Here is a 70,985-nt window from a genome sequence, read left to right on the forward strand (position 1 = left end):
ATGCATATGGTTCCAGCGATAGCACTAATTGTGCTTGAGAATCAAATCTCCAGAGACATGTCCATGAACAAATTCTCTCTGCAGCTGAACAGCCTGACGGACACAGATACTGCCTTGTATTACTGCGCGAGACACACAGTGTATGTCAGGGAGTGTGAGCCCAGACACAAACTTTCTCCTGCAGAGGTCAGGAGGAGGCTGGGCAGAAGGGGAAACTCAGGACTCACTGAGCACAAGGAGCCCAGTTCCAGGAGAAGGTGGAAAGCAAGGCAGAGAAGCCCTTTCAGTTCAGAGTCTGCGGTTTCCTCTCCCTGCTCAGTGCACAGCTTTCCCCAGGGACTACCCCCTCCTTCCCAACGTGCTACATATGTTGTTCTGAGTGCAGACGGGAGAGGAGAAAATTTTCATTTCCTTCCATCCTCAGTCAGGACATTTTTTACTGAATGAATCCTCTCCATGTTGGTCTGTTCTGGATAGCATCAATGAGTTGTTTCACAAACTGTGCTGCCTGATAACCAGCTTTGATTTGTGACTGAGCACTTCTTCTGTAAATCCAAATTATGGGACACCATACAGATTCTGTAACCTGTTGGCAACAGTTTTAAGCTCTACGTCCTACGACCTTCTGGGATATGCAGTTCAGATTCCCCAAATAATAATAATAATAATGATGGCATTTATTAAGCGCTTACTGTGTGCAAAGCACTGCTCTAAGCACTGGGGAGGTTACAAGGTGATCAGGTTGTCCCATGGAGGGCTCACAATCTTAATCCCCATTTTACAGATGAGGTAACTGAGGCACAGAGAAGTTAAGTGACTTGCCCCAAGTCACACAGCTGACAAGTGGTGGAGCTGGGATTTGAACTCATGACCTCTGACTCCAAAGTCTGGGTTCTTTCCACTGAGCCTCGCTGCTTCTAAATGCTGGGCATTAGTAACAAATCCAATAATAAACCCAAGATGACCAATTTTTGCCTCACGGACCTCCCCACACAACAGAACTGGAATGTATTTCCCTAAAACAGCAGACATGCACAACAATCTTACGACTTGTCCTCAGCCTTCGTAATCATCTGAGATCTCTGTATACTACCCAATTAAATATATTTCTCCCCAGTCTAACAAAACTCAGATGGTAGAAGAATTGAGGAATCCCAAAGAGTGTATTGAACATAGATATTATTTTGCTAAAGTTTCCCAATGGTGACATCCTGAACTTTAAAGAAACAAGAGCAGATGACCCAGGTTTTAATCTGGGTTCTGCGTCTTCTCTGTTGTGGGACCTTGGAAAACCACTTTGCCTTAGTTTCTTCATCTGTAAATTTGGTTTTTAAGATCAGTTCCCCGAACATTTTTTAAAATGCTATTTATGAAGAGCTTAACTTGTGCCAGGTACCGTACTAATCACTGGGGCAGATGCAACCTTAGCTCACTGTAAGCAGGGAATGTGTCTGTTGATTGTTATAGTATACTATCCCAATCTCTTACTATAGTGCTCTGCACACAGTAGGTGCTGAATAAATAAGAATGAATGAATACAAACTAATCAAATTCAGACTAATCAAATCACAGTCCATATCCCACTAGGGGCTCACAGTCTTAATCTCCATTTTACAGATGAGGTGACTGAGGCACAGAGAAGTTAAGTGACTTGTCTAAGGTTGGACAGCTAACAAGTGGAGGAGCTGGGATTAGAACCTAGGTCCTTCTGACTCCCAGATAAATGCTTTACCAACTGAGCCCCCCTTTTCCTCTGCTCCTCTTCCCCTCCCCATCGGCCCAACTCCCTCCCTCTGCTCTACCCCCTTCCCTACCCACAACACTTGTGTGTATTTGTACATATTTATTATTCCATTTATTTTATTAATAATGTGTATATATATTTAATTCTATGTATCTATTTTGATGCTATTGATGCCTGTCTACTTGTTTTGTTTTGCTGTCTGTCTCCCCCTTCTAAACTGTGAGACCAGTGTTGGGTAGGGATTGTCTCTATCTGTTGAAGAATTGTACTTTCTAAGTGCTTAGTACAGTGCTCTGCACACAATAATCGTTCAATCAATACAACTGAAGGAATGAATGAATGACTTCATACTACTTTTGACTGTAAGCCCCATTGTGCTTAGACTTACTGTTTGATCATCTGGTTTCTACTCCAGCATCGTACACCAGCCCTAATCAAACTGTAAGCAATTAGCAGATACCACAATTATTTTTCTTAACATAACTATCAGTATTTTAGATTAATCTCCCTTGCAGCCAGGAGAAAGCAAGTAATATCCTTAAGAACACATAATATCCTTAGTATCTACTAGGTAAAAAAAAAATTCTGAGGCTTCACAAACATGCCTGAGTCAACCTCAGGGCTTTTTCTGAGGTCTCTGGGTGGTCCTTCTGCCTGAGGCAGAAGGTAGGGAATGAGCTCCAGGAGGTGGCTGCTGTGCTCTTTTAGAGAAGAGGAGATGCAAATGGGGCTCCTCCAGCCCTGATTTAAAACCAGGATGGCCCCTGCCCCTGCAGCTCTGTGCCATTCCCCTCCTGCCACAGAACTGTCCCCACAGCTCTCACCATGCAGTCTGCCCTCAGTTTGCTTTCCATCCTCACCCTGCTCCAAGGTAATTGGGGGAAGATGTAAGACGTGGATAATTTGTGTGTGTGTGTGTGTGTGTGTGTGTGTGTGTGTGTGTGAGTAACTGTTCTCATGAACTATGCTGTCTCTGTTTACAGGTGTCCAGGGTGATGTCCAGCTGGTGGAGTCTGGGGGAGACGTGAGACAGCCCGGGGGGTCTCTGCGCCTCTCCTGTAAAGCCTCCGGATTCTCCTTCAGTAGCAACTACTTCATGAGCTGGGTCCGCCAGGCTCCAGGGAAGGGGCTGGAGTGGGTCGCAGGTATATATGCCAACAGTGGTAGTACATACTACGCAGACTCTGTGAAAGGCCGATTCACCATCTCCAAGGACAACGCCAACAGCCTGGTGCTTCTGCAGATGAGCAACCTGAAAACCGAGGACATGGCCCTGTATTACTGTGCGAGAGACACAGCGAGAGAAACCACATCCTGAGCCTGTCAGAAACCCTGGGAGGATTCCTGAGCTGCTGCTGACTTAGGGAACAGAGCAACAGAAACCACCGACAACAGGTCTTAGCCCAATCACTGATTCTGTTATTAATGTTGTTACCAGTTCCTCAAGAATTCTCCCCCAACCAATTCCTTCAAGTATGTAAAGTTAATCAGAATTGGTAATTTTGTCTGTATAGGTAATTCAAAGGTCTCCAAAATCTCGAAGCAGCCTTATTCAGTCTAAATACCAACTTCATGGATTCAATTATTACCCCATTCACAAATTATAAAGCAATGTTTGTAATAGAACAAGCAGCAAATGAGATTCCCTGTGCTTGGAATGGATATAAATGCCCCTTCAACACCCGACACCCTAACCTAGACATGTAGACCAAAAGTGACCCGACACTGACCCTCCCACTCCTCCCTGCCCCTTTATCTCCAGCCTCAGATAGTCAGGCACAGAAGCAGATACAGGGCAGGAGACAAAGAGAAGAGGAAAGAGGGAGCAAAGGAATGGAGAAGAACTGAGGTCAGGCAGGACTGTTGATTCATGGAATGTAAAACACATAAAGATTATTTATGCACAACAGAGATAGCATGTATTTACTTACTTCAGAAAAAGATCAACATATTCCTAAATAGCAATTCATGGGAACTACTGAGGGAACCACAATAGCAATGGTAACTGGTTAAAAGGCCTAAAATAATTTAAGAATAAACCACAGTTCTCTGCACACAGTAAGCACTCAATAAATATGAGAGATGGAAGGATTACTCTTGAACTTCTCCATAATTAAGTTTTGGTTCCCGACTCACTGAGAGATACCAAAGACCATCTTAGCTGTTTCCCATGGATTCAGGTTGGCACCACAGTTCCTTTTAGCTCCTGTAGAATTTTAGCCCCAGTAGGATTGAACACAGGGCCTCTGTTCAATCTGATTAGCTTGTATCTACTCAAGTGTTTAGTACAGTACTTGGCACGTAATAAGCACTTAGCAAATACTTTTTAAAAAAAAAATAGAATTAGTTGATATGATCCTGGCTCCTATGGCCTTGATAATCTTGTGGATGAGGCAAACGAAACGATAAATTACACACGAGGAAAAAGGAACAGGAGATGAGTTAGTATTTGAGTAATGTATGTAAGAAACATATAGAGGTGCTATAGGTGACTTAGAACATTTAAGTGTGTATGTAGTACAGAGGGGTAGGAGTGTATATTTTGGTGATATGAGATGAGGGGACCAGAAATTAATTGGGAAAGGAGTCCTGAAGGAAATGTGATTTGAGCAGGGTTTTGAAGCTGGAGAGAGCTGCAGATTGAAGGCAGAGATAGTTCCTGGTAGGAGGAAGGTGTGAACAAGGCCAGAAGTGGCAGAGGTGAGAGTGAAGTCCACTGAGTAGGGTAGCCAGTGAGGAATGGAGAGTGCAAGATGGGGTATAGTGAGAGAAGTGAATGGCACGAAAAGGAGACAGCTGATTGATTCCCTTAAAGCCAATGGTTTTGAAGTGGTTTGGGCAATAATAATGAAGGGGCTGCAGTAGCACTAATTACGTCCCCCTCTCAAACCAAACCAAATCTCCAGAGACACATCCAAGAATGAATTCTCTCTGCAGCTGAACAGCTGACAGCCACAGACATGGCCCTGTATTATTGTGAGATACACAGTGTATGGTAGTGAGTTTGAGCCCAGACACAAACTTTCCCTTGCAGGGGGGCAGGAGGAGGCTGGGCAGCAGGGAGAGCTCAGAGTCCACTGAGCACAAGGAGAACATGATATGAGATGAGGAGACCAGATATTAATTGGGAAATATTAAGCATGTCCACGAGCAGGTGGAGAGCAAGGGAGAGAAGGAGTTTCAGTTTAGAGTCTGTGGTTTCCTCTCCCTGCTCAGTGCACAGCTTTCCCCAGGGACCAACCCCTCCTTCCCAACCCACGACCTACATTGTTCTGAGTGCAAACAGAAGAGGAGAAAATTTTCATTTCCATTCATCCTCAGTCAGGACATTATTTACTGAATGAATCCTCTCCGTGTTTGTCTCTTCAGGGGAACCCCTGGATAGCATCCGTGAGTTGTTTCCCTTACTTTGCTGCTAGAGAGCCCAGGTTTGATATGTGATTGAGAACTTCATCTGCAGTTCCAGATTATGGGGACATCATACTGGTTCTGTAACCTGCTGGCATCAGTTTTAAGCTCTAGGTCCTACAACCTTCTGGGATGTGCAGTTCAGACTCCCCAGAATGCTGAGCATTAGTAACAAACCCAATAACAAACATAAAACTACCAATTTTGCCTCACATACCTCCCCACACCACAGAACTGGAATATATTTCCCTAAAACACCAGACATGCCCAATATTCCTATAACTTTGCCTCACCCTCCGTAATAATAATAATAACATTAATAATGATAGCATTTATTAAGTGCTTGCTATGTGCAAAGCACTGTATTAAGTGCTGGGGAGGTTACAAGGTGATGAGGTTGTCCCCCAGGGGGGCTCACAGTCTTAATCCCCATTTTACAGATGAGGGAACTGAGGCCCAGAGAAGTTAAGTGACTTGCCCAAAGTCACACAGCTGACAAGTGGCAGAGCCAGGATTCAAACCCATGACCTCTGGCTCCAAAGCCCATGCTCTTTTCCACTGAGCCACGCTGCTTCTCTGTAAATTGTAATTTACAGTTTGTAGGTAATGTACAAATTGTAAATTACAATGTAAATTATAATTGCTGCTTCATCTGTAAATTGGGCATTAAATATCAGTTTCCTAACTTTTTTTAAAAATGGCATTTGTCAAGAGCTTAACTTGTGCCAGGTACTGTACTAAGCAGTGGGGTAGATACAAACTTAGCTCATTGTGAGTATGGAACGTGCCTGTTTAGTGTTATATTGTACTCTCCCAATCACTTACTACAGTGCTCTGCACACAGTAAGTGCTGAATAAGAATGAATGAATGAATGCAAGTTAATCAATGGACACAGTCCATGTCCCACGTGGGGCTCACAGTCTTAATCTCCATTTTACACATGTGAGGTGACTGAGGCCCAGAGAAGTTAAGTGACTTACCCAAGGTCGGACAGCAGACAAATGTAAGAGCTGGGATTAGAACCTAGGTCCTTCTGACTCTCAGATCTATGTTCTATCACCTAGGCTAAATGACTCCACACTTCTTTTTACTGTAAACCCCAGTGTGCTGAGACTTATTGTTTGATTACCCTGTTTCTCCTCCAGGATCTAGCCCAGTCCTAGTCAAATTGTAAGCACTTAGTAGATACCATAATTATTTTTCTTAACATTCCTATCAGTATTTTAGAATAATCCACGTTGCAGCCGGGAGAAATCAAATAGTATCCTTAGTATGTAGTAAGTAAAATATCTGCTGCTTCACAAACATGTCTGAATCAACCTCAGGGCTTTATCTGAGGTCTCTGGCTGTCCTTTCTTTCTGAGGCAGAAGGCAGGGAATGAGCCCCAGGAGGCAGCTGTTGTGATCTTATAGAGAAGAGGAGATGCAAATAGGGCCCCTCCAGCCCTGATAAAAGCCTGCCTGACCCCTGTTTCTGCAGCTCTGGGAGAGGAGCCCCAGCCCCGCTATCGTGCTGTTCCCTTCCTGCCCTCAGAACTGCACCATAGCCCCCACCATGCAGTCCGCCCTTACTTTGGTTTCCATCCTAACCCTGCTCCAAGGTAATTGAGAAAAGATGTGAGAGACATGGACAATTCACATGCGTGTGTGTGTGTGAATGTGTATGTGTATATGTGCAACTTTTCTCATGATCCACGCTGTCTCTGTGTTTGCAGGTGTCCAGGGTGATGTCCAGCTAGTGGAGTCTGGTGGAGACGTGAGACAGCCTGGGGGGTCACTGCGCCTCTCCTGTAAAGCCTCTGGATTCTCCTTCAGTAGCAGCTACTGTATGAGCTGGGTCCGCCAGGCTCCAGGAAAGGGGCTCGAGTGGGTCGCTGTTATTAGAGGTGATGGGGGCTACATATACTACGCAGACTCTGTGAAAGGCCGATTCACCATCTCCTTGGACAAGGCCAACAGCATGGTTCATCTTCAGATGAACAGCCTGAAAACTGAGGACATGGCCCTGTATTACTGTGCAAGAGGCAGACACAGTGAGAGAAACCACATCCTGAGCCTGTCAGAAACCTGGGAGGATATCTGGGCTGCTGCAGGATGGGGGAACAGAGCGACAGTAACCACAGAGAAGTCTTAGCACAATCACTGATTTTATTATTAATGTTATTATCAATTCCTAAAAATTCTCCCACCACTATCCCTTCAAGTATGTAAAGTTAATATGAGCTGGTCCTTATTTTCTCTATAGGTAATTCAAAGGTCTCCAAAATCCCAAAGCAGCTTTATTCAGCTTAAATACAAACTTCATGGACTCAGTTATTACCTGATTCACAAATTATAAGACAACGCTTGTAATCAAGCAAGCACAAATGAAATTCCCGGTTCCTGGAATCAACGTGAACACCCCTTCTGCACCCGACTCCCGAACCTAGAAGTGTAGACCAACAATGACCCAACACAGACCCTCTCCCTCCTCCCCATTCACCCACCCCCAGCCTCACATAGGCACAGGGGCAGGAGCAGGGCAGAAGACCCAGAGAAGAGGAAGCAGGGAGTGAAGGAATGAAGGAGGGCTGGCATTAGGAGGGACTCTCGATTCATGGAATGCAACACACACAAAAATTCCTTTGTGCACAACAAAGTTAAAATGCATTTACTTAGTTCAGAAGAAGATCAACATCCTCTTATATAGCAATGCATGGGAACTACTGAGGGAACCAAAATAGTAACGGTAACTGGTTAAAAGGCTTTAAAAATTTTTTAGAATAAACCACATTTCTCTGCAGACAGTAAGCACTCAATAAATATAACAAATGGATTGATTACTGCTGCACTTGTCCATAACTTAATTTTGGTTCCCAATTCCCCAAGATATAGTAGACACCTACCTACCTGTTCCCCATGAATTCAGGTTGGCACCAAGGTTCTTTTTAGCCCCTGAAGAATTTTAGTCACAGTAATATTGAACACAGGAACTCATCCAAATTGATTAGCTTGCTCTAGCACTTAGAACAGTGCTTGGCACATAGTAAGTGCTTAAAAAATACCATTATTATTACTATTACAGTGTCTGGCACATAATAAGTACTGAATAAATACTATATTAAAAAAACCCCAACATTAGTAGATATGATCCAGGCTCTCAAGGTGTTTATAATCTTGTGGATGAGAGAAACACTGTAATAAATTACATACAAGAAAGAAGGAACAGGAGATGGATTAGTAGTTATCTTATGTAAGAAACATATGGAGGTGCTATGGGTGACAAAATATTTTAATGTGTACATGGTACCTAACAGTGGTAGTGTATATTATGGAGATTTGAGATGAGATTAGAAATTAATTGGGAAAGGACTCCAGGAGGAAATGTGAAGTGAAGGGCAGTGAAGTGAAAGACTTTGAAACTGGGAAAAGCTGAAACTGAAGACAGAGAGCATTCCTGGCAGGAGGAGAGATGTCAGCAAGACCATAATCAGCAGAAGTGAGAATGAGGTCCAGTGGGTAGGGTAGCTACTGAGGAATGGAGAGTGCAAGTTGGGTATAGTGAGAGATGTGAATGGTATAATAAGGAGACAGCTGAGTAAATTATTTAAAGCCAATAGTTTTGAAGCAGTGTGGAGTAGGCATTAATAGGGAAGGTGCTGGAGTGGCTGGAAAATGTTTATGTTTTCAGCAATAGCACTAACTATGACCCTTTCATGAATCAAATGTCCAGAGACACGTCGAAGAACAAATTCTCTCTGCAGATGAACAGCCTGACAGTTGCAGACATGGCCCTATATTACTGTGCTCAACACACAGTGTATGGCAGTATGGCAGTGAGTGTGAGGCCAGACCCAAACCTTCCCGTGCAGGGGGTTTGGAGGGGGCTGGGCAGCTGGGGGAGCTCAGGACCCACTGAGTACAAGGAACCCAGTTCCAGGAGCAGGTGGAGAGCGAGGCAGAGAAGGAGTTTCAGTTTAGAGTCTGATGTTTCCTCACCCTGCTCAGCACACCGCTTTCCCCAAGGACCACCCCCTCCTTCCTGACACACAACATACATTGTTCTGAGTGCAGACCAGAGAGGAGAATATTCTCATTTTCATCTATCCTTAGTCAGGACATATTTTACTGAATGAATCCTCTCCATGTTGGACTCTTCTTGGTAACCCCTGGATAGCATCAGTGAGTTGTTTCCCCTACTTTGCTGCCTGTTAGCCTAGCTTTGATTTGGGACTGAGCACTTTTTGTGCAGCTCCAGATTATGGGGCACCATATGGTTCTGTAACCTGCTGCCATCAGTTTTAAGCTCTAGGTCCTACAACCTTTTGGGATGTGCAGTTCAGACCCCCCAGAATGCTGGACATTAGTTACAAACCCAACAACAAACCTAAAATTACTAATTTTGCCTCACAGATCTCCCCATACTATAGAACTGGAATGTGTTTCCCTAAAATACCGGACATGCACAATATTCTTATACCTTTTCCTCATCCTCCGTAATCATCTGGACTGTTTGTAGGCTATCCAATGACAAAAATTTCTCCCCAACCTAACAAAACTCAAATGGTAGATGCATTGTGGAATCATTTTTCACGAAGAGTGCATTGAACTTAGACATCATCTTGCTCATTTCCCAATGGTGCCATCCTGAACCGTAAAGAAGCAAGATCAGATGACCCACTTTTAAATCTGGGTTCTGTTGCTTGTTTGCTGTGGGACCTTGGAAAATCACTTTGTCCTAGTTTCCTCATCTGTAAATTGGTCATTAAATATCAATTTTCTAACTTTTTTTTTAGTGGTATTTGTTAAGATCTTAACATGTTCCAGGTCCTGTACTGTACTGTACATTACTATCAGTATTTTAGATGAATCCCCCTTGCAGCCAGGAGAAAGCAAATCATATCCTTAAAAACAAATAATATCCTTATTATCTAGTAGGTAAAAAATCTGCTGTTTCACAAACATGACTGAGTCAACCTCAGGGCTTTATCTGAGGACTCTGGCTTGTCCTTCTGTCTGAGGCAGAAGGCAAGGAATTAGCCTCAGGAGGCAGCTGCTGTGATCTTATAGAGAAGAGGAGATGCAAATGGGGCCCCTCTAGCCCTGATAAAAGCCTGCATGGCCCCTGTTCCTGCAGCTCGGGGAGAGGACACCCAGCCCCTATGTCTGTGCTGTTCCCCTCCTGGCCCCAGAACTGCCCCACAGCCCACACCATGCGGTCCGCCCTAACTTTGGTTTCCATCCTGACCCTGCTCCAAGGTAATTGAGGAAAGACGTGAGAGACATGGACAATTCATGTGCGCATGTGTGTGAATGTGTATGTGTGTATATGTGTAACTGTTCTCATGATCCATTCTGTCTCTGTGTTTACAGGTGTCCAGGGTGATGTCCAGCTAGTGGAGTCTGGGGGAGACGTGAGACAGCCCGGGGGATCACTACGCCTCTCCTGTAAAGCCTCTGGATTCTCCTTCAGTAGCAGCTACTATATGAGCTGGGTCCGCCAGGCTCCAGGAAAGGGGCTCGAGTGGGTCTCGTATATAAGATGCGATGGGAGCTATCCAAACTATGCGGACTCTGTGAAAGGCCGATTCACCATCTCCTTGGACAGTGCCAACAACCTGGTGCATCTGCAGATGAACAGCCTGAAAACCGAGGACACGGCCCTGTATTACTGTGCAAGAGACACAGTGAGAGAAACCACATCCTGAGCCTGTCAGAAAACCGGGGAGGATTCCCGGCTGCAGCTGGATAGTGGAGCAGAGCAGCAGAGACCACAGATAACAGCCCAAATCTGGATTTCATACCTCCCACCACAGGAATTACTAAAAATTCCTGAAAATTGCATGATCTGACATTTGATCAAGAAGAATGATTATTTGTCATTCTTGTCATATCTTTCAATATTTTCCTCTTAAGTATGAGACATTCCTTATGACTTTTTCCTCATTTCAAATTTTATTTAAGCATATTTGCGATATATATTATATGATATTATGATATATCAGAAATATATTTCTGATTCTCAACAGAAACAACAAACAAAACAACATGCAAATCCAAAACAGTGAATAGAAAGAGTCCAGTGATTCATATAATACAGAGTCTACTCTTACTAATGATGCACATTCCAAGAGCACATTTAATCAACTCTACTAATGAGCACTGCATCTTCTTTCTCTGAATTTCACCTAATTTTAGATGGTCTTTCTGAGAAGGGTAGGTACTAGAAGCAGCAAGTATGACAGAGTTAGCATAAGAGAAACAGAAGAGACCACAAAACTGGGTAAAATATACCTATTGATCCATAAAGTTTTACTAAGTTATTGGTTATTTAATGAAATCTCTTGTGAAGAGTTTGTCAGTGAAGAACAAATAGATGATGCTAGAATGAATGGAAATGGAATCAAATCAATCAGTAGTATTTATTAAACAATCAATCATCAATTGTACTTATTGAACATTTACTGTGCACAGAGCACTGTACTAAGCATTTGGAAGAGTATAATGTAACAGACACACTCCCTGCCCACCTCGAGTTTATACTCTAGATGGAGGAAACAGACAATAATAAAAAATAAATAAATTACTGATATGTAACATAAATGTTTTGGGACTGGGGAGGGGAAATGAATAAGGAGAGCAAGTTAGGGTGATGTGGGAGAAAGTGGAAGAAAAGGAAGCAAGTTCTTAGTCAGGGAAGGTCATTTGGAGGAAATGTGCCTTTAATAAGGCTTGGTAGTTGGGAAGAGAAATTGTCTGGTGACTCTGAAGAGGGAAAGTGTTTCTGGCCAGAGGCACGATGTGAGCAAGAGGTTGGCAGTGAGATAAATGAGACTGAGATACAGGGAGAAGGTTAGCATTAGAGGAGCTAAGTGTGCCGGCTTGGTTTTACAGGCTTGGTTGTAGTAGGAGAGTATTAAGGTGAGGAAGGTGGGGGTAAGGTGATTGAGTGCTTTAAACCCAATGGTGAGGAGTTTTTGTTTGATGCAGGGGTGGATATGAAACCAATGGAGGTTCTTGAGGAGCAGGGAAACGTGAACTGACTGTTTTTCGAGGAAAATGATCCAGGCAGCTGAGTGAAGAATGGACTGAAGAGGAAGGAGAGACAGGAGGCAGGAAGGTCAGTAAGGTGGTTGATACAGTAATCAAGGTGGTATTGGATGAGCTCTTGGATTAACATGGTAGCAGTTTGGATGGAGAGGAAAGGCTGGATTTTAGCGATGTTGTGAAGGTTGAAACAATAGGATTCTGTAATATAATGAATATGCAGATTGAATGAGAGAGCCGAGTCAGTGATGATACCAAAGTTAGGGTTGTGAGACAGGAAGGAGGGTTGTGCTGTCTACAGTGATGGGAAAGTCAGGGGGGAGGACAGGGTTTTTGTGAGAAGATAAGGAGTTCTGTTTTGGACATTTGACTTTTATTTGTGTTCCCACCTCAGCCCCAGCCCCACACTTATATACATACCCATAACATTTATTTATAGTAATGTCAGTCTTCTCCTCTAGACTGGGTATGGAATGTGTCTGTTTCATTGTTATATTGTACTGTCCTGAGCACATGGTACAGGGCTCTGCACACACTAAGTTCTCAATAAATACAACTGATTGATTGATAGATTGATTAAAGTAGCATGTTCTAGTGGATAGAGAATGGGCCCTAGAAATCAGAAGGACCTGTTTTTTAATCCCAGCTCCACCCCTTGTCTGCTGTGTGACACTGAGCAAGTCTCTTAACTTCTCTGTGCCTCAGTTACCTCATCTGTGAAATAGGGATTAAAATTGTCACCCCTAAATGGGACGAGGTCTGTGTCCAACCTGATTATCTTCTATCTACCCCAGTGCTTAGAATAGTGCCTGGCACATAATAAATGCTTAACAAATACACAAAAACCAAAACCAGAATTAGTAGATATGATCCCATCCCTCAAGTGGTTTATCCCCTTGCAGTTGAGACAAACACTATAATAAATTACTTATGAGGAAGAAGGAACAGGATATCTGTTAGTATTTGAGAAGTGGATGTAAGAAATGTATAGAGGTGCTATGGGTGGCTGAGAATACTTCATTGTTTATGTGGCATACAGTGTCAGCAGTGTACATTGGGGTGATTTGAAATGAGGAGATGAAATATTAACTGGGGAAGGATGCCTGAGGAAGTGTGATTTGAGAAGGGCTTTAAAGCTGGGGAGAGTTGTAGATGGAAAGCAAAGAGAGCTCCTGGCAGGAGGAAAGGTGTGAGCAAGGCCAGAAACAGCAGAAATGAGAATGAGGTCTAGTGAGTAAGGTAGCTAATGAAGAATGCTTAGAACAGTGCTTTGCACATAGTAAACACTTAATAAATTTCATTATTATTATTATTGTTAAGAATGTACAGTGCAACCTCGGGAATAATACGAGGAGTGAACAGTGTAAGAAGGAGAGAGTTGATTGAGTTCCTTAAAGCCAGTAGTATTGAAGTGGCATAGAATAGACAATAATTGAAGGTATTTTAATTGTGAGGAGTCATGTATAGAATAATGTACTAGAGAAATGATTGAGATAGCAGAACATTGACTGGAGAAGGGAAGGAGTAGAGGCAGGAGGTCAGTGAGGCTGCTGAATCAGAGAACAGAGAAATAGAAACCACAGACAAGTCTTAGCCCAATCACTGATTCTAACGTTAATGTTGTTATTATTATTATTAAGTTCCGTCTAGTCATTTCTGATTCATAGCCATTCCATGGATATACTTTTTCCAGAGCATCCTGTCCTCTGCCAGGACATCATTAGAACCTTTCTAATGATTCTTCTGTTATTGTAGTTATGGTCTCCATTCATCTAGCTGCTGTTCTACCCCTTCTATGTTTTCCCTGGACTTTTCCCAGCATTAGTGTCTTCTCCAGAGAATCAGGCCTCCTGATTATGTGTCCAAAATATGCTAATCTAAATCCGAGTCACTTGGCCCTCCAAAGACCATTTTGGCTTAATTTGCTCCATTAATGTTGCTACCAATTCCTAAAGAATTCCCCTCCCACCAAATTCCTTCAAGTTCTATGGGTAATTTGAAGGTCTTCAAAATCCCAAAGCAGCCTTATTCAGTTTAAACACAAACTTCATGGATTCAATTACTAACTGATTCACAAATTATAAGGCAATGTTTGTAATCAAGCAAGCAGCAAATGGAATTCCTGGTTCTTGGAATGAATGTGAACACCCCTTTCGCACCCAACTCCCTAACCTAGACAACAGTTACCCAACACAGACCCTCCCCCTCATCCCCGCTCACCCACCTCCAGGCTCACATAGGAACAGGGGCAGGAGCACAGAAGACACAGAGGAGAGGAAGCAGGGAGCGAAAGAATGGAGGAGGGCTGAGGTCAGGAGGGACTGTCAATTCATGGAATGTAAAACACAAAAAATGTCTTTATGCACAACAGAGATAAAATGAATTTACTTAGTTCAGAATAGGATCAAAATTCTCTTAAATAGCAATTCACAGGAACTACTGAAGGAACCAAAATAACAGTGGCAACTGGATAAAAGCCCTAAATAAAATTTTTGAATAAACCACAGTGTTCTGCACACAGTAAGCACTCAATAAATATAACAGATGAATTGATTACTCTTGCACTTGTCCATAATTTAGTTTTGGTTCCCAACTCCCAAAGATATAGTAAACATCAGCTTACCTGTTTCCCATGGATTCAGGTTGGCATCAAGGTTGTTTTTAAGCCCAGTAGGATTTTAGGCCCAGTAGGACTGAACAAAGGGGTTCTGTCAAGCCTGATTAGCTTGTATCTACACAAGCATCTAGAACACTGCCTGACACATAAGCACTTAACAAATACCATAAAAAACCCCTAGAATTAGTAGATATGATCCTGGCCCTCATGGTGTTCACAGTCTTGTGGATGACACAAACACGCTAATAAATTAGATATAAGGAAGAAGGAACAGGAGATGAGTTAGTATTTGAGTAACATTATGTAAGAAACATATAGACGTGCTATGGGTGACAGAATATTTAAGTGTGTATATGGTAAAGAAGGGCAGGAGTGTATATTGGGACGATTTGAGATGAGGAGATCAGTAATTACTTGGGAAAGGACTCCTGAAGGAAATGTGATTTGAGCAGGGCTTTGAAGTTGGGGAGAGCTGTAGATTGAAGACAGAGAAAAAGTGTGAGCAAGGTCAGAAGTGGCAGAGGTGAGTATGGTAGCTAGTCCAGAGGGTGAGGTAGCTATTGAGGAATGGAGAGAGCAAGATTGAGTATAGTGGGAGAAGTGAATGGTATAAGAAGGAAAGAGTTGATTGAGTTCCTTAAAGCCCGTGGTTTTGAAGTGGTGTGGGCAATAACAAGGAAGGGGTTGGAGAGGATGCAATATGTATAGGGTTCCAGCAGTAGCACTAACTATGTCCCCTTCTTATGTCTCCAGAGCCATATCCAAGAACGAGTTCTCTCTTCAGCTGAACAGCCTGACATACGCAGACATGGCCCCATATTACCGTGCAAGACACTCAGTGTATGGCAGGGAGTGTGAGCCCTGACACAAACGTTCCCCTGCAGGGGGTCAGGAGGAGGCTGGGCAGCAGGGGGAGATGAGGACCCACTGAGCACAAGGAGCCCAGTGCTCACGGTCTTACTCTCCATTTTACAGATGAGGTCACTGAGGCAGAGAGAAGTGAAGTGACTTACCCAAGGTTGGACAGCAGACAAGTGGAATAGCTGGGATTAGAACCTAGGTCCTTCTGACTCTCAGATCCGCGCTCTAATGACTGAGCCCCCCTTTTCCTCTGCTCCTCCTCCCCTAGTGCCCCTACTCCCTCCCTCTGCTCTACCCCCTTCCCCGCCCCACAACACTTGGACATATTTGTCTTTGTACATATTTATTATTCTATTTTTTATTAATGATGTTTATATAGCTATAATTCTATTTATCTTTTTTGATGCTATGAATGTATGTCTACTTATTTTGTTTTGCTGTCTGTTTCCCCCTTCTAGACTGTGAGACCGTTGTTGGGTAGGGATTGTCTCAATCTGTTGCCGAATTGTACTTTCCTAGTGCTCAGTACAGCGCTCTGCATACAATGATCATTCAATCAATACGATTGAATGAATGAGTGAATGACTTCATACCACTTTTGACTGTAAGCCCCACTGCGCTTAGACTTATTGTTTGATCATCTTGTTTCTACTCCAGCATCTAGTCCAGCCCTAATCAAATTGTAAGCAATTATCAGTTGCCATAGTTGTTTTTCTTAACTATCAGTATTTTAGATTAATCTCCCTTGCAGTTGGGAGAAAGCAAATAATATCCTTAAAAACCACATAATATCCTTAGTATCTAGTAGGTAAAAAATTCTGCTGCTTCACAAACATGCCTGAATCAACCTCAGGGCTTTATCTGAGGTCTCTGGCTGGTCCCTCTGCCTGAGACAGAAAGAAAGCAGGGAATGAGCTCCAGGAGGTGGCTACTGTGCTCTTATAGAGAAGAGGAAATGCAAATAGGACCCCTCCAGCCCTGATTTAAAGCAAGGATGCCCCTGCTCCTGCAGCTCTGTGCCATTCCCCTCCTGCCCCCAGAACTGTCCCCACAGCTCTCACCATGCAGTCTGCCCTCAGTTTGCTTTCCATCCTCACCCTGCTCCAAGGTAACTGGGGGAAGATGTGAGACATGGATAATTTGTGTGTGTGTGTATGTGTGTGTGAGTAACTGTTCTCATGAACCATGTTGTCTCTGTTTACAGGTGTCCAGGGTGATGTCCAGCTGGTGGAGTCTGGGGGAGACGTGAGACAGCCCGGGGGGTCTCTGCGCCTCTCCTGCAAAGCCTCCGGATTCTCCTTCAGTAGCTACTACTTCATGAGCTGGGTCCGCCAGGCTCCAGGGAAGGGGCTGGAGTGGGTCGCAGGTATAGTTACTAGTAGTGGTAGTACATACTATGCAGACTCTGTGAAAGGCCGATTCACCATCTCCAAGGACAACGCCAACAGCCTGGTGCTTCTGCAGATGAACTGCCTGAAAACCGAGGACACAGCCCTGTATTACTGTGCGAGAGACACAGTGAGAGAAACCACATCCTGAGCCTGTCAAAAACCCTGGGAGGATTCCTGAGATGCTGCTGACTTAGGGAACAAAGCAACAGAAACCACCAACAACAGGTCTTAGCCCAATCACTGATTCTATTATTAATGTTGTTACCAATTCCTCAAGATTTCTCCCCCAACCTATTCCTTCAAGTATGTTAAGTTAATTTGAATTGGTCATTTTTTCTCTATAGGTAATTCAAAGGTCTCCAAAATCCCGAAGCAGCCTTATTCAGTCTAAATACCAACTTTATGGATTCAATTATTACCTGATTCACAAATTGTAAAGCAATGTTTGCAATTGAGCAAGCAGCTAATGTGATTCCCTGTGCTTGAAATGGATGTGAATGCTCCTTCTACACCCAACCCCTTAACCTAGACATGTAGGACAACAGTGACCCAACAGGGATTCTCCCACTCCTCCCTGCCCTACTATCCCCAGCATCATATAGGAGCAGGTACAGGGCAGGAGACAAAGAGAAGAGGAAAGAGAGAGCAAAGAAATGAAGAAGAAATGAGGTCAGGCAAGACTTTTGATTCATGGAATGTAAAATACACAAAAATTATTTATGCACAACAGAGATAATGTGTGTTTACTTCAGAAGAAGAGCAACATCCTCTTAAATTGCAATTCATGGGAACTACTGAGGGAACCACAATAGCAATGGCAACTGGTTAATAGGCTAAAAGAAAACAGTCAATAATTGCGAGAGACGGATGAATTACTCTTGCACTTCTCCATAATTAAGTTTTCGTTCCCAACTCACCAAGAAATAGCAAAGACCATCTTACCTGTTTCCCGTGGCTTCAGGTTGGCTCTGTGGTTCCTTTTAGCCCCTGTAGAATTTTAGCCCCAGTAGGATTGAACACAGGGGCTCTGTTCAACCTGATTAGCTTGTATCTACTGAAGTGCTTAGTTCAGTATCTGGCACATAATAAGCACTTAGCAAATACTATTAAAAATAAACCAAACTAGAATTAGTAGATATGATCCTGACTCTTAAGGCACTGATAATCTTGTGGATGAGACAAACAAAACAATCAATTCCATACAAGAAAGAAGGAACAGGAGATGAGTTAGTATTTGAGAAATGTTATGTAAGAAACATATAGTGGTGCTCTGGGTGACTTAGAATATTTAAGTGTGTATGTGGTACAGAGGGGCAGGAGTGTATATTTCAGCAATATGAGATGAGGAGACCAGAAATTAATTGGGAAAGGACTCCTGAAGGAAATGTGATTTGAGCAGGGCTTTGAAGCTGGAGAGAGCTACAGATTGAAGGGAGAGAAAGTTCCTGATAGGAGGAAAGGTGTGAGCAAGGTCAGAAGTGGCAGAGATGAGAGTCAGGTCCAGTGGGTAGGGTAGCTAGTGAGGAATGGAGAGTGCAAGGTTGGGTATAGTGAGAGAACTGAATGGTATAAGGAGAGAGCTGATTGAGTTCCTTAAAGCCAATGGATTCAAAACGGTGTGGGCAATAATTAGGAAGGGGCTGGGGTGGCTAGGATATGCATATAGTTCCAGCGATAGCACTAATTGTGCTTGAGAATCAAATCTCCAGAGACATGTCCATGAATAAATTCTCTCTGCAGCTGAACAGCCTGACGGACACAGATACCGCCTTGTATTACTGCGCGAGACACACAGTATATGTCAGGGAGTGTGAGCCCAGACACAAACTTTCTCCTGCAGAGGTCAGAAGGAGGCTGGGCAGAAGGGGAAGCTCAGGACTCACTGAGCACAAGGAGCCCAGTTCCAGGAGAAGGTGGAAAGCGAGGCAGAGAAGCCCTTTCAGTTCAGAGTCTGCGGTTTCCTCTCCCTGCTCAGTGCACAGCTTTCCCCAGGGACTACCCCCTCCTTCCCAACCTGCTACATATGTTGTTCTGAGTGCAGACGGGAGAGGAGAAAATTTTCATTTCCTTCCATCCTCAGTTAGGACATTTTTTACTGAATGAATCCTCTCCATGTTGGTCTGTTCTGGATAGCATCAATGAGTTGTTTCACAAACTGTGCTGCCTGATAACCAGCTTTGATTTGTGACTGAGCACTTCTTCTGTAAATCCAAATTATGGGACACCATACAGATTCTGTAACCTGTTGGCAACAGTTTTAAGCTCTACGTCCTACGACCTTCTGGGATATGCAGTTCAGATTCCCCAAATAATAATAATAATAATGATGGCATTTATTAAGCGCTTACTATGTGCAAAGCACTGCTCTAAGCACTGGGGAGGTTACAAGGTGATCAGGTTGTCCCATGGGGGGCTCACAATCTTAATCCCCATTTTACAGATGAGGTAACTGAGGCACAGAGAAGTTAAGTGACTTGCCCCAAGTCACACAGCTGACAAGTGGTGGAGCTGGGATTTGAACTCATGACCTCTGACTCCAAAGTCTGGGTTCTTTCCACTGAGCCTCGCTGCTTCTAAATGCTGGGCATTAGTAACAAATCCAATAATAAACCCAAGATGACCAATTTTTGCCTCACGGACCTCTCCACACAACAGAACTGGAATGTATTTCCCTAAAACAGCAGACATGCACAACAATCTTACGACTTGTCCTCAGCCTTCGTAATCATCTGAGATCTCTGTATACTACCCAATTAAATATATTTCTCCCCAGTCTAACAAAACTCAGATGGTAGAAGAATTGAGGAATCCCAAAGAGTGTATTGAACATAGATATTATTTTGCTAAAGTTTCCCAATGGTGACATCCTGAACTTTAAAGAAACAAGAGCAGATGACCCAGGTTTTAATCTGGGTTCTGCGTCTTCTCTGTTGTGGGACCTTGGAAAACCACTTTGCCTTAGTTTCTTCATCTGTAAATTTGGTTTTTAAGATCAGTTCCCCGAACATTTTTTAAAATGCTATTTATGAAGAGCTTAACTTGTGCCAGGTACCGTACTAATCACTGGGGCAGATGCAACCTTAGCTCACTGTAAGCAGGGAATGTGTCTGTTGATTGTTATAGTATACTATCCCAATCTCTTACTACAGTGCTCTGCACACAGTAGGTGCTGAATAAATAAGAATGAATGAATACAAACTAATCAAATTCAGACTAATCAAATCACAGTCCATATCCCACTAGGGGCTCACAGTCTTAATCTCCATTTTACAGATGAGGTGACTGAGGCACAGAGAAGTTAAGTGACTTGTCTAAGGTTGGACAGCTAACAAGTGGAGGAGCTGGGATTAGAACCTAGGTCCTTCTGACTCCCAGATAAATGCTTTACCAACTGAGCCCCCCTTTTCCTCTGCTCCTCTTGCCCTCCCCATCGGCCCAATCCCTCCCTCTGCTCTACCCCCTTCCCTACCCACAACACTTGTGTATATTTGTACATATTTATTATTCCATTTATTTTATTAATAATGTGTATATATATTTAATTCTATGTATCTATTTTGATGCTATTGATGCCTGTCTACTTGTTTTGTTTTGCTGTCTGTCTCCCCCTTCTAGACTGTGAGACCAGTGTTGGGTAGGGATTGTCTCTATCTGTTGAAGAATTGTACTTTCTAAGTGCTTAGTACAGTGCTCTGCACACAATAATCGTTCAATCAATACAACTGAAGGAATGAATGAATGACTTCATACTACTTTTGACTGTAAGCCCCATTGTGCTTAGACTTACTGTTTGATCATCTGGTTTCTACTCCAGCATCGTACAGCAGCCCTAATCAAACTGTAAGCAATTAGCAGATACCACAATTATTTTTCTTAACATAACTATCAGTATTTTAGATTAATCTCCCTTGCAGCCAGGAGAAAGCAAGTAATATCCTTAAGAACACATAATATCCTTAGTATCTACTAGGTAAAAAAAAAATTCTGAGGCTTCACAAACATGCCTGAGTCAACCTCAGGGCTTTTTCTGAGGTCTCTGGGTGGTCCTTCTGCCTGAGGCAGAAGGTAGGGAATGAGCTCCAGGAGGTGGCTGCTGTGCTCTTTTAGAGAAGAGGAGATGCAAATGGGGCTCCTCCAGCCCTGATTTAAAACCAGGATGGCCCCTGCCCCTGCAGCTCTGTGCCATTCCCCTCCTGCCACAGAACTGTCCCCACAGCTCTCACCATGCAGTCTGCCCTCAGTTTGCTTTCCATCCTCACCCTGCTCCAAGGTAATTGGGGGAAGATGTAAGACGTGGATAATTTGTGTGTGTGTGTGTCTGTGTGTGTGTCTGTGTGTGTGTATGTGTGTGTGTGAGTAACTATTCTCATGAACCATGTTGTCTCTGTTTACAGGTGTCCAGGGTGATGTCCAGCTGGTGGAGTCTGGGGGAGACGTGAGACAGCCCGGGGGGTCTCTGCGCCTCTCCTGTAAAGCCTCCGGATTCTCCTTCAGTAGCAACTACTTCATGAGCTGGGTCCGCCAGGCTCCAGGGAAGGGGCTGGAGTGGGTCGCAGGTATATATGCCAACAGTGGTAGTACATACTACGCAGACTCTGTGAAAGGCCGATTCACCATCTCCAAGGACAACGCCAACAGCCTGGTGCTTCTGCAGATGAGCAACCTGAAAACCGAGGACATGGCCCTGTATTACTGTGCGAGAGACACAGTGAGAGAAACCACATCCTGAGCCTGTCAGAAACCCTGGGAGGATTCTTGGGCTGCTGCTGGCTGGGGGAACAGAGCTACAGGAATCAGAGACAACAAGTTTTAGCTCAATCACTGATTCTATTATTAATGTTGTTACCAGTTCCTCAAGAATTCTCCCCCAACCAATTCCTTCAAGTATGTAAAGTTAATAAGAATTGGTAATTTTTTCTGTATAGGTAATTCAAAGGTCTCCAAAATCCCAAAGCAGCCTTATTCAGTCTAAATACCAACTTCATGGATTCAATTATTACCCCATTCACAAATTATAAAGCAATGTTTGTAATAGAACAAGCAGCAAATGAGATTCCCTGTGCTTGGAATGGATATGAATGCCCCTTCAACACCCGACACCCTAACCTAGACATGTAGACCAAACGTGACCCGACACTTACCCTCGCACTCCTCCCTGCCCCCTTATCTCCAGCCTCAGATAGTCAGGCACAGAAGCAGATACAGGGCAGGAGACAAAGAGAAGAGGAAAGAGGGAGCAAAGGAATGGAGAAGAACTGAGGTCAGGCAGGACTGTTGATTCATGGAATGTAAAACACATAAAGATTATTTATGCACAACAGAGATAGCATGTATTTACTTACTCCAGAAAAAGATCAACATATTCCTAAATAGCAATTCATGGGAACTACTGAGGGAACCACCATAGCAATGGTAACTGGTTAAAAGGCCTAAAATAATTTAAGAATAAACCACAGTTCTCTGCACACAGTAAGCACTCAATAAATATGAGAGATGGATGGATTACTCTTGCACTTCTCCATAATTAAGTTTTGGTTCCCGACTCACTGAGAGATACCAAAGACCATCTTAGCTGTTTCCCATGGATTCAGGTTGGCACCACAGTTCCTTTTAGCTCCTGTAGAATTTTAGCCCCAGTAGGATTGAACACAGGGCCTCTGTTCAATCTGATTAGCTTGTATCTACTCAAGTGTTTAGTACAGTACTTGGCACGTAATAAGCACTTAGCAAATACTTTTTTTAAAAAAAACTAGAATTAGTTGATATGATCCTGGCTCCTATGGCCTTGATAATCTTGTGGATGAGGCAAACGAAACGATAAATTACACACGAGGAAAAAGGAACAGGAGATGAGTTAGTATTTGAGTAATGTATGTAAGAAACATATAGAGGTGTTATAAGTGACTTAGAACATTTAAGTGTGTATGTAGTACAGAGGGGTAGGAGTGTATATTTTGGTGATATGAGATGACGGGCCCAGAAATTAATTGGGAAAGGAGTCCTGAAGGAAATGTGATTTGAGCAGGGCTTTGAAGCTGGAGAGAGCTGCAGATTGAAGGCAGAGATAGTTCCTGGTAGGAGGAAGGTGTGAGCAAGGCCAGAAGTGGCAGAGGTGAGAGTGAAGTCCACTGAGTAGGGTAGCTAGTGAGGAATGGAGAGTGCAAGATGGGTATAGTGAGAGAAGTGAATGGCACGAAAAGGAGACAGCTGATTGATTCCCTTAAAGCCAATGGTTTTGAAGTGGTTTGGGCAATAATAATGAAGGGGCTGCAGTAGCACTAATTACGTCCCCCTCTCAAACCAAATCAAATCTCGAGACACATCCAAGAATGAATTCTCTCTGCAGCTGAACAGCTGACAGCCACAGACATGGCCCTGTATTATTGTGATACACAGTGTATGGTAGTGAGTTTGAGCCCAGACACAAACTTTCCCTTGCAAGGGGGGCAGGAGGAGGCTGGGCAGCAGGGAGAGCTCAGAGTCCACTGAGCACAAGGAGAACATGATATGAGATGAGGAGACCAGATATTAATTGGGAAATATTAAGCATATCCACGAGCAGGTGGAGAGCAAGGGAGAGGAGGAGTTTCAGTTTAGAGTCTGTGGTTTCCTCTCCCTGCTCAGTGCACAGCTTTCCCCAGGGACCAACCCCTCCTTCCCAACCCACGACCTACATTGTTCTGAGTGCAAACAGAAGAGGAGAAAATTTTCATTTCCATCCATCCTCAGTCAGGACATTATTTACTGAATGAATCCTCTCCGTGTTTGTCTTTTCTGGGAAACCCCTGGATAGCATCCGTGAGTTGTTTCCCATACTTTGCTGCTTGAGAGCCCAGCTTTGATTTGTGATTGAGAACTTCATCTGAAGTTCCAGATTATGGGACATCATACAGGTTCTGTAACCTGCTGGCATCAGTTTTAAGCTCTAGGTCCTACAACCTTCTGGGATGTGCAGTTCAGACTCCCCAGAATGCTGAGCATTAGTAACAAACCCAATAACAAACATAAAACTACCAATTTTGCCTCACATACCTCCCCACACCACAGAACTGGAATATATTTCCCTAAAACACCAGACATGCCCAATATTCCTATAACTTTGCCTCACCCTCTGAAATAATAATAATAACATTAATAATGATAGCATTTATTAAGTGCTTACTATGTGCAAAGCACTGTATTAAGCGCTGGGGAGGTTACAAGGTGATGAGGTTGTCCCCCAGGGGGGCTCACAGTCTTAATCCCCATTTTACAGATGAGGGAACTGAGGCCCAGAGAAGTTAAGTGACTTGCCCAAAGTCACACAGCTGACAAGTGGCAGAGCCAGGATTCAAACCCATGACCTCTGGCTCCAAAGCCCATGCTCTTTTCCACTGAGCTATGCTGCTTCTCTGTAAATTGTAATTTACAGTTTGTAGGTAATGTACAAATTGTAAATTACAATGTAAATTATAATTTCTGCTTCATCTGTAAATTGGGCATTAAATATCAGTTTCCTGACTTTTTTTTAAAATGACATTTGTCAAGAGCTTAACTTGTGCCAGGTACTGTACTAAGCAGTGGGGTAGATACAAACTTAGCTCATTGTGAGTATGGAACGTGCCTGTTTAGTGTTATATTGTACTCTCCCAATCACTTACTACAGTGCTCTGCACACAGTAAGTGCTGAATAAGAATGAATGAATGAATGCAAGTTAATCAATGGACACAGTCCATGTCCCACATGGGACTCACAGTCTTAATCTCCATTTTACACATGTGAGGTGACTGAGGCCCAGAGAAGTCAAGTGACTTACCCAAGGTCGGACAGCAGACAAGTGTAAGAGCTGGGATTAGAACCTAGGTCCTTCTGACTCTCAGATCTATGTTCTATCAACTAGGCTAAATGACTTCACACTTCTTTTGACTGTAAACCCCACTGTGCTGAGACTTATTGTTTGATTACCCTGTTTCTCCTCCAGGATCTAGCCCAGTCCTAGTCAAATTGTAAGCACTTAGTAGATACCATAATTATTTTTCTTAACATTCCTATCAGTATTTTAGAATAATCCACGTTGCAGCCGGGAGAAATCAAATAGTATCCTTAGTACCTAGTAAGTAAAATATCTGCTGCTTCACGAACATGTCTGAATCAACCTCAGGGCTTTATCTGAGGTCTCTGGCTGTCCTTTCTTTCTGAGGCAGAAGGCAGGGAATGAGCCCCAGGAGGCAGCTGTTGTGATCTTATAGAGAAGAGGAGATGCAAATAGGGCCCCTCCAGCCCTGATAAAAGCCCGCCTGACCCCTGTTCCTGCAGCTCTGGGAGAGGAGCCCCAGCCCCGCTATCGTGCTGTTCCCTTCCTGCCCTCAGAACTGCACCACAGCCCCCACCATGCAGTCCGCCCTTACTTTGGTTTCCATCCTAACCCTGCTCCAAGGTAATTGAGGAAAGATGTGAGAGACGTGGACAATTCACACGCGTGTGTGTGTGTGTGAATGTGTATGTGTATATATGCAACTTTTCTCATGATCCACGCTATCTCTGTGTTTGCAGGTGTCCAGGGTGATGTCCAGCTAGTGGAGTCTGGTGGAGACGTGAGACAGCCTGGGGGGTCACTGCGTCTCTCCTGTAAAGCCTCCGGATTCTCCTTCAGTAGCAGCTACTGTATGAGCTGGGTCCGCCAGGCTTCAGGGAAGGGGCTGGAGTGGGTCGCTGTTATTAGAGGTGATGGGGGCTACATATACTACGCAGACTCTGTGAAAGGCCGATTCACCATCTCCTTGGATAAGGCCAACATCATGGTTCATCTTCAGATGAACAGCCTGAAAACTGAGGACATGGCCCTGTATTACTGTGCAAGAGGCAGACACAGTGAGAGAAACCACATCCTGAGCCTGTCAGAAACCTGGGAGGATATCTGGGCTGCTGCAGGATGGGGGAACAGAGCGACAGTAACCACAGAGAAGTCTTAGCACAATCACTGATTTTATTATTAATGTTATTATCAATTCCTAAAAATTCTCCCACCAATATCCCTTCAAGTATGTAAAGTTAATATGAGCTGGTCCTTATTTTCTCTATAGGTAATGCAAAGGTCTCCAAAATCCCAAAGCAGCTTTATTCAGCTTAAATACAAACTTCATGGACTCAGTTATTACCTGATTCACAAATTATAAGACAACGCTTGCAATCAAGCAAGCACAAATGAAATTCCCGGTTCCTGGAATCAATGTGAACACCCCTTCTGCACCCGACTCCCGAACCTAGAAGTGTAGACCAACAATGACCCAACACAGACCCTCTCCCTCCTCCCCATTCACCCACCCCCAGCCTCACATAAGCACAGGGGCAGGAGCAGGGCAGAAGACCCAGAGAAGAGGAAGCAGGGAGTGAAGGAATGAAGGAGGGCTGGCGTCAGGAGGGACTCTCAATTCATGGAATGCAACACACAAAGAAATTCCTTTGTGCACAACAAAGTTAAAATGCATTTACTTACTTCAGAAGAAGATCAACATCCTCTTATATAGCAATTCATGGGAACTACTCAGGGAACCAAAATAGTAACGGTAACTGGTTAAAAGGGTTTAAAAAATTTTTAGAATAAACCACATTTCTCTGCAGACAGTAAGCACTCAATAAATATAACAAATGGATTGATTACTGCTGCACTTGTCCATAATTTAATTTTGGTTCCCAACTCCCCAAGATATAGTAGACACCTACCTACCTGTTCCCCATGAATTCAGGTTGGCACCAAGGTTCTTTTTAGCCCCTGAAGAATTTTAGTCACAGTAATATTGAACACATGAACTCATCCAAATTGATTAGCTTGCTCTAGCACTTAGAACAGTGCTTGACACATAGTAAGTGCTTAACAAATACCATTATTATTACTATTACAGTGTCTGGCACATAATAAGTACTGAATAAATACTATATTGAAAAAAACCCAACATTAGTAGATATGATCCAGGCTCTCAAGGTGTTCATAATTTTGCGGATGAGAGAAACACTGTAATAAATTACATACAAGAAAGAAGGAACAGGAGATGGATTAGTAGTTGAGTTATTTTATGTAAGAAACATATGGAGGTGCTATGGGTGACAAAATATTTTAATGTGTACATGGTACCTAACAGTGGCAGTGTATATTATGGAGATTTGAGATGAGATTAGAAATTAATTGGGAAAGGACTCCAGGAGGAAATGTGAAGTGAAGGGCAGTGAAGTGAAAGCCTGTATATATGTTTGTACATATTTATTACTCTATTTATTTTACTTGTACATATCTATTCTATTTATTTTATTTTGTTAGTATGTTTGGTTTTTTTTTTCTCTGTCTCCCCCTTTTAGACTGTGAGCCCAATGTTGGGTAGGGACTGTCTATATATGTTGCCAATTTGTACTTCCCAAGCGCTTAGTACAGTGCTGTGCACATAGTAAGCGCTCAATAAATATGATTGATTGATTGATTGATTGAAAGACTTTGAAACTGGGAAAAGCTGAAACTGAAGACAGAGAACATTCCTGGCAGGAGGAGAGTTGTCAGCAAGACCATAATCAGCAGAAGTGAGAATGAGGTCCAGTGGGAAGGGTAGCTACTGAGGAATGGAGGGTGCAAGTTGGGTATAGTGAGAGACGTGAATGGTATAATAAGGAGACAGCTGAGTAAATTCTTTAAAGCCAATAGTTTTGAAGCAGTGTGGAGTAGGCAATAATAGGGAAGGTGCTTCAGTGGCTGGAAAATGTTTATGTTTCCAGCAATAGCACTAACTATGCCCCCCTTTCATGAATCAAATGTCCAGAGACACATCGAAGAACAAATTCTCTCTGCAGATGAACAGCCTGACAGTTGCAGACATGGCCCTATATTACTGTGCTCAACACACAGTGTATGGCAGTATGGCAGTGAGTGTGAGGCCAGACCCAAACCTTCCCGTGCAGGGGGTTTGGAGGGGGCTGAGCAGCTGGGGGAGCTCAGGACCCACTGAGCACAAGGAACCCAGTTCCAGGAGCAGGTGGAGAGCGAGGCAGAGAAGGAGGTTCAGTTTAGAGTCTGATGTTTCCTCACCCTGCTCAGGACACAACTTTCCCCAAGGACCATCCCCTCCTTCCTGACACACAACATAAATTGTTCTGAGTGCAGACCAGAGAGGAGAATATTCTCATTTTCATCTATCCTCAGTCAGGACATAGTTTACTGAATGAATCCTCTCCATGTTTGTCTCTTCTTGGTAACCCCTGGATAGCATCAGTGAGTTGTTTCCCCTACTTTGCTGCCTGTTAGCCTAGCTTTGATTTGGGACTGAGCACTTTTTGTGCAGCTCCAGATTATGGGGCACCATATGGTTCTGTAACCTGCTGCCATCAGTTTTAAGCTCTAGGTCCTACAACCTTTTGGGATGTGCAGTTCAAACCCCCCAGAATGCTGGGCATTAGTTACAAACCCAACAACAAACCTAAAATTACTAATTTTGCCTCACAGAACTCCCCATACTGTAGAACTGGAATGTGTTTCCCTAAAATACCGGACATGCACAATATTCTTATACCTTTTCCTCATCCTCCGTAATCATCTGGACTGTTTGTAGGCTATCCAATGACAAAAATTTCTCCCCAACCTAACAAAACTCAAATGGTAGATGCATTGTGGAATCATTTTTCACAAAGAGTGCATTGAACTTAGACATCATCTTGCTCATTTCACAATGGTGTCATCCTGAACCGTAAAGAAGCAAGATCAGATGACCCACTTTTAAATCTGGGTTCTGCTGCTTGTTTGCTGTGGGACCTTGGAAAATCACTTTGTCCTAGTTTCCTCATCTGTAAATTGGTCATTAAATATCAATTTTCTAACTTTTTTTTTAGTGGTATTTGTTAAGATCTTAACATGTTCCAGGTCCTGTACTGTACTGTACATTACTATCAGTATTTTAGATGAATCCCCCTTGCAGCCAGGAGAAAGCAAATCATATCCTTAAAAACAAATAATATCCTTATTATCTAGTAGGTAAAAAATCTGCTGTTTCACAAACATGACTGAGTCAACCTCAGGGCTTTATCTGAGGACTCTGGCTTGTCCTTCTGTCTGAGGCAGAAGGCAAGGAATGAGCCCCAGGAGGCAGCTTCTGTGATCTTATAGAGAAGAGGAGATGCAAATGGGGCCCCTCCAGCCCTGTTAAAAGCCTGCATGGTCCCTGTTCCTGCAGCTTGGGGAGAGGACACCCAGCCCCGCTGTCTGTGCTGTTCCCTTCCTGCCCTCAGAACTACCCCACAGCCCCCACGATGCAGTCGGCCCTAACTTTGGTTTCCATCCTGACCCTGCTCCAAGGTAATTGAGGAAAGACGTGAGAGACATGGACAATTCTTGTGCGCATGTGTGTGAATGTGTATGTGTGTATGTGTGTAACTGTTCTCATGATCCATGCGTCTCTATGTTTACAGGTGTCCAGGGTGATGTCCAGCTAGTGGAGTCTGGGGGAGATGTGAGACAGCCCGGGGGATCACTACGCCTCTCCTGTAAAGCCTCCGGATTCTCCTTCAGTAGCAGCTACTATATGAGCTGGGTCCGCCAGGCTCCAGGAAAGGGGCTCGAGTGGGTCTCGTATATAAGATGCGATGGGAGCTATCCAAGCTATGTGGACTCTGTGAAAGGCCGATTCACTATCTCCTTGGACAGTGCCAACAACCTGGTGCATCTGCAGATGAACAGCCTGAAAACCGAAGACATGGCCCTATATTACTGTGCAAGACACACAGTGAGAGAAACCACATCCTGAGCCTGTCAGAAAACTGGGGAGGATTCCTGGCTGCAGCTGGATGGTGGAGCAGAGCAGCAAAGACCACAGATAGCAGCCCCACCTGGATTTCACATCTCCCACCTCAGTGATTACTAAAAATTCCTGAAAATTACATGATCTGACATTTGATCAAGAAGAATGATTATTTGTCCATCTTTCAATATTTTCCCCTTAAGTATGAGTCATTCCTTATGAATTTTTCCTCATTTCAAATTTTATTTAAGCATATTTATTTTCTGATTCTCAACAGAAACAACAAAAGGCTGCAAATCTAAAACAGTGAAATGGAAAGAACCCAGTGATTTGTTATGGTATGGAGTCTACTGTTATTAATGACACACATCCCAAGAGCACATTTAATCAACTCTACTAACAAGCACTGCATCTTCTTTCTTTGAATTTCACCTAATTTTGAGATGGTCTCTCTGAGAAGGGCAGGTACTAGAAGCAGAAAATATGAGAGAGTTAGCACAAGAGAAACAGAAGAGACCACAAAACTGCGTAAAATATACTTATTGATCCATAACGTTTTACTATGTTATTAGTTATTTCATGAAACTTGAATGAATGGAAACAGAATCAAATCAATCAGTAGTATTTTTGAAACAATCATCAATTGTAGCTATATGGACCAGCACTAGCAGCATAGCTTATGCAGACTCTGTGAAAGGTCGATTCACCATCTCCAGGGATAATGCCAACAGCCTGCTGCATCTGCTGATGAACAGCCTGGAAACCGAGGACACAGCCCTATATTACTGTGCAAGAGACAGAGTGACAGAAACCACATCCTGAGGCTGTCAGAAACCCTGGGAGGATTCCTAGGCTGCTGCTGACTTGGGAACAAAGCAAGAGAAACCGTAGAAAAAAGTTGTTACTCCAATCAATAATTCTATTATTAATGGTGTTACCAATTCCTCAAGAATTCTCCCCAAACCAATTCCTTCAAGTATGTAAAGTTAATATGAATTGCTAATTTTCCTCTATAGGTAATTCAAAGGTCACCAAAGTCCCAAAGCACCCTTATTCAGTCTAAATACCAACTTTATGTATTCAATTATTACCTGATTCACAAATTATAAAGCTATGTTTGTAATGGAGCAAGCAGCAAATGCGATTCCCTGTGCTTGGACTGGATGTGAATGCCACTTCTACACCCGACACCCTAACCTAGACATGTAGACCAACAGTGACCCAACATGGACCCTCCCACTCCTCCCTGCTCCCCCATCCCCAGCCTCACATAACCAGGGACAGGGACAGGAGCAGGGCAGGAGACAATGAGAAGAGGAAAGAGGGAGCAAAGGAATGGACGACAGCTGAGGTCAGGAGGGATGTCGATTCATGGAATGTCAAACACAAAAAAGTTATTTATGCACAAGAGAGATAAAGTGTATTTACTTACTTCTGAAGAACATCAACATCTTCTTAAATAGCAACTCATCGGAACTACTGAGGGAACCAAAACAGTAATGGTAACTGGTTAAAAGCCCTAAAGAAAATTTTAGAACAAACCACCATTCTCTGCACACAGTAAGCACTCAATAAATATAACAGATGGATTGATTACTCTTGCACTTTTCCATAATTAAGCTTTGGTTCCCAACTCACCAAGAGATAGCAAAGACCATCTTAGCTGTTTACCATGGATTCAGGTTGGCGAAATGGTTCCTTTTATCCCCTGTAGAATTTTAATCCACCTAGGATTCAACACAGGGGTTCTTAGTACAGTGCCTGGCATATAATTAGCACTTAATAAGTACTATAAAAAAAGAAAACTAGAATTAGTAGATATGATCCTGTCCTTCAAGGCATTAATAATTTTGTGGATGAGACAAACCCGAGAATAAATTACACACTAGGAAGAAGGAACAGGAGATGAGCTAGTATTTGAATAATGTTATGTAAGAAAAATAGGTGTTATCAGTGACTTAGAATATCTAAGTGTGTATGTGGTAGAGGGGGCAGGAGTGTATTTTTCAGAGATATGAGATGAGGAGACCTGAAATTAATTGCCAAAGGATTCTGAAGGAAATGTGATTTGAGCAGGGCTTTGAAGCTGGGGAGAGCTGTAGATTGAAGGCAGAGAGAGTTCCTGGCAGGAGGAAAGGTGTGAGCAAGGCCAGAAGTGGCAGAGGTGAGAGTGAGGTCCAGTGGGTAGGGTAGTCAGTGAAGAATGAATGGAGAGTGAAAGATGGGGTATAGTGAGAGAAGTGAATGGTATGAGAGAGCTGATTGAGTTTCTTAAAACCAATGGTTTTGAAGTGGTGTGGGCAATTATAATGAAGGGGCTGGAGTGGATGTGGTATATATTTGGTTCCAGTGGTAGCACTAATTATGTCCCTTCCTCAAGAATCAAATCTCCAGAGACACGTCCAAGAATGAATTCTCTCTGCAGCGGAACAGTCTGACAGACTCAGACATGGCCCTGTATTACTGTGCGAGACACACAGTGTATGGTAGTGAGTGTGAGCCCAGACACAAACTTTCCCCTGCAGGAGGAGGCTGGGCATCAGGGGGCCCTCAGGATACATTGAGCACAAGGAGCCCAGTTCCAGGAGCAGCTGGAGAGCGAGGCAGAGAAGGAGTTTCAGTTCAGAGTCTGCGGTTTCCTCTCCCTGATCAGGGCACAGCTTTCCCCAGGGACCATCCCCTCCTCTCCAACCTGCACCATATGTTGCTCTGAGTGCAGACCAGAGAGGAGAAAATTCTCATTTCCATCCATCCTCAGTGAGGACATTTTTTTACTGCATGAATCCTCTCCATATTGGTCTCTTCTGGGAAACCACAGGATCGCATCAGTGAGTTGTTTCCCATACTTTGCTGCCTGTTAGCCTACCTTTGATTTGTGACTGAGCACTTCTTCTGCAGCTCCAGATTATGAGATGCCATACAGGTTCTGTAACCTGTTGGCATCGGTTCTAAGCTCTAGGTCCTACAACCTTCTGGGATGTGCAGTTCAGACTCCCCAAAATGCTGGACATTAGTAACAAACCCACTAACAAACCTAAAATGACCAAATTTGCCTCACGGACCTCTCCACACCACAGAACTGGAAAGTATTTTCCTAAAACACTGGACATGCCCAATATTCCTATAACCTTTCCTGACCCTCTGTAATCATCTGGGATCTTTGTATACCACACAATGACAGATATTTCTCCCCAGTCTAACAAAACTCAGATGGTAGAAGCATTAAGGAATCCCAAAGAGTGTATTGACCAAAGATATAATTTTGCTAAAGTTTCCCAATTGTTTCATCGTGAATCCTAAAGAAGCAAGAGCAGATGACCCAGGTTTAAATCTGGGTTCTGCTGCTTCTCTGTTGTGGGACCTTGGAAAATCACCTGGCCTTAGTTTTCCTCATCTGTAAGTTGGGCATTAAGTATCAGTTTCCCGACCTTTTTTAAAAATATAATTTGTGAAGAGCTTAACTTGTACCAGGTACAGTACTAATCACTGGGGTAGATGCAACCTTAACTCATGGTAAGCAGGGAATATGTCTGTTTATTGTCATACTAAGCTCTCCAGTCACTTACTACAGTGTTCTGCACACAGTAGGTGCTGAATAAATAAGAATGAATAAATGAATGTAAACTAATCAAATTCGAACTATTCAAATCACAGTCTATATCCCACTTGGGGCTTAAAGTCTTAATCTCAGTTTTACAGATGAAGTCACTGAGGCAAAGAGAAGTTAAGTGACTTGCCTAAGGTTGGACAGCAGACAAGTGGAGGAGATGGGATTAGAACCTAGGTCCTTTTGACTTCGAGATCCATGCTCTTTTGACTGAGCCCCCATTTTCCCGTGCTCCTCCACCCCTCCCCATCTCCCCTATTCCATTTATTACTGATGTGACTTTATAATTCTATTTATTTTGATGCTATTGATGCCTATCTACTTATTTTGTGTTGTTGTCTGTCTCCCCTTTCTAGACTGTGAGACCGTTGCTGGGTAGGGATTGTCTTTATCTGTTGCCACACTGAATTTACCAAGCGCTTAGTAAAGTGCTCTGCACACAGTAAGCGCTTAATCAATATGATTGAAGGAATGAATGACTTCATACCTGTTTCGACTATAAGCCCCACTGTGCTTAGACTCATTGTTTGATCATCATCTAGTCCAGCCCTAATCAAATTGTAAGCAATTAGCAAGTATCACAATTATTTTTCTTAACATAACTATCAGTATTTTAGACCAAACCCACTTGCAGCTGGGAGAAAGCAAATTATATCCTTAAAACCAAATAATATTTGGTTTCTTGTAGGTAAATTAATAGTTTCTTGTAGGTAAAAAAAACCCTGCTGCTTCAGTAACATACCTGAGTCAACCTCAGGGCTTTATCTGAGTGCTCTGGCTGGTCCTTCTGCCGCTAACCTCCTCACTGTGCCTTGGTCTCACCTGTCAATCAATCAATCAATCATATTTATTGAGCAATTACTGTGTGCAGAGCACTGTACTAAGTTCTTGGGAAGTACAAGTTGGCAACATATAGAGACAGTCCCTACCCAACAGCAGGCTCACAGTCTAGAAGGGGGGGACAGAGAACAAAACCAAACATAGTAACAAAATAAATAGAATAGATATGTACAAGTAAAATAAATAAATAAATAAAGGCGGCCCATGTCCTCCCCATGGCCTGGAATGCCCTCCCTCTGCACATCTGCCAAGTTGGCTCTCTTCCTCCCTTCAAAGCCCTACTGAGAGCTCACCTCCTCCAGGAGGCCTTCCCAGACTGACCCCCCTCCTTCCTCTCCCCCTCCCCATCCCCCTCACCTTACCTCTTTCCCCTCCCCACAGCCTCTATATATATGTTTGTACAGATTTATTACTCTGTTTATTTTACTTGTACATATTTACTATTCTTTTTAATTGATTTTGTTAATATATTTTGTTTTGTTGTCTGTCTCCCCCTTCTAGACTGTGAGCCCATTGTTGGGTAGGGACCATCTCTATATGTTGCCAACTTGTACTTCCCAAGTGCTTAGTACAGTGCTGTGCACACAGTAAGCGCTCAATAAATATGACTGCATGAATGAATGAGGCAGAAGGCAGGAAATGAGCCCTAGGAGTCAGCTTCTGTGCTCTTATAGAGAAGAGGAGATGCAAATGGGGCCCCTCCAGCCTTGATTTAAAGCCAGGATGGCCCCTGCCCCTACAGCTCTGTGCCATTCCCCTCCTGCTCCCAGAACTGTCCCCACAGCTCTCACCATGAAGTCTACCCTCAGTCTGCTTTCCATCCTCACCCTGCTTCAAGGTAATTGGGGAAGGATGGGGAAAGACATGGGTAATTTGTGTGTGTGTGTGTGTGTGTGTGTGTGTGTGTATAACTGTTCTCATGATCCATGCTGTCTCTGTTCACAGTTGTGCAGGGTGATGTCCAGTTGGTGGAGTCCGGAGGAGACATTAGACAACCTGGTGGATCTCTGCGCCTCTCCTGTAAAGCCTCCGGATTCTCCTTCAGTAGTGGCAACTACTACATGCACTGGGTCCGCCAGGCTCCAGGGAAGGGGCTGGATTGGGTCGCAGGTATACTTACCAACAGTGGTAGTACATACTATGCAGACTCTGTGAAAGGCCGATTCACCATCTCCAAGGACAATGCCAACAACCTGGTGAATCTGCAGATGAACAGCCTGAAAACTGAGGACACGGCCCTGTATTACTGTGCGAGTGACACAGTGAGAGAAACCACATCCTGAGCCTGTCAGAAACCCTGAGAGGACTCCAGGGCTGCGGCTGACTCGGGCAAGAGAGCAACAGAAACCACAGAAAAAAGTCTTAGCCCAATCACTGATTCTATTATTAATGGTGTTACCAATTCCTAAAGAATTCTCTACCAACCAATTCGAATTCTCCCCCAACGAATTCCTTCATGTATGTTAATATGAACTGGTCAGTTTTTTCTCTGTAGTTAATTCAAAGGTCCCCAAAATCCCAAAGCAGGTTTATTCATCATAAATGCCAACTTAATGGATTCAGTTATTACCTGATTCACAAATTATAAAGCATTGTTTGTAATCGATCAAGCAGCAAATGAGATTCCCTGTGCTTGGAATGGATGTGAACAGCAGGACAAGCAGTGGAGCTGGGATTAGAACCTAGGTCCTTCTGACTCCCGGATTCATGCTTAGACATTGTTTGATTACCTTGTTTCAAATCCAACTTCTAGCCTGTTCCTAGTCAAATTGTAAGCACTTAGCAGATACCATAATTATTTACAAAAAGAATAATAATTATCATATTTGTTAAGTGCTTACTATGTGTCAACCACTGTTCTAAGCGCTGGGTTGGATACAGGATAATCAGGTTGTCCCACGTGTGGCTCACACTTTTAATCCCCATTTTACAGATGAGGGAACTGAGTCATAGAGAAGTTAAGTGAATTGCCTTACGTCACAACAGGAGACAAGTGGCAGGGCTAGGATTAGAACCCATGTCCTCTGACTCCCAAGCCCATGCTATTTCCACTAAGCCATGTTTTTCTTAACATTACTATCTGTATTTTAGATTAGTCCCCCTTGCAGTGGGGAGAAATAAAATAATATCCTTAGTATCTAGTTGGTCAACAATCTGCTGCTTCAACAAACATTGAGTCAATCTAAGGGCTTTATCAGAGGTCTCTGGCTGGTCCTTCTGCCTCAGGCTGTAGGCAGGGAATGAGCTCCAAAAGGTAGCTGCTACAACTGATACCTTAAAGAAGACATATAGACAAACACTGAAGCAACATGGACCCGTCCCCTCTTCCCTGCTCTGCCACCCGCAACCTCAGATAATCAGGAATAGGGACAGGAGCAGGGCAGGAGACACAGAGAAGAGGAAAGAGGAAGCAAAGGAATGGAGGAGGGCTGAGATCAGGAGGGACTATCAATTCATGGAATGTAAAATAAAAAAAACTATTGATGCACAACAGATAGGAAGTGTCTTGACTTACTTGGGAAGAGAATTGACATCCTCTTAAAAACGAATTAATCATTGAACCAAAATAGCAATGGCAACTGGTTAAAAGGTCTAAAGAAACGTTTAGAATAAACCACAGTTCTCTGCACACAGTAAGCACTCAATAAATATAACAGATGGATTGGTTACTCCTGCACTTGTCCATAATTAAGTTTTGGTTCCCACCTTACTGGGAGATAGCAAATATCAACTTAGCTCTTTCCCATGGATACAAGTTGGTAGCATGGTTCCTATAAAACCCTGCAGAATTTTAGCCCCAAATAAGATTGAACACAGGGGCTGTGTCCACCCTGATTAGCTTGTATCTACCCTAGTGCTTAGTACAGTGCCTGACACATAATAAGTACTTAGCAAATACTATTAAAAAAAAGAACTAAAATTGGTTGATATGATCCTGGCTCTCAAGGCATTGAAAATCTTGTGGACGAGACAAACAAAATAATAAATTCCATGCGAGGAAGAAGGAACAGGAGATGAGTTAGTATTTGAGTAATGTTATGTAAGAAACAGAGGTGCTATGGGTGACTTAGAATATTTAAGTGTGTATGTGGTACAGCGGGGAGACAATGTATATTGGGGCTATTTGAGAAGTGAAGAGCAGAAATTAATGGGAGAAGGACTCCTGAAGGAAACATGATTTGAGCAGGGCTTTGAAGTTGGGGAGAGCTGTAGAATGAAGATATTGAGCGATCCTGTCAGGAGGAAAGGCGTGAGCTAGGTCAAAAAGTGAGCTAGGTCAAAAACGGCAGAGGTGAGAATCAGATTCAGTGGGTAGGGTAACAGTGAAGAATTGAGAGTGCAAGGTGGGATATAGTGAGACAAGTGAATGGTTAAGGAGAGATCTGAATTCCTCAAAGCCAATGATTTTGAAGTGGTGTGGGGTGGGCAATAATAAGGAAGCAGTTGGAATGGATGGGATATGTATATGGTTCCAGCGGTAGCACTATGTCCCCATCTCACGAATCAAATTTCCAGAGACATGTCAACGAACGAGTTCTCTCTGCAGCTGAACAGCCTGACAGTAGCAGACACGGCCCTGTATTACTGTGAGAGATACACAGTGTATGGCAGTGAGTGTGAGCCCAGAAACAAACCTTCCCTAGCAGGCAGCCAGAAGGAGGCTGGGCAGCAGAGTGAGCTCAGGACCCATCGAGCACTAGGAGCCCAGTTCCAGAAGCAGGTGGCGAGTGAGGCAGAAAAGGAGTTTCTCATCAGTGCCTGCTTTCCCCAGGGACCATCCCCTCCTTCCAGACTCACAACATATATTGCTCCGAGTGCAGACCGGAGAGGAGAAAATTCTCATTTCCATCCATCTTCAGTGAGCACATTTTTTACTGGATGAATCTTCTCCATGTTGGTCTCTTCTGGGAACCCCCTGGATAGCATCAGTGAGTTGTTTCCCATACTTTGCTGTCTGTTAGCCCACCTTTGATTTGTGACTGAGCACTTCTTCTGCAGTTCCAGAGTATGAGATACCATACAGGTTCTGTAACCTGGTGGCATCGGTTTTAAACTGTAGGTCCTACAATCTTCTGGGACGTGCAGTTCAGAGTCCCCAAAATGTGGGGCATTAATACCAAACCCACTAACAAACCTAAAACCTATCTACTTGCTTTGTGCAGAACTGGAATATATTTTCCTAAAACACTGGACATGGCCAATATTCTTATAAGTTTGCTTCATCCTCCGTAATCACCTGGGATCTTTGTATTCTACCTAGTGACAGATATTTCTCCCAGCCTAACAAAACTCAGATGGTAGAAGCATTGAGGAATCCCAAAGAGTGTATGGAACACAGATATTATTTTGCTAAAGTTCCCCAATGGTGTCATCGTGAATCCTAAAGAAGCCAGAGCAGATGACTCAGGTTTAAATCGGGGTTCTGCTGCTTTTCTGTTGCGGGACCTTGGAAAATCATTTTGCCTTAGTTTTCTCAACTGTAAAATGGGCATTAAATATCAGTTCCCCAACCTTTTTTTTTAATGGTATTTGTGAAGAGCTTAACTTGTGCCAGGTACCGTAGTAATCACTAGGGTAGATGCAAACTTAGCTCATTGTAAGCAGGGAATGTATCTGTTTATTGTTATACTAAATTCTCCAATCACTTGAACAGTGCTCTGCACACTGTAGGTGCTGAATAAATAAGAATTAATAAATGAATATAAACTAATCAAATTCAAACTATTCAAATCACAGTTCATATCCCACTTGGGGCTCAAAGCCTTAATCTCCATTTTACAGATGAGGTGACTGAAGCACAGAGAAGTTAAGTGACTTACCCAAGGTTGGACAGCAGACAAGTGGATGAGCTGGGATTAGAACTGAGATCCTTCTGATTCCCAGATCCATGCTCTATCGACAGAGCCATTTTCCTCTGCTCCTCCTCCCCTCCCCATCGCCCCTACTCCCTTCCTCTACCCTACCCCCTTCCCTGCCCAACTACACTTGTGTATATTTGTACATATTCATTATTCTATTTTATTAATGATGTGTATAGATCTATAATTCTATTTATCTATTTTGATGCTATTGATGCCTGTCTACTTGTTTTCTTTTGCTGTCTGTATCCCCCTTCTATCCTCTGAGACTGTTACTGGGTAGGGATTGTTTCTATCTGTTGCTGAATTGTCCTTTCCAAGTGCTTAGTACAGTGCTCTGCACACAGTATTCGCTCAATCAACACGATTGAATGAATGAATGACATCATACCACTTTTGACTGTAAGCCCCACTGTGCTTGGACTTACTGTTTGATCATCTTGTTTCTACTCCAGCCCTAATCAAATTTTAAGCAATTAGCAGATATTACAATTATTTTTCTTAACATAACTATCAGTATTTTAGTCTCCCTTGCAGCCGGGTAAAAGCAAATAATATCCTTAAAAACACATAATAGCCATAGTATCTAGTAGGTAAAAAAATTCTGCTGCTTCACAAACATACTTGAGTCAACCTCAGGGCTTTATCTGAGGGCTCTGGCTTGTCCTCCTGCCTGATTCAAAAGGCAAGAAATGAGCCCTAGGAGTCAGCTCCTGCGCTCTTATAGGGAAGAGGAGATGCAAATGGGGCCCCTCCAGTCCTGATTTAAAGCCAGTATGGCCCCTGCCCCTGCAGCTTTGTGCCATTCCCCTCCTGCCCCCAGAACTGTCCCCACAGCTCTCACCATGCAGTCTGCCCTCAGTCTGCTTTCTATCCTCACCCTGCTCCAAGGTAATTGGGGAAAGATGGGGAAAGACATGGATAATTTGTGTGTGTGTGCATGTGTGTATAACTGTTCTCATGTGTGTGTGTGTGTGTGTGTGTGTGTGTGTGTGTGTGTGTGTGTGTGTGTGTAACTGTTCTCATGATCCATGATGTCTCTATTTACAGTTGTGCAGGGTGATGTCCAGTTGGTGGAGTCCGGAGGAGACATTAGACAACCTGGTGGGTCTCTGCGCCTCTCCTGTAAAGCCTCCGGATTCTCCTTTGGTAGTGACAACTACGGGATGAGCTGGGTCCGCCAGGCTCCAGGGAATGGACTGGATTGGGTCGCAGCTATATATACCAGCAGCGGTGGTACATACTACGCAGACTCTGTGAAAGGCCGATTCACCATCTCCAAGGACAACGCCAACAACCTGGTGAATCTGCAGATGAACAGCCTGAAAACCGAGGACACGGCCCTGTATTACTGTGCGAGAGACACAGTGAGAGAAACCACATCCTGAGCCTGTCAGAAACCCTGGGAGGACTCCTGGGCTGCTGCTGACTCGGGCAACAGAGCAACAGAAACCACAGAAAAAAGTCTTAGCCCAATCACTGATTCTATCATTAATGTTGTTACCAATTCCTGAAGAATTCTCCCCCTACCAATTCCTTCATGTATGTTCAGTTAATATGAACCGGTCATTTTTCTCTGTAGTTAATTCAAAGGTCTCCAAAATCCCAAAGCAGTTTTATTTAGCTTAAATACCAACTTAATGGATTCAATTATTACATTACTCACAGATTATGAAGCAATATTTGTAATCAATCAAGCAGCAAATGAGATTACCTGTGCTTGGAATGGATGTGAATAGCAGACAAGCAGAGGAGCTGGGATTAGAATTTAGGTCCTTCTGACTCCCAGATTCATGCTTAGAATTATTGTTTGATTACCTTGTTTCAAATTCAGCATCTAGCCTAGTCCTAGTCAAATTGTAAGCACTTAGCAGATACCATAATTTTTTAAATAATAATGATAATGGCATTTGTTAAGCACTTATGTGCCAAGCACTATTCTAAGCACTGGGGTGGATACAGGGTAATCAGGTTGCCCCAAGTGGGGCTCACACTTTTAATCACCATTTTACAGATGAAAGAACTGAGGCACAGAGATCTTAAGTGACTTGCCTAAGGTCACACAGCAGACAACTTGCGGTGCCAGAATTAGAACCCACGTCCTCTGACGCCCACACCCGTGTTCTTTCCACTAAGCCATGTTTTTCTTAACATTACTATCAATACTTTGGATTAATCCCCCTTGCAGCTGGGAGAAATAAAACAAAATCCTTAGTATCTAGTTGGTAAACACATCTGCTGCTTCACAAACATTTCTGAGTCAACCTGAGGGCTTTATCTGAGTTCTCCGGATGGTCCTTCTGCCTCAGACTGTAGGCAGGGAATGAGCCCCAGAAGGTACACCCGACACCCTAAAGAAGACATATAGACTGACACTGAAACAAAACAGACCCTTCCCCTCCTCCCTGCTCTGCCACTCCCGGACTCAGATAGACAGGAACAGGGGCAGGAGAAGCAGGAGACACAAAGAAGAGGAAAGAGGAAGCAAAGGAATGGAGGAGGGCAGTGGTCCGGAGGGACTGTCAAGTCATAGCATATAAAACAAAAAAAATTATTTATGCACAACAGATATGAACTGTATTTACTTCAGAAGAGCATCGACATCCTCTTAAATTGTAATTCATGGGAACTACTGAGGGAAACAAAATAGCAATGGTAACTGGTTACGAGATCTAAAGAAAATTTTAGAAAAAACCACAGTTCTCTGTGCACAGTAAGCCCTCAATAAATATAACAGATGGATTGATTACTCTTGCACTTGTCCATAATTAAGTTTTGGTTCCCAACTCACTGAGAAATAGCAAGGACCAACTTAGCTCTTTCCCATGCATTCAAGTTGGCACCATGGTTCCTTTAAACTCATGTAGAATTTTACCCCCAGTAGGATTGAACACAGGGTCTCTGTCCAACCTGATTAGCTACCCAAGTGCTTAGTACAGTGCCTGGCACATAATAAGTACTTAGCAAATAGTATTAAAATAACCCCTAGAATTAGTTGATATGATCCTGGCTCTCAAGTCATTGATAATCTTGTGGATGAGACAAACAAAACAATCCATTACATACAAGGAAGAAGGAACAGGAGATGAGTTAGTATTTGCATAATGTTATGTAAGAAACATATAGAGATGCTTTGGGTGAGAGAATATTTAACAGTGTATGTGGTACAGAGGGGCGGAAGTGTATATTGGGGTGATTTGAGATAAGAATAGAAGAAAGTAATTGGGGAAGGACTCCTGAAGGAAACATGATTTGAACAGGGCTTTGAAGATGGGCAGAGCTGTCGATTGAAGGCAGAGAGCCTTCCCTGCAGGAGGAAAGGTGTGAGATAGGTCAGAAGTAGCAGAGGTGAGAATGAGATCCAGTGGGTAGGGTAGCTTAGTGAGGAATGGAGAGTGCAAAGTGGAGTGTAGTGAGAGAAATGAATAGTTAAGAAGGGGAGATCTGATTGAGTTCCTTAAAGTCAATGGTTTTGAAGCGGTGTGGAATGGGCAATAATAACAAAGGGGTCGGAGTGGGTGGGATGTGTATGTGGTTCCAGTGGTAGCACTGTGTCCCCTTCCCACGAATCAAATTTCTGGGGGCACACCCAAGAACAAATTCTCTCTGCAGCTGAACAACCTGAGAGTCACAGACACCACCCTGAAGGGGCGTGGCTTAGTGGAAAGACTACGGCTTTAGAGTCAGAGGTCATGGGTTCCAATCCCACCTCTGTCACTTGTCAGCTGTGTGACCTTGAGCAAACCACAACTTCTCTGTGCCTCGGTTACCTCATCGGTAAAATGGGGATGAAGACTGTGAGCCCCAGGTGGGACAAGCTGATTACCTTGTATCTGCCCCAGCACTTAGAACAGTAAGCGCTTAACAAATACCATTATATTATTATTATTACGGTGTGAGACACACAGTGTATGGCAGTGAGTGTGAGCCCAGACACAATCCTCCCACTGCGGGCAGCAGGAAGGAGGCAGGGCACCAGTGGGAGCTCAGGACCCACAGAGCACTAGGAACGCAGTTCCAGGAGCAGGTGGAGAGTGAGGCAGAGAAGGGGTTTCTCTTCAGTGCCTGCAGTTTCCTTTCCCTGTGCAGTGCACATCTTTCCCCAAGGACCATCCCCTCCTTCCTGACCCACAACATCTCTGAATGCAGACCGTAGAGGAGAAAATTCTCATTTCCGTCCATTCTCAGTCAGGTCATTTTTAACTGAATGAATCTTCTCCATGTTGGTCTCTTCTGAGAAACCCCTGGATAGCATCAGTGAGTTGTTTCACAATCTTTGCTACCTGTTAGCCTACCTTTGATTTGTGACTGAGCACTTCTTCTGCAGTTTCAGATTATAGGTCACCATACAGGTTCTGTACCTGTTGGCATCGATTTTAAGCTCTAGGTCCTACATCCTCATGGGATGTGCAGTTCAGACTCCCCAAAATGCTGGGCAGTATTAACAAGCCCAATAACAAACCTAAAATGACCAATTTTGCCTCCCAGACTTCCCCACACCACAGAACAGGAATGTATTTCCCTAAAACCCAATGTTCCTATCCCTTTTTCTCACCTTCTGTAATCATCTGGGATCTTTGTATACTACCCAATGACAGATTTTTCTCCCAAATCTAACATGACTCAGATGTTAGAAGTTTTGAGGCCCCCCAAAGAGTGTACTGAACATAGATATCATCTTGCTAAAGTTTCTCAATGGTGTCATCATGAACCCCACAGAAGCAAGAGCAGATGACCCAGGTTTTAATCTGGGTCCTGCTGCTTCTCTGCTGTGGGACCTTGGAAAATCACTTTGCCTTAGTTTCCTCATCTATAAATTAGGCATTAAATATCAGTTCCCCGACCTTTTTTAAAAAAATGTCATTTGTTAAGAGCTTAACCTGTGCCAGGTACCGTATTAAGCACTGGGGTAGATGCAACCTTAGCTCACTGTAAGCAGGGAATGTGGCTGTGTTTCTTGTTATACTATAAACTCCCAATCACTTACTACAGTCCTCTGCACACTGTAAGTGCTGAATAAATAAGAATGTATGAATGAATATAAACTAATCAAATTCAAACTAATCAAATCACAGTCTATATCCCATGTGGGGATCACAGTCTTAATCTCCATTTTACAGATGAGGTGACTGAGGCACAGAGAAGTTAAATGACTTTCCCAGGGTTGGACAGCAGACAGGTGGAGGAGCTGGGATTAGTCCTAGGTTCTTCTAACTCCCAGATCCATGTTCTATCCACTAGGCTTCTCTTGACTGTAAGCCCCACTGTGCTTAGACTTATTGTTCCATTGTCTTGTTTCTACTCCAGCATCTACTTCAGCTCTAATCAAATCGTGAGCAATTAGCAGATACCACAATTATTTTTCTTAACATAATTATCAGTAATTTAGATTAATCCTCCTTGCAGCTGGGAGAAAGACAATAATATCCTTAAAAGCAAATAATATCCTTAGTATCCAGTAGGTAAAAAAAAAATCTGCTGCTTCACAAACAAGCCTGAGTCAACCTCAGGGATTTATCTGAGGGCTCTGGCTGGTCCTTCTGCCTGAGGCAGAAAGAAGGCAGGGAATGAGCTCCAGGAGGCAGCTGCTGTGCTCTTATAGAGAAGAGGAGATGCAAATTGGGCCCCTCCAGTCCTGATTTAAAGCCAGGATGGCCCCTGCCCCTGCAGCTCTGTGCTATTCTCCTCTTGCCCCCAGAACTGTCCCCACAGCTCTCACCATGCAGTCTGCCCTCAGTCTGCTTTCCATCCTCACCCTGCTCCAAGGTAATTGGGGAAAGATGTGAGAGACATGGATAATCTCTGTGTGCTTGTGTATGTGTAACTGTTCTCATGATCCCTGCTGTCTCTGTTTACAGGTGTCCAGGGTGATGTCCAGCTGGTGGAGTCTGGGGGAGATGTGAGACAGCCCGGGGGGTCTCTGCGCCTCTCCTGTAAAGCCTCCGGATTCTCCTTCAGTAGCAGCAACTACGGGATGAGCTGGGTCCGCCAGGCTCCAGGGAAGGGGCTCGAGTGGCTCGCAGTTATAGGTACCAAGGATGGTGATACATACTATGCAGACTCTGTGAAAGGCCGATTCACCATCTCCAAGGACAACGCCAACAGCCTGGTGTATCTGCAAATGAACAGCCTGAAAACTGAGGACATGGCCCTGTATTACTGTGCGAGAGACACAGTGAGAGAAACCACATCCTGAGCCTGTCAGAAACCCAGGGAAGGTTCCTGAAATGTAGCTGGCCAGGGTAGCAGAGCAGCAGAAACCACAGACAAGTCCTATCCTGGATTTCCCACATTCCACCTCACTGATTACTAAAAATCCCTGAAAATTTACATGATCTAACATTTGATCAAGAAGCACAATTGTTTGTGAACCTTTTATTATTTTTCTCTTGAGAGAGATATCCCTTAAGGATTTTTCCTCAGTTTAAATTCTACTTAAGCATATTTTCTGATTTCAACTGAAACAAAACTGCAAATCTAAAATAAATGGAAATAGTAAAGTGACTCATCATAGTACGGAAGCTACTGTTACTAATGAATAATATCCAAATAACACATTTAATCAACTCAACTAAGTAGCATTGCATTTTGCTTCTCAGAATTTCACATTATTTTGTGATGGTCTCCCTGAGAAGGGCAGGTACTAGCAAGATGCAGAAAATCTGAAAGAGTTAGTATAAGAGAAACAGATGAGACCACAAAACTGGGTTAAATGTACTTATTGATCCATAAAGTTTTCCCAAGTTATTGGTTATTTCATGAAACCTGTTGTGAAGGGTTAATCATTGAAGACCAAATTGATGTCACCAGAATGAATGGTAGTTGAATCCAATCTATCAGTAGTATTTATTAATCAATCCATCAATTAATCGTATCCATGGCGCAATGGATAGAACACAGGCCTGGAAGTTAGAAGGGCATAGGTTCTAATCCAGGCTCCACAACTTGTCTGCTGTGTAACCTTGAGCAAGTTAGTTCACTTCTCTGTGCCTCAGTTACCTCATCTGTAAAATAGGGATTGAGGCTGTGAGCCCCAAGTGAAACAGGGACTATGTCCAACTTGATTTACATGCATCCATCCCAACACTTAGTACAGTGCCTGGAATATAGTAAGCATATAACAAACACTTCAATCTATACTGTTGTATAAATACTGTAATCTATACTACCACAATACCATAACAATTATTATTAATGCTTACTGTTTGCAGAGCATTGAACTAAGTGCTTGGGAGAATACAGCATAACAATATGAAAGACACATTCCCAGCCCACAGTGAGCTTACAGTATAGAGGGAGAGACAGACATTAATATAAATAAATTACAGATATATACATAAGTGTTGCGGGGCTGAGGGAGGTGAATAAAGGAAGTGAGTCAGGGCAATACAGAAGGGAGTGAAAGAAAAGGAAATGAAGGCTTTAGTCAACCCAAATCCCAAGCCAGTTTTCATGGATTCAATTATGACCAAGTTCACAAATTATAAAGCAATGACAGCAACCAAGCCAGCAGCAAATGAAATTCCCTCTGCATGGTATGGTTATGAAACTCCTTCTGCACTTGAAACCTTAACCTAGACCTGTAGATTGAGAGTGACCCAACATCGACCCCCTCCCTCATTCCCACCCCTCCCCCAGAGCCTCACATAGGCACTGGGGCAGGAACAGGGCAGGAGATAAAGAAGAGGAAGCAGGGGGTGAAGGAATGGAGGAGGGCTGTAGAAAGGAGAGACAGAATTCATCGCATCTTATATACAAAAACAATTCTTTTTGCGCAACTGAGATAAAGTGTATTCAGCGTGGCTCAGTGGAAAGAGCATGGGCTTGGGAGTCAGAGGTCATGGGTTCTAATCCTGGCTCTGCCACTTATCAGCTGTGTGACTTTGGGCAAGTCACTTAACTTCTCTGTGCCTCAGTTACCTCATCTGGAAAATGGGGGTTAAGACTGTGAGCCCTATGTGGGACAACCTGATTACCTTGTATCTCCCCCAGTGCTTAGAACCGTGCTCGGCACATAGTAAGTGCTTAACAAATACCAAAATTATTATTATTATTATTCACTTAGTCCAGAAGAGGATCAACGGACTCTCAAATAGGAATTCATGGGACCTGCTGAGAGAACCAAAATAGCAACAGTAATTGGTCAAAAGGCTTAAAGCAAATTTTAGAATAAACCACACTTCTCAGTACACAGAAAACACTCAATAAATGACCGATTGACTACTCTTGCCCTTGACCATCATTCAGTTTTGATTGCCAACTCTCCCAGATATAGCAATCATCCACTTACCTGTTTCTTGGATTCAGGCTGATGGCGGGGTTCTTTTTAGCCCAGGTAGGAGCCATTTATCTCCCCGGATCACTTGCAGTAGTCAGATAAGAAAGAAAAAGCCTTCCTCCTCTGGAGCTTTATGAATCTTTCTGTCCTCTTTCCCTCCAATGCCATATTGTTCACATCCTATCCCTGGAATTGGCTGAGCTCCTGCTGATGTCATCAGGTGGGCAGTCTCTCCCAGGTGACAGGCATTGATGTACAGGGAGTTTCACTCAGGCAAGATCTGGGAAGTCTGCGGCAGAGCTGCCAGTTCAGGCTACACTTCACCTATTTCAGGCCTTTAACTGTCTGGACACACCATGACACAGGAGCCTTGGGGGTTTTGTGAGCTAGTTAGAATTGGGGGCACATGTGTTGTACCTGTAGCTGCCAATCATTTTGAAAGATGGTGCTGCCACAGGTGATCTCCTATCCATGTCTGTGAGAGGGGCTGAAAAGGTCCATTTAGGATAGATGCAATTACTGCTTGCAGGGACTGTCTTTGTTTTTAAGGACTGTCTCTTTGTCTCCCTGTCTCCAAACAACTTCAGTTGAGGGAGACTAATTTCTCTCCTGAATCCTGCACTGACCAATGTCAGTCTTGTTAGAGGTGGTGCTTGGCTCTGTCTTAACATCATGGATTCATCCCTTCCCATGCACACGTGTCCCTTTTGGGTTCCTTATACAACAGCCATTTGTGTAACCTGCTAGCACCCTCATTCTCGCCTGCCTCGCCTGCAGCCCCCAGCCCACATCCTTCCCCTGGCCTGGAATGCCCTCCCTCCACACATCCTCCAAACTAGCTCTTTTCCTCCCTTCAAAGTCCTACTGAGCGCTCACCTCCTCCAGGAGGCCTTCTCAGACTGAGCCCCCCTATTCCTCTCCTCCTCCCCATCCCCCCCCTCTGCCTTACTTCCTTCCCCTCCCCACAGCACTTGTATATATTTGTACGGATTTATTACCCTATTTATTTTACTTGTACGTATTTATTATTCTATTTATTTTGTTAATGATGTGTATATAGCTATAATTCTATTTATTCTGACGATTCTGACACCTGTCTACATGTTTTGTTTTGTTGCCTGTCTCCCCCTTCTAGACTATGAGCCCGTTGTTGGGTAGGGACCATCTCTATATGTTGCCTACTTGTACTTCTCAAGTGCTTAGTACAGTGCTCTGCACACAGTAAGTGCTCAGTAAATAGGATTGAATGAATGAATGAATCCATTCTCCACATATGGCCAGCCTATGACACTGGGAAGCTTCAATTTCAAATGACATTTCTTTCCCTGTTATTACCACAATCTCCATTAGTAATGTCCCCAGATTTATGCTGTCCTTCATTTTTTTATGGATTTGTCTCTCTGGGCCTTGCAGGATAGTGTCCTGCCTAGGTTGCAGGCTTCAGGAAGTCTGCTAGTGTGAACAGCTGCCCTCTGAGGACTGATGCACAACCTCAGTTTCCTTCAGACTTCATTCAGTCCCTATTGCGCTGCTGACAACGAAGAGACTGATAATCACCTTTGAGCCTGGTTGGTTCTCAGGGCACAGACACTAGCACACAGCAGCTCTCAGTAGCCTGTTAAGTCGAGTGTGTTTCCACAGTAGATGGGAAGCATATTCTTTCCCCATCTTCCATGACACTTGTTCCATTCTCTGCACACAGTAAGCACTTAATAAATACGATTGAATGAAATTCTCAGCCAAGAGCATGAAACAGGTTGAATAGGGCCAGTAATCATTCCATCGATTATTATTATTACTATTGTGGTATTTTTTAAGTGCTTACTTTGTGCTATGCACCGTACTAAGCACTGGGGTGGTGTGTCCCAAATGGGGCTCCCAGTCTCAATACACATTTTACAGACGAGGTGACTGAGGCACAGAGAAGTTAGGGTTGCACAGTAGATAAGTGGAGAAGCTGGGATTAGAACCCAGGTCCACCTGACTTTCAGGTCCATGGTTTATCCACTAGTCCACTCTACTTTCTACCTCCTTTGACTGCAAGCCCAACTGTGCTTAGACTTACAGTTTTAATTATCTTGTTCCTAACTCTAGCTCCTAGTCCAGTCCTTGTCAGATAGTAAGCATGTAACAGATATAATAATTATTTTTCTTAACATTGTTATCAGTATTTTAGATTAATCTCCAATGCAGCCAGGAGAAAAGGTCCTCAAGAGCAAATAATATCCTTAGTATCCAGTAGATAAAAAAATCTGCTGCTTCACAATCATGTCTGAGTCAACCTCAGGGCTAGGGGCTTTGTTTGGGAGCTCTGGCTGATCCTTCTGTCTGAGACAGAGGGCAGGAAATGAACCCCAGGAGGCTCCTGCTATGCACTTATAGAGAGGAGGAGATGCAAATGTGACTCCTCCAGCCCTTATTAAAAGCCCTAAGGACACCTGTCCCTGCAGCTCTGGGAGAAGAGCCCCAGCCTTTCTGTCTATGCTATTTCCCTCCTGCCCCCAGAACTGTCCCCAGACAGCCCTCACCATGCAGTGTGCGCTCATGTTGGTTTTCGTCCTGACCCTGCTCCAAGGTAATTGAGGAAAGATGTGAAAGATATGGATAATTCATGTGTGTATGTGTGTGTGTGTCTGTGTAACTGTTCTCATGATTCATGCTGTCTCTGTATTTGCAGGTGTCCAGGGTGATGTCCAGCTGGTAGAGTCCGGGGGAGATGTGAGACAGCCTGGGGGGTCTCTGCACCTCTCCTGTAAAGCCTCTGGATTCTCCTTCAGTAGCAACTACTGGATGAGCTGGGTCCGCCAGGCTCCAGGAAAGGGGCTGGAGTGGATCGCAGGTATGTGGGTCAACAGTGATGCTACATACTATGCAAACTCTGTGAAAGGCCGATTCACCATCTCCAAGGACAACGCCAACAGCCTGGTGAATCTGCAGATGAACAGCCTGAAAACCGAGGACACGGCCCTTTATTACTGTACAAGAGACACAGTAAGAGAAACCACTTCCTGAGCCTGTCAGAAACCCAGGGAGGATTCCTGGGCTGCAGGTGGCTGGGGAGAGAGCAGCAAAGACCACAGACCTAGATTTCCCACCTCCCACCTCACTGATTACTAAAAATTCCTGAAAATTACATGTTCTAACATTTGACCAAGAACGGTTCTGTGTGAACCTTTCACTATTTTCCTCTTAAGGGTGAAACATTCCTTAAAAAATTTTCCTCCATTCAAATTCTATTTAAGCATATTTATTTTCTGATGCTCAAATGAAACAATAAAAGACTGAAATTGGAAATTATGAAATAGGAGAGTCCAGTGATTCATCATAGTATGGAGGCTACTGTTACTAATGAAACACAACCCAAGAACACATTTAATCAACTTTACTAATGAACACTGGACCTTCTTTCCCTGAATTTCACCTTATTTTGAGATGGTCTCTCTGAGAAGGGCAGGTACTAGCTAGAAGCAGAAAGTATGAGAGAGTTAGTATAAGAGAAACAGAAGAGACCACGAAACTGGGTAAAATGTACCTATAGATCCATAAAGTTTTAATAGGTTATTGGTTATTTCATGAAACCTGTTGTGAAGGGTTTATCATTGAAGACCAATTAGATAACACCAGAATGAATGGAAACAGAATATAATCAATCAATAGTATTTCTTAATCGTAATCAATCATCAATCGCATTTATTGAGCACTTACTGTGCACAGAGCACTTTACTAGGTATTTGGGAGTGTAACAATATAACAGACACATTCCCTGGCCACCATAGGCATACAGCCTAGAGGGGGATACAGACATTAATATAAATAAATGATCTATATGTACCTAAGTGCTTTGTGGCTGGGGTGGAGTCATGTATAAAGACAGCAAGTCAGGGCCATGCAGAAGGGAGTGGAAGAAAAGGAAGTGAGGCCTTCAACAGGGAAGGCCTCTTGGAGGAGAACTGCCTTCAGTAAGACTTGGAAGTGGGAGACAGTAATTGTCTTTCGGCTATGAATAGGGAAGGCATTTCAGGCCAGAGGCGTAGTGAAGGTAAGAGGTTTACAGTGAGATAGACGAGATTGATGCACAGGGAGAAGTTTGGCATTAGATGAGAAAGTGTGCTATCTGGGTTCTGGTAATCCTGGCTCCACCACTTGTCTGTAGTGTGACCTTGAAGTCACTTCACTTCCCTGTGCCTCAGTTACCTCATCTGTAAAATGGGGATTGAGGCTGGGAGCCCCATGTGGGACAGGGACTGTTTCTAACCCAATTTCCTGTACCCACCCCAGCTCTTAGGACAATGCCTGGCACATAGTAAGTGCTTAATAAATATTATTATTATTATTAGGAGAGCAGTAAGGTGAGGTAGGAGAGGACAAGGTGATTGAGTACTTAAAGGCCAATGGCGAAGAGCTTTTGTCTTAGGTGGAGGTGGATGGGCAATCACTGGAGGAGTGGGGAAACACAGACTGAATGTTTTTGCAGAAAAATGATTGGGGGAGCAGAGTGAAGTTTGGGTTGGAGTGGGAAGAGACAGGAGGTAGGAAGGTCAGTAAGGTGGCAAATACAATAATCAAGGTGGAATAGGATGAGTGATTGGATTATCATGGTAGTAGTTTGAATGGAGAGGAAGGGAGGGGTTTTAGCGTTGCTGTGAATGTTGTACTAACAGGATTCAGTGATAGATTAAATAGTAGTAATGGTTGGAGAAGTATCCTTCAGCCCCCTGGGAAGGGCCTGGAGAGGATGGGGCCAATAAGAAATGATGGAGTTTTAGCATGCAACCCATCCTTGAGAAGCAGAATAATTTTAGCATGCAACCCATCCTTGAAAAGGAGAATAACCATATCCAGAGACACGTCCAAGTATGAGTTCTCTCCGCAGCTGAACAGCGTGACAACCACAGACATGGACGTGTATTTCTGTGCGAGACACACAGTGCGGGGTAGTGAGTGTGAGTTCAGACACAAAGCTTCCCCGGCAGTCGGTCAGGAGAAGCCTGGGCAGCAGGGGGCGCTCAGTACTCACTAAGCACAAAGAACCCATTTCCAGGAGCAGGTGCAGAGTAAAGTAGAGGGGAGTATCTATTCCGTTGTCTGTGGTTTCCTCTCTCTGTCCAGGGCACAGCTTTTCAGAGACCATCCCCTCCTCCCTGACTGTTACTGTCAATATCATTACTGCTATTACTGAACCACAGACACAGAGAAGAGAGAATTTACTGCAGTTTCAATTCGTTCTGAATCCTTCCAAGACTGCAGTATTGTGGGAGTGAAGTCAAGGCCGCTCTGCCCTTGTATTGCTGCTGCTCCGCTCAGGGGCTTCTCACTGTCAGCCTGCCCTGGGTCCTTAAAGCGGTTCCTCTGATACCATTCCGGGATCCCTGGGAATCCATTCACCCCCCTCTGGAGTCTGGCTCATCTGTCCATGCCCTTCTGGGAGTGATGTCCCCAGCACATCTTGACCACGGGGATGGGGACAGGACAGTTGGGAGAGGGTCTCTTGCAGGTGGCTCAGAGGACTTCAACTGCTCGGGCCACCAAGCTGAAAGGCCTGATGGAGTCACCTGGACCCTGTCTGGCCTGTACTCTGGCTTCAGCCTCCTCTGCTTTCTGCAACCTGAACCCATTCACGGGGTTTGAAGCACAGGTTTTCCAGCCTGTCCCTCCTCTGCAGAGGGAATTCCCCAGGCAGGCCCCCCGACATTCCTGGGGAATCCAGCTGTGGATCCAGTTGGTGTTCACTGATGTAGCTTAATGACAGGTCTATCTCCTCTCCTGGTTGTGCGGTCTCCATTGAGGAGGTCAACACCCAGAAACACTAAAACATCTTTCTCTAGAAACAGGTGAAATATGTATTGCATTTCAGATCCCTGCACAGACAGCAATAAGCAGTTTCAGAGCAGGTTTTTATTGCTCTTACAGGCTCTGAAGTAGGCAAAAATGGCATCAATAAATCCAGTTATCAACACCATCTTTTGTTGCCCAAGAAATTTCCCTGAGCTGGAGTCCAATCAGCTGAAGTTTTGACAGATGTTCACTCTGCCCTCCCACCTCACTGATGGCCTCCACCCTGAAGGTCCTTTGCCCTCTTTGGGGGTCTCCCAGGGACTGCTGTTCCTGAGGCTTCCTGGGATCAATGCCCTCCAAGCCCTGCTTTCATTCTCAAAATCCTACAACCGTGGGAAGGAAACAAAGCAGAATAGAATTGGAATGAATCCTCTCATCTCTGTGTCTTCAGGAAGCTGTGCTTACCCTTTATCTTTAGTCTCATTCCCAGACCCTATATCTGAACTGGTGTTAGTACAGCCCCTGAGTGCATTCCATATTTATGGATGAGAGATGACATGAAAATTGATATTTTGCAGCTATTTTCTCCCCCATTATTTCCTCAGAGGCAGAGAGGCCTCAGCCAAGCCTGGGCTTCAAGGCTCTCACCTCACCCCCTCCTACCTCACCTCCCTTCTCTCCTTCTACAGCCCAGCACACACCCTCCGCTCCTCAGCCGCTAATCTCCTCACCGTGCCTCCTTCTCGCCTGTCCTGCCGTTGACCACCGGCCCACGTCATCCCCCTGGCCTGGAATGCCCTCCCTCCCCACATCCGCCAAGCTAGCTCTCTTCCTCCCTTCAAGGCCCTACTGAGAGCTCACCTCCTCCAGGAGGCCTTCCCAGACTGAGCCCCCTCCTTCCTCTCCCCTCCTCTCCGTCCTCCCCCTCTCCATCTCCCTCACCTTACCTCCTTACCTTCCCCACAGCACCTGTATATATGTATATATGTTTGTACATATTTATTACTCTATTTATTTATTTTACTTGTACATTTTTATTCCACTTATTTTATTTTGTTAATATGTTTTGTTTTGGTCTATGTCTCCCCCTTCTAGACTGTGAGCCCATTGTTGGGTAGGGACTGTCTCTATATGTTGCCAACTTGTACTTCCCAAGCGCTTAATACAGTGCTCTGCACACAGTAAGCGCTCAATAAATACGATTGAATGAATACTACTTTCCTGTCAGCCTCTCCAGCTCCTCCACAATGCCAACCCTAACGCCCAAGACTCCTGGCTCTTACCCTAGGTTAGGAAATGGTCCACATCCCTCTCTCTATTATCACTGTACTAGAGATGTACTCAGCCCCGTGCACTGCCTAGGTGCTCTGGTCTTCTCTGGAGCACTGGACACACCAATGTGTTATGCACTGCATCTTCCAATAGGACTGGGGCCAAGACTCAGCCACAGGAGGTGGATGCTGTGCCCTTATAGAGAGGAGAAGATGCAAATGGGGCCCCTCAAGCTCTGATTAAAGCCAGCACGGCCCCTGTCCCTGCAGCTCTGGGAGAGGAGCCCCAGCCCCACTCTCTGTGCCGTTCCCTTCCTGTCTCCAGAACAGACTCCACAGTCCTCACCATGCAGTCTGCCCTCAGTCTGCTCTCCATCCTGACTTTGCTCCAAGGTATTTGAGGAAAGACATGAGAGACGTGGATAACTTTTTTTTGTTTTTTTTTTTTTTTTTTTTTTTTTGTGTGTGTGTGTGTCTGTTCTCATGATCCACACTGTCTCTGTGTTTGCAGGTGTCCAGTGTGATGTCCAGCTGGTGGAGTCCGGAGGAGACGTGAGACAGCCTGGGGGGTCTCTGCGCCTCTCCTGTAAAACTTCTGGATTCTCCTTCAGTGATGGCTACTATATAAGCTGGGTCCGCCAGGCTCCAGGGAAGGGACTGGAGTGGGTTGCATCTATATATACCAGCGGTACTAGCACATACTATCCAGACTCTATGAAAGGCCGATTCACCATTTCCAAAGACAACGCCAATAGCCTGGTTTATCTGCAGATGAACAGCCTGAAAACTGAGGACATGGCCCTGTATTACTGTGCGAGTGACACAGTGAGGGAAACAACATCCCGAGGCTGTCAGAAACCCTGGGAGGATTCATGGGCTGCAGCTGATTGTGGGGGCAGAGCAGCAGAAACCACAGACAACTGCCCCAGCCTGTATTTCCCATCTCTCAACTCAATGATTACTAAAAATTCCTGAAAATTACATGATCTAATATTTGATCACCCCCTCAGCCTCACATAGGCACAGTTGCAGAAGCCTGGTGGGAGACACCAAGAATAGGGAGCAGAGAGCAAAGGAATGGAGGAGAACTCAGGTCAGGAGAGACTGGATTCATGGCATGTTAAAAACAAAAAAAAATATTTATGCACCACAGAGAAAAAATGTATTCACTTAGTCCAGAAGAGGATCAATAGACTCTCAAATAGCAACTCATGGGAGCTACTGAGGGAACCAAATTAGCAACAGTAACTGGTTAAAAGACCTAAAGCAAATTTTACAATAAACCACAGTACTCTGCACACCGTAAGAACTCAATAAATATGACAGATGGATTGATTACTGTTGCACTTGTCCATAATTCAGTTTTGATTCCCAACTCCCCCAGACATAGGAAATACCCACTTAGCTGTTTCCCATGCATTCAGACTGGCACCAAGGTTCCTTTTAGCCCCAGTAGTATTCATTTACAGGTAATAGCTGGACAAGAGAGAAAGGCCTTCCTCCTCTGGAACATTTTGAATCTTTCAGGTCCCTCCCTCTGAAATACCACAGTCTCATGCCCTTCTCTGGAATTGGCTAATGTCATCATGTGGGCAGTCTCTCCCAGGTGATTGACATTGATGTCCTGGAGTTTCCCTTGGGCAAGGCTTGGTAGACTGCAGCTGAGCTGCCAGTTCAGGCTGCACTTCAACTACTCCAGGCTGTCAACTGTCGGGTCAGACCACTGCACGGAAGCCTCAGTGGTTTTGTGAGCTAGGTGCAGTTGGGGCCACATTTGCCATACCTGACCCTGGGCTGGAAGTTTCTGGGGAAGACGTGAACATGAACACGAAATCCTGGTGGCTGCTCCCCTCCCTGAGGGCAGCTGCCCACTGTAAGTGTCTGTGAGATTTCAGGAAGGGGGAGATAGGGAACAGATCTCTGCTGTGTGGTGTTCAACATGTCTCTCCTTGTTCCCAGGGGTCCTGTCTGAAATCCAGCTGGTGGAATCGGGCTCAGGAGCATTGAAACTCTCAGAGACCCTCAGACTCTACTGCGCAATTTCGATCCTAGCTAGCACTAGCCCGTGACACTGGATCCAACAATCCCTTGGGAAGAGCCTCAAGTGGATGGTTTTTATAGGTCATAATGGAAGCACTGACTCTGAGCCATCTATAAGGGATAGAATCTCCATCTCCAGAGACAAGTCCAAGAACAAGTTCTCTCTGCTGCTGAGCAGTGTGGCAGCCACAGACATGGCCATACATTACTGGGCCAGACTCACAGTGTGGGGCAGCGAGTGCGAGCCCAGACGCAAACCCTCCCCTGCAGGGGGGTCAGGAGGAGGCTGGGCAGCAGGGGGTGGCTCAGGACCCACTGAACTCCAGGAGACCAGTTCCAGGAGCAGGTGGAGAGAGAGGCAGAGGAGGAGTTTCAGTTCTAAATCTAAGGTTTCCTCTCCCTGCCCTTTGCACACCTTTCCCTCAGGGGCCATCATCTCCTTCACCAGTGCTGAACTGCTGAGAGAGAGAGAGGGCAGCATTATACCCCTGAAAGTGTGTATTTTAAGGAAAGGCGGCCATTACTATGGGGATTATCAATCTATTCATTGCCCATCTCTATTCCTGGGACAAACTTCAGAAAGTTCACCATTGGGTTGGGCCAGTGTGGTATTAGGGGATTCTCAGCTCCAGAATCCAGGGGACTCACCCCACCCCACAGGTCCTGCATCCCCACCCAAACCCACACCTCTTCCTATGCCTAAATGTACAGTCCCAATCTCCAGCTCCCTATCAATCCCTCCCTGATCTGCACCTGAGATGGAGAATGTCCCTACTGCAGAAGTGTGGACCAATTCCTTGTCTTCTCAATCATGACTGTCTTGGACAGGGAAAGTTTGGCTTATGGTGAATGCGTCTTGGCATGGAGATTACAGAATGGGAAAAGTTGTTTCTCACATCAGGAAAGGATGCATGGTTTAAATTTAAATACATGATAGCAAAGCTTTAGCCACAGATTACGATGTGAATACTGCTATGTGACCGATTTGCCCTAAGAACTGAAAACACTTTGGAACTGTAGTAGGTTTCTCCAACTGCAGTGTGTTCTGATACCATTATGACCTTCTTTAAAGTCTATTTACAGTCCCTGACTTCCCCTTCTAATGCCCCAGGGTGTTGGAGCATTCAGGTCTGAGAGGCAGCATCTTAACTAATGCTTAGTACAGTGCCTGGAACATTGTACGTGCTTAACCAATACCACTAATAATAATAAGAAAGAGTTCTCAGAGGACATATGTGGATTGGTTATCTTTTGAGGTTTTGAGTCTCAGAGGGTTGAAATTCAACATTCTTACTTTCCCCAGTCACCAGTTTGATTCTTCCCACTAGTATAAATGTCCATCCTTTCCTAGCCACCTCAGACTCCCCTGCTCTGGTGCTGAATGGAAGTTCAGGGTGTTCTTTTTTCTGCAGCAGAGGATGGGAGACAACCCCAGGAGAATGCTGCTGTGCCTTTATAGGGAGGAGGAGATGAAAATAGTGTCCCTCCAACCCTGATTAAAGCCCATGAGTCCCCTGTCCCTGCAGCCTTAGGAGAGAAGCCCCAAACCGGCTTTCTCTGCCATTCTCCTCCAGCTCCCAGAACTGTCCCCACAGTCCCCACCATGCAGTCTGCCCTCAGTCTGCTTTCCATCCTCACCCTGTTCCAAGGTAATTGAGGAGAAACATGACCAACATGTGTAACTGATGCGTGTATATATGTGTATATAACGTTTTCATGACCTGTGTTGTCTCTGTGTTTGTAGGTGTTCAGGGTGATGTCCAGCTGGTGGAGTCCGTGGGAGATGTGAGACAGCCCAGGGGGTCTCTGTGCCTCTCTTGTAAAGCCTCCAGATTCTCCTTCAGTGATGGCTATTTTATTCATTCATTCATTCAATCATATTTATTGAGAGCTTACTGTGTGCAGAGCACTGTACTAAGCACTTGGAAAGTACAAGTTGGGAACATATAGAGACGGTCCCTACCCAACAGTGGGCTCACAGTCTAGAAGGGGGAAGACAGAGAACAAAACAAAACATATTAACAAAATAAAATAAATAGAATAAATATGTACAAATAAAATGAATAAATGAATAGAGTAACAAATATGTACAAACATATATACATATAGACAGGTGCTGTGGGGAGAGGAAGGAGGTAAGGTTGGGGGATGGTGAGGGGGAAGAGGGGGTGAAGGGGAGCTTGGTCTGCCAGGCTCCAGGGAAGGGGCTGGAATGGGTCACAGCTGTAGAAACCAAATATGTTAGCACAGGCTATGCAGACTCTGTGAAGGGCCGATTCACCATATCCAAGGACAACACCAACAGCCTGCAGATGTACAGTCTGAAAACCGAGGACACAGCCCTGTATTACTGTGAGAGTGACAGTGTGAGAAACCACACCCTGAGGCTGTTCAATAAATGTCTTGGAAGTAGGGGAGAGTACTAATCTGTCAGATATGAGGAGGGAAGGTGTTTCAGGCCAGACACATGATATGGGTAGGCGGTTGGCAATGAGATGGATGAGATCGAGGTAGAAGGAGAAGCTTAGCATTAGCGGAGTGAAATGTGCCGGCTGGGCAGAGCTGGGATCAAATGGCAGAGCTGGGATTTCAACTCAGGTCCTTCTGACTCCCAGGCCTGTGATGGATCCATCAGGCCTTGCTAATTCCCATAATCACTAATATCACATGATATTCAATCATTGCCTTAGCTGCCTCATGTCAAAGTTGGCAACAGATTAGCAAAACTTGCATCTGAATAGGTGTAACAAGGAGCCTAGCAAGGGAAGGTGTCAGGAGGGGAGACAGGCCTCAGTGGGGGGCACGAGAGGAGGATCTTTGTCCCCCAAAATTCATCACTCATCTTCTTTCAACCAGGTAACTGAGACCCAGAGAAGTTGACTTGCCCAAAGCACTCAGTACAGTGCTCTGCACACAGTAAGCACTTAATAAATGTGATTGAATGACTGATATGATGATGATGACATTTTATTAAGCACTTACTATGTGCAAAGCACTGTTCTAAGCGCCGGGGAGGTTACAAGGTGATCAGGTTGTCCCACAGGGGGCTCACAGTCTTAATCCCCATTTTACAGATGAGATAACTGAGGTGCAGAGAAGTGACTTGCCCAAAGTCACACAGCTGACAATTGGTGGAGCTGGATTTGAACCCATGACCTCTGACTCCAAAGCCCATGCTCTTTCCACTGAGCCACGCTGCTTCTCTAATATATGTGTAGAGCCAGGATTAGAACCCAGATCCTTCTGATTCCTAGGCCCTGTCCACTAAGCTCTGTCCACTGTCCAGGCTCTGTCCACTGTCCAGTCTCTGTCCACGAGGCCACGCTGCTTCCCTGGGGAGAAAGTGTCTGTTCTGGAGTAGAGTAGGTGTAATAAATGGAGGGATGGGGGTCAATGCAGGAATGCGCTGGGCAGGGACAATATTGAGCTGAGAACTAAGAAATGAGATGTCAATGAGGGTCTTGGTTATGGGGAGAGAGCAGGGGAGGAGTTCTAGATGCTAGGTTTCATTCATTCATTCAACTGTATTTATTGAGCACTTACTGTGTGCACAGCACTGTACTAAGCACTTGGGAGAGTACAATACAACAATATGGTAATCAACCCGGGGAAATTGGCTGGACAAGTGGATGTATATGACTTTCCTGCTCAGTGTGATATGGAAAGTGTACTTGCAGATCATTTTAAGTGACTGCATTTTGTTGTCATTATTTAATAGCTTGACATTTGCTACAAAAGCCAAGAATTCCCTGAACTCTAATAGTAATATTGCTAAATCCTCTTCTTGAGGTTCTCTCCCACCTACATTGATAAATGTTTATTTTCTCATTCCAGACAATCAGTCATTCTGGGAAGGAGAGTATCCACACTACTATTACTTGACCAGCAGCAGAGAGAATCAGTCAATGAATCAATCATGTTCATGCTTACTGTGTACAAAGCACTGTACAATGCACTTGGAAGAATACAATATAACAGACACACTCCCTGCCCACAGTGAGCTCACAGACTAGAGGGCTTATTTAAGGTACTCAGGAATCAGAAATTTTATGAGGTGAAATCCCTGCCTTTGCGAAGTTTTCAGTCTAATGGGAAGGCAGTTAGTCATGAATGGATATATATGAAATTGTTCAAATAGTCCATGATTACACAATGTTCTGAAATGAATAAGGAGTGTTAGTGACTGCCCATTTAGCTTATTAAGAAGGAAATTCACAACGGGAAGTCCAGTAATGTCAGAGGGATTCATTCATTCAATCGTATTTGAGCACTCACTGTGTGCACTGTACTAAGCGCTTGGGAAGTACAAGTTGGCAACATATAGAGACAGTCCCTACCCAACAGCGGGTTTGGGTCTCTGAGAAGTGAAATGATTAAAGAGTACCCTGGTGATCACAGGTATTTTATTCTCAAAGATTGCTGTTGCTCCTGGAACTGATCAAGTTCCGTACTCTTATTAGTGTTGATCAGGGCCTCCCGACAGGGAATGTTCTGGGCCTTTCTCTCTGAAGCTAAGGGTAGGGACTTACCCCCAGGAGGGGGCTGCTGTGGCCTTATAGAGAGGAGGAGATGCAAATGCAGCACTTCCCCTCCTCCCCCTGGCCCAGATTAAAGCCTGGACTGCCCCTGTCCCAGCAGCTCTGGGAGAGGAGCCCCAGCCCCACTGTCTGTGCTGTTCCCCTCCTGCCCTCAGAACTGTCTCCACAGCCCCCACCATGCAGTCTGCCCTCTGTCTGCTTTCCATCCTCACCCTGCTCCACGGTAATTGGGGAAAGAGGTGACTAGCATAGATAACTGGTGTGTGTTTGTGTGTGAATGTTGTTATGATGCATGCTGCTTCTGTGTTTGCAGGTGTCCAGTGCGATGGTCAACTGGTGGAGTCCGGGGGAGACGTGAGACAGCCTGGAGGATCTCTGCGCCTCTCCTGTAAAGCTTCTGGATTCACCTTCAGTAGCTACTGGATGGATTGGGTCCGCCAGGCTCCAGGGAAGGGGCTGGAGTGGGTCTCAACTATAAGTGGCAATGGGGGCACCATATACTATTCAGACTCTGTGAAAGGCCGATTCACCATCTCCAGGGACAATGCCAACAACCTGATGTATCTGCAAATGAGCAGCTGAAATCTGAGGACATGGCCCTATATTACTGTACTAGGCACACAGTGCGGCGCCTTGAGTGTGAGCCAAGACACAAACTCTCCTCTGTAGGCAGTCAGGAGGAGGCTGGGCAGCAGGGAGCCCTCAGGACCCACTGAGCACAAGAAGCCCAGTTCCAGGAGCAGGTGGAGAGCGAGGCAGAGGAGAGTCTGCTCAGTGTCTGTGGTTTCCTTTCCCTGATCCACAGGTTGCTCCCCAGGGACCATCCCTTCCTCCTTGACCTCCGACCAACATTGCTCTGAACTGCAGATATGAGAGGAGATGATTCTTATTTTCATTCAGCTTCAGTGAGAACACTGTTTACTAAGAGTAGATTAAGTCGGTTCCTTTCTGTGGAACCATGGATTAGAACTTTGGATAATGTAAGTCAGCTAGCTATTCGTCACAGCCCCAGAGTGATCTCTGGAAAATGGTTTGTAGGCTACAATAACTCAGACTAATTTGCTCCCAGTTTGGTGCATGTTTCTTGAACTCAGGAAGAAGTGAAGTAGCTGTCTGCTGCTTTCCTCCTTGCTGCTCCCCAGGTCAATTTCAGGCTCCTCTTTCCTCCTCATAGCTACAGGCTGAATTCCAGGGTCAGAAATAAGAGAACCAGGATCTTCCTGTGACCACTCAAGGGGTTACGTTTATGTTTGTTTTAATGACATTTGTTAAGTGCTTACTATACTATACTATAGTGCTTACTATACTATACTATATGTTACTATTTTTAGACTGTGAGCCCACTGTTGGGTAGGGACTGTCTCTATATGTTGCCAATTTGTACTTCCCAAGCGCTTAGTACAGTGCTCTGCACATAGTAAGCGCTCAATAAATACGATTGATGATGATGATGATGTCAAGCACTGTTCTAAGCGCTGGAGTAGATTAAAGTTAACCAGACCAGACAGTCCCTGTTCCATACAGGGCACCCAATCTAAACAGGAGGGAGAACCGGAAAAGTGAATGTCTTGGTGTTCTTCCAGGACCTGGATGGGAAGAGTGATTGCTACCCTTCAGTGCCCTGTTTCCATTTCTCCCTTCTATCAATTTAGGGAATCTGCCTAAATAATAATCATTTCTCCCTTAGAATCAAAATATCCAAGCATCTGCTTCGAAGACAACTTTCCTTCTCCTGCTAAGGGTGGACCAGGCTGATCTTTCTGATGCTGTGGTCTCCCCAAATGCACACAGCGATGCCATTGCTAGGAGACTGGGCTTCACCACGTCTGTAAAATGTTTCTCTGCCCTCAGCTTGTAGGCCCCCATTTGGGGGCAGCAGTAGCTTGGGTATCCTGTTACCCAGCAAGACTTTGGGCATCTCTCACAAGATGACTATATGATTTGAGCTGAAACTAGGATTTGTGACATCATCACCAATTTGCACTCTGTCACTTTCCCTTCTCTTCCAGATGACCAAGATAACTGTGGGGGTGGGGTGCAATTTCCAGGAATCTAGAGTATTAAATAATAATAATGATTGTATTTGTTACGTGCTTACTATGTGCCAAGCACTGTTCTAAGCACTGGGATAGATACAAGATTATCAGGTTGTCCCACATGGGACTCACAGTTTTAATCCCCATTTTACGGATGAGGTCACTGAGGCCCAGAGAAGTTAAGTGACTTTCCCAAAGTCACACAGCTGACAAGAGGTGGAGCCAGGATTAGAACCCACAACCTCTGACTCCCAAGCCCGGGCTCTTTCCACTAAGCCACGCTGCTCCTCTAGTTCAGGGACCACTCACTCATATCCCTCATATCCCTACTGGATTTCTGTAGCAGTCTCCTCAGTGGTGTCCCTACCTCCAGCCTTCTCAGTTGGTACTTCGGTCTTCTACCAGGATCATTCTTTTTAACATGTGCTTCTGTGTACATCCCCACTCCGCAGTTCTCAACAGCCTTCAGTAGTTTCCCATTCCCCTGCACAACAAGTAGAAACCACTGAACACTTGATCTTAAGGTACTCTAAAAGCTCTCTCCTCCCCTGCCCCCGAGTTATCCACTCTTATCCCACTATACCCCAGCTCACACTCTATATTCCTCTCAAGCTGATCTAGGCATTGCCCTCTTTTTTGCCTTTCACATCCAACCTCTTGCTCAAGCCCTTCTTCCTGCTTGAAACCTGACACCCTTTTCAATTCACCAGATCACAGCTTTCCCAAACTACAAAGCCCTTTGGAAATCTCTCCTGTCCTCAGAGGCTTTCCCTGATTCACTTTTTTTCTCTCCAGGTTACTGTCTCCCCACTGGATACTCAACATTTATAAAGCCAGCACTACCAAAAGTGATCCTGTGATTACACTGACTTGCTTACCCTATCGTTTAAGCACAGCCTATCTGAATCTCCTACCTGTTATTGGTTCTTTAATGTCTGTCTTCCTGCTAGATTAAAAGATCCTTGGTGACAAGGATATTGCCTTCTGACTCTCTTGTATTCTTCCAAGTTCGGGGGTTTGCACACAGTATCCACTCAATGAGTAATATTGATTGAAGGATTGTATTACACTCAGAGTGTCATAGGGCCCAGAGGGAAAGCCATTGTCATTAGGTTTTGACATTCTGAAAATCTGTCTGTTACAGACTAAATAAATGGTGGTTCCATGGTTAGGTAACGTTCACGATAAATATCTATCAATATATGACTCTTGTCCTCACAAAATATCACTGGAAATGCAAGTCGTAATTGGTATTAGAAAAAGTGAGCGCTCTTCTCCCAGGAACTACTAGGTCCACAATTAGCAGAGGGAACAATCCCTCTGTCTCCAACCAACCTTGCTTTTCACAGCCATCTCTGATGATATCCCCAGGGTTCTGACAAGTCCTTCTCTCTCAAGCTGAGGGCAGGGACTCTGTCCCCAGCAGGTGACTGCTGTGCCCTTATAGAGAGGAGAAGATGCAAATGGGGCCCCTCCAGCCCTGAATAAAGCCAGTAGGGCCCCTGTCCCTACAGCTCTGGGAGAGGAGCCCCAGCCCCACTGTCTGTGCCATTCCCCTACTGCCTCCAGAACTGTTGCCACAACCCCCACCATGCAGTCTACCCTCAGTCTGCTTTTCATCCTCGCCCTACTCCAAGGTAACTGGGGGAAGATCTGACTAGTATGGATAACTGATGTATGTGTGTATCTGTGACTATTTTCATGTTCCATGCTTTCTTGGTGTTTGCAGGTGTCCAGGGTGATGTCCAGCTGGTGGAGTCTGGGGGAGATGTGATACAGCCTGGGGGGTCACTGCGCCTCTCTTGTAAAGCCTCTGGATTTACCTTCAGTAACTACTATATGAGCTGGATCCGCCAAGCTCCAGGGAAGGGGCTGGAGTGGATTGGTGTGATACGTAATGTAGCTAATTCACAAACTACAGAGTACGCCGCATCAGTGAAAGGCCGATTCACCATCTCCAGGGACAATGCCAACAGCCAGCTGTATCTGCAAATGAACAGCCTGAAAACCGAGGACATGGCCCTCTACTACTGTGCAAGAGACACAGTGAGAGAAACCACATCCTGAGCCTGTCAAAACCCCTGGTAGGATTCCTGGGTTGCTATGGGCCAGAGGAATGGAGCAGCAGAGACAACAGCCCCAGTTCAAGATATCTAAGCTCCTTATACAGAGTCCCTGATTCCTGAAAAATCCTGAAATTTCCAGTGATCAATATTCAAAAAGTATGAAATATTCAATAGAAATGGTTACCTTTCCCGACTCTAATTAAGGAGGCTGTAACTCTCCAGTCCATCGTTAGTGACATTTTTTGAGAATTTACTGAGAACTCAGCTTAACAATGCACTTAACAATGGGACACCATAGCACAATCTGAAAACATGCTCAAAGAGCTACAGCGTAAAGGGAGAAGCAGTCTATATGGTAGAGGGAGGACGAAGCAGGGTCCAGACCTGGGACCAGCCCTACCTGAGTTGTAAGGAACCAGAAACTCTGCTTCCCTGGTCACATTGCCCTGGTGCTCTTATTGTAGCTGTCATGGCTGTGCCTTCAATGTCACTTGGGGGACATCTTTCCTGCTTCATCTCTCTTATTCTGTCCATTGTCTGTTGTCAACTCTCCCTACCTGTGCTTTGGTCTGTTAGCCCCTTGGGGGCCACAGATCACAACCACTTATCATTCATGCATATTTTTTTTAATAAAGTGGTTAGTACACACAGCAGATACTTAAAACCACTGAATTAATTAATTATTAACTGCTTCATGAGGCATCCCAGCAGCTAATTGCATTGACCAAGCCATGGTCGCCATCCTCCTGGGAACTGCTGGAATTAGCTCAGGTTGTAGAATGCTCGCTTAGCATGTGAGAGGTAGTGGGATCGATACCCGCATTCTCCACTTCTAAATATTTTAGAGAAGCAGTGTGGCTTCCTGGAAAGAGCACGGGCTTGGGAGTCAGAGGACGTGGGTTCTAATCTTGCCTCTGCCACTTGTTTGCTGTGTGACCTTGGGCGAGTCACAACTTCTGTATGCCTCAGTTACCTCATCTTGTAAAATGGGGATTAAAATTGTGAGCCCCACATGGGACAACCTGCTTACCCTGTATCTACCCCAGCGCTTAGAACAGTGCTTAGCACATAGTAAGTGCTTAACAAATACAATTATTATTATTATTCCCTTACAGGTATCCAGTCAGAGGTTGTCCTGACATGGTCATCTGCAATGCTGACCCAGCCCAGACAGTCCCACAGGCTGCATTGTGCTGTCAGAGGGCTTGACCTGAACAACACATAATAATAATAATAATAATAATAATAATAATAATAATAATAATAATAATAGTATTTGTTAAGCACTTACTATGTGCAAAGCATTGTTCTAAGCGCTGGGGGGATACAAGGTGATCAGGTTGTCCCACGTGGGGCTCACAGTCTTAATCCCCATTTTCCAGATGAGGGAACTGAGGCACAGAGAAGTTAAATGACTTGCCCAAAGTCACACAGCAGACAATTGGTGGAGCCGGGATTTGAACCCATGACCTCTGACTCCAAAGCCCGTGCTCTTTCCGCTGAGCCATGCTGCTTGGATGAATTGGATCTGACAGGAGCCAGGGAAAGGGCTAGAGTGGCTAGTCACTTACTATACTTCAATCAATCAATCGTATTTATTGAGCGCTTACTGTGTGCAGAGCACTGTACTAAGCACTTGGGAAGTACAAGTTGGCAGCGTATAGAGACGGTCCCTACCCAACAGTGGGCTCACAGTCTAGAAGGGGGAGTAACAATTACTAAAGTAACAATTACTAAAACCAGGCCATCCAGGATCAATTCACAGCCTCCAAGGACAGCTCCAATTTCTATTTACAAATGAACAGACTCAGGGCTGCAGACACAGCCATGAATTATTGTGCGAGGTACAGTGAGGGGCAGTGAGTGTGAGCCCAGACACAAACCTTTCCCTGCAGGGGGTGCTCAGAATCCACTGAACACCAGCAGTCCAGTTCCAGGAGCAAGTAGAGAGCAAGGCAGAGAAGTAATGTCTGTTCAGTGTTTGCGATTTCCTCTCCCCGCCCAGCACATAGCTTTCCCCCAGGGACCATCCCTTCTTTCCTGTCTCTGACTTTTTTGCTTTTAAACTTCTGAGATAAAGATGGAAGAATGATCCCCTTTAAGGGAGCAGTTTCTGCATTATCAATTCATTCATCGCACATCCCAATTCCTCAGACAAACTCTGGAAAGTTTGCCATTGGGCTAGGCCAGTGTGGAATTAGGAGATTCTCAGCTCTGGAATCCAGGGGATCATCTTGGACAGGGAATCAATTGATCAGTGGTATGTATTGAGTAGTCACTGGATGTAGAGCACTGTATTAAGTGCTAGGGAAAGTACAATACAGCAGAGTTTATAGGGTTTGTTAGGCATGTTCCCAGCCCACAATCTTCAAGAGGAAGGTTTGGAGTGTGCTGAATTCATTCATTCAATTGTATTTACTGAGCACTTACTGTGTGAAGAGCAATGAATTAAGTGCTTGGAAGAGTACAACACAACAATAGACGCATCCCCTGACCACAACGAACTTATAGGCTAGAGGATGTCATTATGTAGAGATGACAGAGTGGTCAAATTGTTCCTCACATTAGGGAATAATTTTTGGTTTTAATTTAGACATGAGATAATAAAGCTTTAGCCATAGATTGTGATGTGGAAATTCCTCTGTGAGTGATTTGCAACAACTGAAAACAATTTGACACTACTCTTTTGACTAGATTTACTAGTGTGTCTTTTTCCTCTTGGTTTCTCAAACTCCAGTGTATTTTGTCTCCAATGTGACCTCCTTAAATGTGTAGAGATATTCCCTGACTGCCCCTCCTACTTCCCCATGGTGTCTGAGCTTTCAGGTGAGCAGCAGAACAGCGTTCAGAAGATTTATGTGGATTTGAGCTTCAGAGGGGTTTTTTCTACCACTTTTGATTTACCCAGTTGCCAGAGATTCCTCTCAACCCAAGTGATGTTGATCCTTTCTTAGCCACTTCAGACTCCTCTATTTGAGTCCTGATTGCGTGCTCCACTAAGTCCTCTTTTCTGAGGCTGAGGGCAGGGACTCACCCTCAAGAGGTGGCTGCTGTGCCCTTTTAGAGAGGAGAAGATGCAAATGGGGCCCCTCCAGTCCTGTTTAAAATCAGCACAACCCCTGTCCCTGCAGCTCTGGGAGAGGAGCCCCAGCCCCATTGTCTGTGCCACTCCCCTCCTGCCCCCAGAACTGTCCCTACAGCCCTCACCATGCAGTCTGCCCTCAGTCTGCTTTCCATTCTCACCCTGCTAAGAGGTAATTGGGGAAAGACGTGATAGATGTGTGTGTGTGTGTATGTATGTGTGTGTGTGTCGGTTCTGATGATCTCTAATATCTCTGTTTTTGCAGGTGTCCAGGGTGATGCCCAGTTGGTGGAGTCCGGGGGAGACGTGAGACAGCCTGGGGGGTCTCTGCGCCTCTCCTGTAAAGCCTCCGGATTCACCTTCAGCAACTATCACATGAGCTGGATCCGCCAGGCTCCAGGGAAGGGGCTCGAGTGGGTCGCTCTGATTTATACTGATGGGAGCGGCACCTACTATGCAGATTCTGTGAAAGGCCGATTGACCATCTCTAGGGACAACGCCAACAGCCTGGTGTATCTGCAGATGAACAGCCTGAAAACTGAGGACACCGCCCTGTATTACTGTGCAAGAGACCCAGTGAGACAAACCACATCCTGAGCCTGTCAGAATCCCTGGGAGGATTTCAGGCTTGCTGCTGGCTGGTGAAGCAGAGCAGCGAAGACCACAGACAAAAGCCCTGACCTGGGGCTTCCCAGCCTCTCACACACAATCACTGATTCCTGAAAATTCCAGTAACATCAATCAATCCATGGCATTTACTGAGTGCTTACCATGTGCAGAGTTCTGTTCTTAGCACTTGGGAGAGTACAGCATATAATATTCAATAACAATGTTTAGTTTTACCAGTTAAAGGGCTAATTCTGTAGTCAATCAGTCAGTGGTATTTGCTGAGCACTAACTGAAAGCTGAGCACACACTTCAATCAATCAATCAATTATATTTGTTGAGGGCTTAATGTGTGTGACGCATTGTACTAAGAGCTTAGGAGAGTACAGTATAACAGAGTTGGTAAACATGTTCCATGTTCATAACGAGCTGTCTAGAAGGAAATGGAGATGTCAATATCAATAAATTACATTTATATAATTTAATTTATGTAATACACACACACACACCCCTCCCCTGCCTCCCCCCTCCCCACTTTGGGGCTGATAAAGGGAGCAAATCCAAGTGTGAGGTTGATGCTGAAGGGAGAGGGAGTAGAGGAAATGAGGACTTAGTTGAAGAAGGCCACTTTTAAGCCCTTACTCTGTGCCAGGCTCTGTACTAAGCCCTGGGGTAAATATGAGCTAATTAAATTGAAGACAGTCCCTATCCCACATGGGGTTCACGATCAATTCCCATTTTACTTCACATGACACAGGGAAGTGAAGTGACTTGCCCAAGATCACACAGCAGACAAGTGGCAGAGCCGGGCTTAGAATCCAGATCCTTCCAACGCCCAGGCCCATGCTCTGTCCATTAGGCCACAATTCCGTGTGACTTGGGGCAAGTCATTCAACATCTCTGGGCCTCAGTTTCCTCACCTGTAAAATGGGGATCCGATCCCTGTTCTCTCTCCAACTTATACTGTGAGTCTCACGAGGGACAGGGACTGATCGTATTGTCTCATTTATACTCTAGTGCTTGGCACAGAGTAAGTGTTTTAACAAATAGCACCATTATTATTATTATTCCCTCCTCTAGCATCTTCATTTTCATAGCTCTCAAAAACAGCCTCCCTATCAGAGAGATCTATAATTTCATAATGGAACACTTTCCATACTTAAAGGTAAGTGGGCTCTGGACCACAGTTCCCTGGGCTCCATCTTCCAAGAACTGTAGGGTATCAACAGTGCCTTGCACATAGTAAGTGCTTAATAAATGCCATTATTATTATTATTATCAAGGAGGGAATTAAATCTGGAGGAAGGGGACAACCAGGCCCTGGAGTCTTTACTGCTTCATCTCTCTTTTTGTGTCAATCACCAAACTACCCTGCCTGATTATTTGTGAGCCCCTTGGGAGCCAGAAAGTGTGTTTATTTCCCATACACTTATTTTTTCCAAGGGCTTAGTATAGAGCTGCGCATGCTGTAGGCACTTAAAAAATACTGCAGAATATATGAACAAATGAATGAGATATCCCAGTGGGGAATTGCATTGACCAAGCCATGGTCAGCATCCTCCTGGGAACTGCTGGACAGAGGGATGGAGATAAGATGTGGAAACCCTCTCCAACAGTTTGCCTTCCATTTCCAGTTACACACCCCGGTATAAAGTCCTATAGACCCTCCTGCAGTAATTACCAACCTGCAACCCCAACCTGACTGGCTGCCCTTTCCTATTCACTTTAGCCTGTTGTGGGACAGGACTTCTGACTCTTCTCTCAGTGAGGCTTCCCAAGTGCTTAGTATAGTGCTCAGCACACAGTAAGCACTTAATATGATTGAATGGCTGCCAGCCACCCCCTTCTTCCTGCGGAGTCCTCTTCCTCTCCTGGCCTGTTTCTCACTCAACCTTGTGATCTGTCTCATTCTGGCAGCAACACTGACTGTGCTTTGTTCCCTGGCAGCAGGAAGAACCAGGACGAGAACCCAAGACTCCACAAGCAGAGACGTTTGCCCGGCAACTAACAGTTTCCCCAGAGAGATTTGGATGAAAAAGGGACTTTCCACATCAAAATCTCTTCCAGACATATGCCCAAACCCACATCTATCCATTCACTGCTTCTGCCCTTCATCCCACATTCCACCAACACCCTTAACCCTCTGCTGGGGAACTTTCCTTAGATCCATCTGTCTCCCTCCCACA

General features: G+C 44.5%; 15 gene segments (V, D, J or C); all 15 read left to right on the forward strand.

Moving 5' to 3' along the window:
- Positions 1-2,538: 2,538 nt before the first annotated feature.
- Positions 2,539-3,062, forward strand: LOC119936677. The segment is given in 2 exon segments: positions 2,539-2,615; positions 2,728-3,062. Coding segments are annotated over 2 exon segments (381 nt in total).
- A 3,605-nt stretch (positions 3,063-6,667) lies between these two features.
- Positions 6,668-7,287, forward strand: LOC119936563. The segment is given in 2 exon segments: positions 6,668-6,754; positions 6,869-7,287. Coding segments are annotated over 2 exon segments (465 nt in total).
- A 2,998-nt stretch (positions 7,288-10,285) lies between these two features.
- On the forward strand, positions 10,286-10,840 carry LOC119936670. The segment is given in 2 exon segments: positions 10,286-10,391; positions 10,506-10,840. Coding segments are annotated over 2 exon segments (432 nt in total).
- Positions 10,841-16,684: 5,844 nt separating this feature from the next.
- Positions 16,685-17,196, forward strand: LOC119936679. The segment is given in 2 exon segments: positions 16,685-16,765; positions 16,862-17,196. Coding segments are annotated over 2 exon segments (381 nt in total).
- A 4,045-nt stretch (positions 17,197-21,241) lies between these two features.
- LOC119936676 lies at positions 21,242-21,777 on the forward strand. The segment is given in 2 exon segments: positions 21,242-21,318; positions 21,443-21,777. Coding segments are annotated over 2 exon segments (381 nt in total).
- A 3,601-nt stretch (positions 21,778-25,378) lies between these two features.
- LOC119936564 lies at positions 25,379-26,204 on the forward strand. The segment is given in 3 exon segments: positions 25,379-25,465; positions 25,582-25,979; positions 26,112-26,204. Coding segments are annotated over 3 exon segments (537 nt in total).
- A 3,050-nt stretch (positions 26,205-29,254) lies between these two features.
- Positions 29,255-29,807, forward strand: LOC119936566. The segment is given in 2 exon segments: positions 29,255-29,359; positions 29,473-29,807. Coding segments are annotated over 2 exon segments (381 nt in total).
- A 5,218-nt stretch (positions 29,808-35,025) lies between these two features.
- On the forward strand, positions 35,026-35,531 carry LOC119936675. The segment is given in 2 exon segments: positions 35,026-35,086; positions 35,194-35,531. Coding segments are annotated over 2 exon segments (384 nt in total).
- Positions 35,532-39,924: 4,393 nt separating this feature from the next.
- On the forward strand, positions 39,925-40,495 carry LOC119936672. The segment is given in 2 exon segments: positions 39,925-39,998; positions 40,158-40,495. Coding segments are annotated over 2 exon segments (384 nt in total).
- A 4,303-nt stretch (positions 40,496-44,798) lies between these two features.
- LOC119936673 lies at positions 44,799-45,303 on the forward strand. The segment is given in 2 exon segments: positions 44,799-44,873; positions 44,966-45,303. Coding segments are annotated over 2 exon segments (384 nt in total).
- A 4,608-nt stretch (positions 45,304-49,911) lies between these two features.
- On the forward strand, positions 49,912-50,459 carry LOC119936683. The segment is given in 2 exon segments: positions 49,912-49,960; positions 50,063-50,459. Coding segments are annotated over 2 exon segments (381 nt in total).
- A 4,259-nt stretch (positions 50,460-54,718) lies between these two features.
- On the forward strand, positions 54,719-56,500 carry LOC119936567. The segment is given in 4 exon segments: positions 54,719-54,824; positions 54,943-55,281; positions 56,131-56,304; positions 56,391-56,500. Coding segments are annotated over 4 exon segments (669 nt in total).
- Positions 56,501-61,186: 4,686 nt separating this feature from the next.
- LOC119936568 lies at positions 61,187-61,725 on the forward strand. The segment is given in 3 exon segments: positions 61,187-61,232; positions 61,323-61,618; positions 61,679-61,725. Coding segments are annotated over 3 exon segments (389 nt in total).
- A 2,891-nt stretch (positions 61,726-64,616) lies between these two features.
- Positions 64,617-65,112, forward strand: LOC119936674. The segment is given in 2 exon segments: positions 64,617-64,682; positions 64,775-65,112. Coding segments are annotated over 2 exon segments (384 nt in total).
- Positions 65,113-68,304: 3,192 nt separating this feature from the next.
- LOC119936688 lies at positions 68,305-68,790 on the forward strand. The segment is given in 2 exon segments: positions 68,305-68,365; positions 68,459-68,790. Coding segments are annotated over 2 exon segments (378 nt in total).
- The last annotated feature ends 2,195 nt before the right edge of the window (positions 68,791-70,985 follow it).

The sequence above is a fragment of the Tachyglossus aculeatus genome, chromosome 14 (genome assembly GCF_015852505.1).
Source record: "Tachyglossus aculeatus isolate mTacAcu1 chromosome 14, mTacAcu1.pri, whole genome shotgun sequence".
Taxonomy (NCBI): Eukaryota; Metazoa; Chordata; class Mammalia; order Monotremata; family Tachyglossidae; genus Tachyglossus; species Tachyglossus aculeatus.